We start from the raw sequence: 72,089 nt of genomic DNA, 5'->3' as shown, positions 1-72,089 counted from the left end.
GCTCCATGCTGGAGTGAAGGTGTCCCACTGCACCTCAGTGTAATAGGGTTGGAACAAGGAGGCCATCTCATCCCTCCTGCAGATCAGCCAGGAGCTCCCACACTTTCACGGCTCCAGCGTGGAAGCTGTGCTTAAATTGCTCAGGACCCACATGTTTGCATCCCACAGTCAACATGGCAGCCCTGGGGCTTCCCAGTATCCTGGGCCTGCTCACTTACCGAATGAGGCCTTGTTGGAGGCAATCCTCTCCAGATATGGCAACGTTATACCTTATGAAGGGTTGCTAGCACATCGCAGATAGGACACTCTTTAGGAATTGGTGTTTTATCTTTACTGTTTCTTGGATAACTTAGGCTGAACACTGAAACAGTACCCTTTTTAATACATCCAGAAAAATAAAGCAAGCTGAGGCCTAATTCCAATACATTAAGAAAGAATGACTTAGAGCTAGGCTTGAATGAAGAGGAAATAAGTTTGGGCTCTGATAAGCTGTATTTTTGGTACAGATTCACCATATACTGAAGAAATTCAGAAGTCTTCTATAACTAGTGTGACTGGGAATGCATATGCTGTAACTGAAACAGAGAGCACACAAGGGGATGGAAGTTATTGTTACTGATATGATTTGTCTATTTTGGCTTTTGGGGAAGGGTCAAATGGATGTAGGGTGCAAATGTGGTATGAAAAAAATGTTTGACAACAGTTGCAAGAACAGTGAGTGTGATTCAACTTAATATTAAAACACCTATGGTTATGTGTCCACATTTAGATAACCATATGTGACGCAAGTGCCTAAACTCACATAATAATCTGTGAATAAATAATCAACAGCATTTAACAGTAATCAGGGAGCAATTCAGCTGACCAGCTACTAGGGATCTTATCCTGAGATTAGGTCCCACCCAGTGTGTTCAGGAAAAAAAGGTGTTTGTTGATAGTGATAAAAAGCTGGTCTCTGTTTACCTAATACCTCTAGGGACCAGGATCTCACAGCAGTCCAAATGCAATAATAGTCACCATCCCTGAGAAAATACAAAGCACACTCTTTGCCTTTCCCTCAGTGACAAAAGTCCTGTAACAGGAGCAGAAAAAAGATAGACAATCTTTTCTACAGGGATCTGAAAAGTTGGCAATATTCACAGAGGCCAGAGATACTCTGGGCAGAGACAGCGTTGCATGGACATGTGTGTCATGGAGCAGAGGATCCCGAGGGACGCTCTTGAGGCAAGAGGACCTGCACAACCTTGAAGGCCAGCCCTTATCTGAAGTAACATAAGGCATAGAAACTGCTCCAATTCCCACAGAAATCAACGATAATCCTTTCACTTTCATGGATTTGACATGCCAATGCTGTCATTGTCCTTTTCCTCCACACTTCATCCTGCCTTCTCCCTGCCTCAGCTGCACCTACCCACTCATGCCTCCCAGGAAAAACAAGCCTGCATGAATTTGCAGGCTCAAACTTTGTGCAAGGAACTCAGATATTTAATATGCAGCTCGCAGTCATCACTCCCAACTTCAACTGCCATCTGGAGAAAAGTTTTGAAGCTCACTGACATGCTGAAGAAGTGGACCTGATTGAAAAATGATGGTCAACAGCTGCCAAAGGGGAGGGGGATGGGAGCTGAAAATTTTCACCGATGGCTCCTGCATTGCCCCACAGTGTTACTAGCAAGTAAAAATATGTCAGAACCTACTGATCGTGCCCAGTTTGCATTTCATAAATTAAAACATATCAGCTGTTTCTTAACATTTTATTTTCAGTCTTCTTTCAGTCATAATTTGGCCTAAGGACTACATCTGTGATGAATTCCTTGTAACAGGACCTTGCCATTTGGACTACAGTTGTCATCAAAATATTGTAGCGTGCTCACACAGGCTGAGAGAAATATATTTTAAAAAATATTCTATCACTCAAAAATTAGTTTAAAAAAATCACTGTTGCTTGTTGAGCTGAAAAGTAGTCTATATTGAAATTCAGTTTCTGCATTGCTCTGGTTAGCAATGTCTATGTGTCTGTATGAACATATGCAAACATAAGTACAGGAACACAATAGCAGTAATATGTACAGACAATAAATATATCTATGTAATATAGTTTTCCAAAATACAATCACTCTCTAATATGCTTTTTTTTTAGTATTACATAGCAACCTGAAGACAACTCCAAGTGTTTGTTTTGAAGCATTTTTTTCTCAAATCTATTCTTATTTAAATTTTGAGAATAAGTGTTGTTATTATCAAGCAGCTGTGTGCATGTTGCTACAGAAGGTGGTAATACAGGTGTAAGGTTCCAGAGAGAGAGATTTTTCAAAAAGGCATTCTCCCCTCTAAACTCCCCTGTCCCTTTCACAGTCCTACGTTGGGCCAGGCACACACCAGTCTGCCCCAGCTGATGTGGATGGTGACCCACCAAGGCCAGCACCTAGGGAAGTGCTCCACCACCAGGAGCTGCAGCCGGGTCTGCTTTGGATGAGGAGCTGCAGGAGGAACAGGGAGGCTGCATGAAATGGAGGCAGACAACAAAGAATCTCATCACTACTGAGTGTCTTCTAATGGATTTCAGAAGAGCTGCCCTTGTGGAAAATGAATAACCAAGGTGGTCAGGAGATCAAAGGAGAACAATAAAACCAAAAAAGGCTGGTTGTGACATTATTTTCTAACAGACCACAGGCCAAAGCCACCAATTGAAGTGTTCCTGTCAGCTGTGATCACACTGACATGAACTTGGGAGCTATGGACGGTGTGAAGTGTGGGGGGAGGCTGTTGCCTTGTCTCTGTGCAGCAAGGCAAGCACAATGTTTTCCAGCTTTCTTATTATTCCACCCTCAACCCATGTTTTTCATGCATATTTGTGCCACAAGAGACTCTGAAAGCCTTTTTGACAAGTCCTTCATGTGGTTGCATCTGTTTTGGGTGCAGGTGCCCGGGTGTTGACAACCAGGGTGGAGGTACAGGGATGGCCTCTGTGAGGAGAGGATGAGGCTTCCCCCATGCCCAACACAGCCAGTTCGGCAACTGACCCACCGCAGGGCACATCTGAGCCCAGCAACCAAGATAGTGGTGCCTCTGGGAAAGCGTGTCTTAAAAGGGCAGAAAACACCCCAGAGAGAGGAGGAGGGAACAAAGAATGAGAAACAGAGGGAACACTAAGGCCAGATGAGGAGGAGGCAGAAAGCAAGAGGAAAAGTGTTTTCCCTAAGTGTGTAAATGTTTGTTTCCTCTTTGGTCTTTTGTCTCCCAATACCCAAATCAGTAATTAAACATTCATAGTGATTGGCAATAAATTAATTCTTCCCAAGTCAGTTTTGCCCATGACAGCAATTGGTAATCGACCTCCCTGTCTATATCTCAACCCATGAGCTTTCTCACTCCTCTTTTTCCTATCCCCCAGCCCTGTCTCCCTTGGGGGAAGGAGGGGGGAGCATGCCAGTGGCTGCGTGGGATTTTGGCTGCCAGCCAGGGCCAACCCACCACACACCAGAGCGGTGGTTCCAGAAGTTTGATTGACTGACCCCCAGACAACAATAGGATTTCAGGAATCACCATTCCCGCTCCAAGCGTAAACAAGCGAGTCAGCCAGCAAATAGCTTTTGCTTTCCTAAGCGCTCCTTCAGTGCAGCATCACTTCTCTCATATTTGTCTGTGAAGCCGCACAATGAAGTGTCAAGGCAAACACAGCATGATGTGGAGGAGGGCTGAGAACCAACATCTGCCCAAGCCTTGTGTTTTGGCTGCTTACTGCAATACCTATGCAGAATAGGCAGTACAAGTTCAGATTGGCAGCAAATGAAACTGAGGTGGGATTTCTTCCTCTTCAGATAATGGACGTCCCTGTACCAATGACAGAAGCGGAATGGGACAGCTCTATCCATTGCTCCAGGGCTACATTTACACTGCCAGGTAGCTCTGTGATGCCTGTATTAGTTCTTAACAAACTAGCTCAGGTACTAGTTCAGAAGCTCTTGACCGGTGACTACAAGGCTAGCAGGATAGATTAGTCCCTGTAGGATTCTTTGTTCTGCCTATGCTTACTTGCAGATGACTACAGCTTTGCTCTTCTCTATACAGTATAATTTTTAATTGACTTCATGGAATCCGTGCTTTTCACAGGAAAGTCAGGCCCCACAAAAGCACAAGCAAGACTGAAAAGACAAGAAGATGTAGGACCCAGGACACTTTCTAGTAAATGATACCAGAAATACTTTTCTAAGGAATCATATTTCCCTTAAAATAAAGTCCATGGCAAGGGATACCTGTTTGGCTCTTCCATCCACTCTGCTAACCATTCCACTGCATTTTTCCTACTTGCCTATGCTGCTGTTTTATGCTGGTGTGCACAGTTGTCCATATGTAATAGTCTCCACTTCTCCAAGGAATTTCAGGTTACTTACCAGCAGAAGTGTCCTATATATTGCAGATCAGAGCTAAGCGGGAAATAGTTTTCTTAGCCGTTGTGTCCTTCTGAGAGTTAATTTTTTTCCTTTCTAAATGACAAAGAAGCTAAAGCATGGGAAGAAGATGATACCCACCTCAGGCATACTTGTCTGAGATGTGGAAAGCCCAGGTACACAATTTTCCTCTTTTGGTATCTTTGACTCCTCATCTAAGTTGTATCAATACTTTCCTGTGGCTTACACCGAGGTTCAAACTTCCTCATCCTTTTCCCTTCTTTATTGATCCATTTTACTGCCTGTAAGCAGTCACTGCTCATATTTAAAGAACTGATTTTCCTCAGTTTCTCACTGGTCCACGAAATATTTAACATTTTATCACAAGCCACTTCTATTACAGCTCCTAGGGGAGGAATTAGGTAGGTACACCTTCAGAGCTGCCATTTATGTGTCCAGGCTCATACTGAGTCAGAGAGGAGTCAGACAGTTCAGGCATCCTGATGTCATTCTGGCAGATATCCATCCTAGCACTGGAACTTCTTCCCAGCAATCACCATAACTTCAGTATTTCTGTACAGAGTTTGAGTTCAAAAAGGAAAAAAATCCTAACCAAGTGCCTCTGCTGTGCACTTCCACCTTTCTGGCCTTTAATAACTCTTGGCAGCTGGGAATTGATCTGGAAAGCCCAACAGCAGGCAGAATTTTTTAGCTGGAGCCATGCTCAACTTCAGCTTCCATTTTTTGGTCAAGCTCTCATTTATCCTCATAGTCTCTGAAGTTACTGATTCTTTGACCCTGACTGCTATTCCACGTAAGCAGTGGTTTATGTATAATCAACTTCTTTATTACATAACAACCAGTAACATCTGAAAGCTTTAAACATATTCTAACATTTTAATGATAGCAAGGAAAGATTTATAGGCAGAGTAAATATATTTTATTGGCCCAACGATGTAGCTGGAAAAATGCAGACTTGCTTTTGGGCACACAAACCTTTTTCCGGATTTGAAACAGAAGCTGCAGAATTATGGCTTGATGTTTGCTTTTTCTTTTAGTCCTGAAGTGGATCATGGATGCCTGAACTCTTGCCTGGTTTCCCAGCTGTGTGGGTAGACAAATGAAGGTATTAAGATCCTGTGAACCTTGCTTTGGTTATACCCTTAGATCATCAAGGCTACATTACACAACTCTCTCAGAATACTGTAAAATTCATTATAAAGTGAAATATCTACATACTTGATGATCCTGCCTTTGAATTGTCATATTAGATTGCCTTATATCATTTCGCTTACCTCAAAAGTCTTTCTAACCAGCCTGTGTAGATTCATAGTATTTGATTTTATACTAAATTGCATTTCTTTTTTAAAACTCAGAAAAAATGTTTACTCGCTTATAGGCCCCTTCTGCGAAATTCTCTCCTTAAAGAGAAGGAAAATGCACCATCTGTGGCATAATTTGTAGCTGCTTATTTGAGGCAGACTGTTCAGAAGGAAGTAAATCTTTCCACATTTTAGAGAGCTTGTGAGGGAAGGAATTTATCCACATTTTGCAGACACTGGGGTAAGTACATTCTTCTGGAAAGCACAGGTTTTGGGGGCAATAAACCGCTCCATTGCTATTAGACAGGAGGCAATAAATCCTTTGATCTCTATCACACTCAATGATTTTACTCCATTCAGAATGTACATTTCATTGAGGTACTGTCTTCTTTTTCCCGTTTCCCTGGGATTAATTTATGCTCCTTTTCCAAGTTACTGGCCCTTTTTTTAATTAATTGCTTGTACTTCTCAATTGTTTACTGTAAGGGCATGGCACTCAGTTACATTACCTGCTAAGAGAGAAAATACGTTTTATTTTGTTTTCTACTTTTCTCTCATCATCTGGATAAGAGATGCTGAAGTTGTACCAAAGTATTCCCTCTCTTAGGAGTACCAAAGTATTTTCTCTTTTCCAGAGGCAGGTGTGCTTAAGCTTCTTGAAAGAAGATTTTCTTGAAGAGTCGTTTTACACTTTTCACCAATTTCAGATCAGATTTTTTCCCCTACACCTAGCCACAAGCCTCAGTAGGCTCTGTGTTGGCCTGAAAAACACTAGAAATCTAACACTCTGTGTTGAAATTCTAGGGAACAGGGTTTACCTATTAATTCAGCACTGTTTTCTCTTCCACACAGGCAACGGTAGGATTTGTATCTGCAGTTTGGATTCTGACACCAGAAAACAAATCTAATTGACAATTTCTAGCAGTATAGCATCTCCCAAATATTCAGCAGTTACCTTATTTTTCTCATTTTCCCCCTTTTTTGTTTCTAAAAAACTGAAAACATTTTCCAAAATCCGTTCAAAACAAAAGCAACCCACTCACTAACATGCTATAAAACTCCATCCGCTGAGAGGACAGATGGGGAAGACAATTTTAGAATGAAACTCGCAACTTCCAGCATAAATGCCAAGAAAGTGTCTGGTTTTTAGTCTACTGTATATTTCTGTCAAACAGTGACACCCGGTGGCCAGTTAAGCTATCCTGGCATATAGCCCTGCATCACAAGCTCCAGTACTTGTCTCTGCCCTTGAGAGGAGGCAGAAAGGAGGATTGTTTCTGGCAGGCAGGTGCCCCATTAGGAATGAGGGGAACTGCGTAGCAAATGAAACAAGTGCATGATCGGGTACATAAAGCCTAAATATACTAAAAGGTCCATCTTGCATTTTTTCCTTCTGGTGGTTAATAGCATCATGTTTGACTGGAGATGCCTATCTGTGCCCCTAAGGGTAGGAAATAATTCATATTTTGTTTATAAATATATCAAGTATTCCCTTCTGTCACTGCATCCTTTTACAGCTGCTAGGCTGGGGAGAGTTTCAACATACTGCACTACAGGGTGAAACTGAATGTTGTCAGACTTCACAAACCATCTGGAACAGCAAGCTGCTTTTCCTGCCTTGAAATCCCTAAGTCCTGCTTTTTTACAGCATATGTAAAACTGATATCTTCCTATAAAAATATAAGACTTAAGCTATGAAATTATAATAAGAAGTCTTTTCATTAAGTCTCTCTCCATCTCCCCACAGCCCTGCCCAGCAATGCCCTGACACACAACACTAGCAAGAAGCAGTTTTACAAAGGAAACTGGGGGGGTCCAGCTTACCACCTTCTCTAGAAACGGTTCTGAAAGTTAGTAAGACACATTTCATGAGCTTTGCCAGAGGGTTTTCTGTAAACATTTTGGTGTAGACAAGACTCATTCAGCCCATATATCCATGACTTCTTTTTGAAGGATGCCCCAGAATAGGAGTTAGGCTGTCACTGGCAAAAATACTTTTCAAGTACAGCCAGAAATAGGACTAGTGAGAGGTGAGAGCTGGACTGGTAGGGTCTTGTATGAGCTCTGCTCACACAGCCAGTGGATTGCTCACTAAAGGATAGAAACAGACTAGTTCCCTGCTTCATTCATTCTTCTACCTACCTCCATTTCTAATCCGTGCACTAAGAAAGGTTGGGAAGGTGTCCTGGTTTCAGCTGGGATTGAGTTAAATTTCTTTGTAGTAGCTAGTATGAGACTGTGTTTTGGATTTTTGCTGGAAATGGTGATAATGTGGAGATATTTTAGTAGTTGCTAAGTCGCGCTTACACTGGTCAAGGACTTTTTCAGCTCCCCAAGCTCTACCGGATGCACAAGAAGCTGGGAGGGGACACAGCTGGGACAGCTGACCCCAGCTGACCAAAGGGATATCCCACACCATATGACGTCATGCTCAGTATATAAAGCTGCGGGAAGAAGAAGGAAGGGGGGACGTTTGGAGTAATGGCGTTTGTCTTCCCAAGTAACCATTATGCGTGATGGAGCCCTGCTTTCCTGGAGACAGCTGAACACCTGCCTGCCCATGGGAAGGAGTGAATGAATTCCTTGTTTTGCTTTGCTTCCACGCGCAGCTTTTGCTTTACCTATTAAACTGTCTTTATCTCAAACCATGAGTTGCCTCACTTTTACTCTTCCGATTCTCTCCCCCGTCCCACCAGGGGGGAATGAGCGAGCGGCTGCGTGGTGCTTGGTTGCTGACTGGGGCTAAACCACGACAGAAGGCCCTATTTCCCAGTTTGCACAAAGAAGAGTATGAATATGGGTATCACTCTGCTTTACCCTGTTAACGCTGTCCCTTCCTTCTTTCATATCCCTAAATGGATGGCAACACCAAGTCAGGTTATAAAACTTCTTCACTATTGTGAAAAATCTTACTATTTTCTGTCATTGTTGTTTTTCTAGTTATCTAAAGTAAAGTTACAAGATCGAGTTAAAGATGAGATAGTAGCTGAAAAAATACATATATAGAATCAGAATTTTCTAATTTTCCTCATATTCAAGATTCTGAAACATACTATTATATTCAAAACAAGCCCAAATACACTGTTAAATGCACAGCAAGTCACTCAGCTAGCCATAAATGCTTCATAATGATGCCAGGCAATGCCACATTTCTGTAACAAAGATACGCTTATAGCCTCTGAATGTATTTTACTGATTTAAAGAAATGTCATGTAACACATAATCTATATTAAGAGTGTTTTCATTAAACTTTAGGAAAGGGGGAGGTCTATTTGGCATTAGTACTATTTGTGTGTGCTTTGTTTAAATCTTTCTGACCTACATACATTAAAATCATATTACAGTGATAACAAAAGCCAGGTACTCTAAACTGAGGCTGTCAGTCCACACTTGAACCTAGTCCCTGAGGAAATAATCTACTGTATGACATCAGCAGGGCAAACATGGTAGCTTCTAAAATTACTTCCAGATAAAATGCAAGAGCTGGTTTTACCAGTGCTCTGAGGTCCAAATTTTCATCCCAAGTAAAACATAGAACAAATAAAAGGCTAATTGAAGAAAAGCAATGCCGATTTATATTAGATTTGCAGTGCAAAATGACTGATTTTGCTTGTATGATACTGACACTTCTGCATGGAAGTGCATTGTTTTCGAAGAAAACCAGAACATGTCTGTCATATTCATTCTTCATTCGCTCTTTTTTCTGCTTTTTGCTACTTGTATTTTTATTTATTCAGTCTCATTTCCTTCCTTGTTACTCCCCTTTCCGTCTGTTACCAGGTTCAAAATCTGTCTGTCCCATTTGTCTCTATACTACAAGTCTCTCTTCCCTCAGAGGGAAGAGATTATTCTCCTTTTTCTATTCTTCCTTCAGTCCTTCCCCTTTGTATAACTTGTTATACCTCCCTTTCCAGCACTACCTAATGATTAATCCTTCTTTCATTTTTCCTAAATCCTACCAGGCTACTAGTTATTTAGTTATTTTGAAAGCCTATTTTAGCCTCAGAGTTTGTAAAGTTTAGTTAAAAGCTTTTTAAATGCGCTTAGTATCACCTTTTCCTCTTCACTTCCTTCCCAGCAGCTGAAGAAGTAAAGGTTCTTGCACATAGATTCAGCACCTATTCGGTCAGGTCTGCAAGAAGAGAATAAACAAAGATGGAAACAGCTACAGCCACTGCAAATTTTTGTAGCCCTAAAGTATGAGTATGTTTGCAAGTACGGCTGTTACAACTGGGTGCAGTTTTATTTTTCTGTATTTATCTTGTTTTTGTCTTCATTTCTGCTGTCATTTGGTGTTAACTGGTTGGTTGAAATATTTTGTGTAATTGGACTAAGCAACTATGTTGATAATAAGACAGAGCCCTAAAGGTCCCAAATTCTGTAGCCTCAAAATACTTGCAAATTTTCCTTGTTGCAAAACGCTGCCCCTGGCAGAGAAAATTCATTTTGTGCTCCATTAGGCTCTGCTGTCTTCAGTTTTCTCTATCATGCCTGCCCCTTTCTTTCCTTAGCCTTCTTCTACAGGAGCTTCTGCAGCACTTAGCATCAAAAGTGCAGTTCTTCAGAAAAACCTGTCAATGCAAGAATTTAAATCTGCAAAAATTACACAGTAATACCAGCTTGGGGCAATGTACCCTGTACACAAAGGGACTTTTTATCTTCGGATGTTGGTTCTTGTGACCAATTACCGAACCCATCTTCCTGACTTACTTTTATCATGACTTGATAACATAGGGGCTGTGACAAAGACCTGTAACATTTCTAGCATTAATTTTGCTGACACACAATTTTGCTTTAAAATGCAGCTCCAAAATTCCTAAATGATGTCAAGAAAATAATACGTATGGGGACAAATATGTGAGGGAACATGCCTCACCCTGATATCTTTTTATTATTATTATTAAATATTATAAAATATTTTTAAACAGTGGTTAGGGATTTCATGTGCACATTTCACTGCCTTAATATGCTAAAGAATTTAAATGGCATCATTATGCAACTAAGTCCTCTACTGAGCTGACAGTGTTTATTGCTTGCTGCTTGGGATGTTGCAGCAATCTTACTTTTGTGCTGCGTTTAAGAAAGGGGTGAATGAATGGCTGAGAGTCCATGATGTGCAGAGCATTTTTAACGTGAGAATCCAAGTGGTTAGTAACCTTGCCCAAATTCCAAAATGGGAGACAAGGGAAAGACAGCTAAACTTTTTAGCTTGGACAAGGCAATCTATAGGTATCTACAAGACACTATACAGTGTAGAAAGGCAGTAAATGAAACAGCTAGTGAATGTTTATTCACTGTTTATCACACTGAAAAATTGCTGGATGCTTATTCACTGATCCTCATTGCACTGGGACTAGGAGGCAGTAAATTAAATTACCAAGTAACATATTTTTAAAAATAAGAACTTTTCACACCTGCAGGTTGGCCATAGAGCTCATTACCAAATAAAGATTATTTGTATGCTAAAAGTATAAATGGATTTTAAAAGAAAAGAGGTGAATGCATGGAAGTAGGGCCCACTTGAAAAAGTGTAGGTGCAGCGTTTCGTTCGGCAGCTTGGAGCAAGCATAAAGGGAAGTATCTCTTCCCTTGTTTCCAAGTTTACCTTGTTCTTATACTTTTTTTTCCTAAGGATCTGCTCTTGACTGGAGACAGGATGATAAGTCTTGGTACTTGCTAGGTGTACTCTGGCCTTCCCACTTTCAGTGATTGCTATGACTTCAGTACAGCTGCTCCTGTGTTGTATTTTAGCAGTGTAGGTTTTGTTTGTGGTTTTAGGCATTTGAAAATTGTTACTTTTTAAAAACACAGAACTTTAAACATGTTTCAAATTTAAAAAATATAAGAGGGAACACTATGTATGACTGTTGAACAAGGTCAACATCCAATCACCAAAGAGTTTCCCAAATCCAGAGAGATAGTGCCTGAACAGAACACCTTTCTTATCCTTTATACAACTTAAACCAGGGGGATGTTATGCCAGCAAATTGAGACTTATAAATCACAGCCACGAAACAGGTTGGTTCTGTAGACCATTGCTCTGCTCAGCCTTAACAACAGAGGCCTCCAGAATCTACCAATTCCTTGTCCCTTACAAAAATTCTACTGTATTTTTTCAAACAGAACGATGCCTACAAAGTGCATGTAGCGATATCCTGTCCTCACTAGGATTCACTTGTGTCCATCTAGAAATATGTTGAAACATGTTATATATTTTTTTTTCATATATAATGAATCTCATTCATAGGTATTCGTATCTATGAAACAGAAACGTGAACAAGAGTTTAGACTGGGCTGCAACATCTGAATCCTTCCCTTACCTTTGAAGCCTATGCCAAAAGTCAATTAATACAGAAAAAATCATCCTGCATCAGTCTATTCTCTCTCCACCTCCAGTTCTTTGTCAGGTCTGTGGCAGCTGCAGCAGAAGGTGGCCCTTAAAGTGCAGATCCTGTAGAACTCATGATGTCCACAGGCCAGCCAGAACTGCAGATCTGTCTGTGCAGAAGTTCTGCCCTCTCAGTTTCCCTGTGAACTTGGGGGATCAATGGGATAAGTGAAATATTCAGCTTCGTCCACACAAGTCAACGTCTCTGTCTTCTGCTTTTCTTTTCTGCACACCCTGAAGGAAAGACTGAAAAAAGATATGTCATAGCCAGTTTTCACATCAAGAAGTATCCCCATCCCCTTAAATTGAAGACCATGTGTAAGTAGTGTCTTGGACTATATATGATGATGAACACATATTGATAAACTCTGAGGAGATACAGAAATAGTTCAGCGAAAGAGATATGTGAGTGTCTCCAGGGTCAGCTAACAAGGTCTTACTTTTCCTGTTTGAAGGCAGAGCTGAGAACAACAGCTGGGGATGGTCTATGATTTTCTGGCACAGACTTATTGCTGCGATACAGCAACAGACTTGCTGGGCACAGACTTCTTGCTGTGATAGAGACTGTAAATATCATAAAATACAGATATTAGGTGTCACAATATACCTATATAAAATGTCATTTAAATAGAGAGAAACATAGGTAGAAACAATTCTGTCAATTTTCTGCTGTTGTGGGTGGCTGCTACTTTATGTTCATCTTTGAAGCAAAAATTCTTTAGTAAAAATCCCTTAAAAGTCAGGCTGGTTTTCTGTCATAGGCCAAGCCCAATACTTTGTCACCTCAATTCCTAAACTTGGAGAATCCTCTTGAATAAATTTCAAGGACATTTTCTCTATTCCCTTCACTCTGGTTTCTCAGTTTAGGTGCCTGTGATTGTAATAGTGGTCTCACAGAGATCACTAGTTAAGGAAAATCGTAAGCAGGGAGAAAGACTGATGTAACTTCAACACATGGACTCAAGGAAGGTTTTGGCAGCTGCTGGTTCCAAATAAACTTCAAGCCATCCCGTTCCTCAGAGGAAATCTTTAAGTTATATATAACTCCTCTCATATAGCACTTCTTACAAATTTTCTGCCTTCCATAACAAAAACAAGTTTTTTAGCACAACTTTCTCAGCACAACTTTCTCATTTGCTGCCTTTAAAAGGTACAGTTCTTGTCAACTTTCATTATACATAAGTAACAGAAAAACTAATGGATATACCCTAGAGTAAAAATAAATCAAAGCTTTCCGTCTTAAGCAAAATTGGCTATAGGTAGTAACAGTTACATATCTGAAGAACAATAATTAAGGCACCACTTCATAAAAATCAAAATTATGGAGAATCCACTGCTGTCTTAGTAGTTTGCTTCAGTGTTATTCACTCTCACTGCTCACATTCTGCTATATTCCCAAATTATATTTGCCTGGTTTCAGCTTGCAGTCATTAATTCTTATGATCTGCTTCTCTTCTGGATTGAAAAGCTCTTTACTAACATCTTCATTAGTCCTTCTTCCTGAGGAGAAACACTTCTCAGTCTTCTTATTGATCAACCGAATAGATTGACCTTCTCAGCTATAAGAAATAATCTTCAGGTCTTGATTTCTTTTTTCTCTTTTTTTTTTTTAATGTTGTATATAAACTATTATAATTTTGTTCTTGTGTAATGCCCACTCTCAAGGTAAACTGAACCCCCCAATTCTCATTGCCACTGCGCTGCTTGACAGCTGCAGATGCTTTTTCTCTGCAAAGTCACACAGAGCAGCTAAATACTTTTTGGTATCAGAGGGAGTTGCAAAGGTGGCTTCTGTGAGAAGACATCAGGAGCTGCCCCCATGTCAGCCGAAGCTAAGCCTGTCAGCAACTTTGGTAGTGCCTCTGCTGTAACATATTTAAGAAAGGGTAAAAAACACTGCGCAACAGCTGTAAAAGAGGAGTGAGAAAATTTGCCAAAACAAATATGGAGACACCAAGGTCAGTGAAGGAGGGGGAGGAGGTGCTCCAGGCACTGGAGCAGAGATTCCCCTGCAGCCCATGGAGAAGATGGTGAAGTGAAACAGGTTGTTCCCCTGTAGCTCATGAGGTCCACGATGGAGCAGATATCCACCTTGCAGCCCGCGGAGGACCTGATGCTGGAGCACGTGGGTATACCCTGGAGGAAACTGTGGCCCGTGGAGAAAACCTCACACAGGAGCAGGTTTTCTAGAAGGAACTGCAGTCTGTGGGAAGGACCCACGTTGGAGAAGTTTGTGAAAGACTGTACCCTGTGGGAGTGACCTACGCTGGAGCAGGGGAACAGTGTAAGGGGGAAGGAGCAGCAGAGAAGTGTTATAGACTAACCACAATCCCCATCCCCCCTGTGCTGCTCAGGGAGCGGGGAGGAGGTAGAAGAGTCATGGGTGCGGTTGAGCCTGGGAGGAAGGGGGACATAAGGAGAAGGTGGTTTCAGTTTAGGTTTTATTTCTCACTATCCTACTCTGTTTTTAATTGACAATAAATTAGATTAATTCTCCCAAATTCGAGTCTATTTTACTCATGATAGTAATTGGTGAGTGATCTCCCTGTCCTTATCTCAACCCATGACCTTTTCACCGTATTTCTCCCCTGTCCTGCTGTGGAGGAGCAGTGAGAGAACAGCCTGGTTGGCGCCTGGTTGGCACCTAGTGGCCAGCCACAGTTAGCCCACCACACTACTGATAGTTTAACAAGACTCTACACTTCAGGGGGATCCAAGAATGACGTGACAAGAAACAATACCAGTGTAGTGAAAAGATGGGTCAGCAACCCTTAGGGACAGTACCAGATGACCTTCTTTCTTCCCCAAGTGTAACTGGGAAATTCTGTCTTTTGATAAAGCAAGATGCCGTCAAACATCTTTTTCTAATGGTGTCTTACGTCTGCAGCAGGAGTTCCCATCTAACTTTGGTACTCCAAGACATCTGGGAACTGGGCACCTCAGTTTTTCAGCCATGGAACAAGGTTAATGGTACGTTTCTGTTTACAGAGATGGGAATGAATAACGTGTTTAGTTATGTAACATTCTAAAAATATTCAAAAGAACAGCTGTTTTAACAATGGGAGGCAGCATGAAAGACAGTACAATGAGAAAGCAATAATGGAAGTGTGTTGGCCAATTAAAGTAAAAAAGAAACACTTTCACAATTTTGAAGCTGAATGAAATGTGTTCATAGTTAAAAGTAAAAACACTGACCACTAACTAGTGACCAGGATTGTGCTGAACCACAGTTTAAACAGTGAGAAATTTTACTTTAAAATTTTGTTCTGATTTCAAGTTTTGAATCAAACAAGTCTCAAGAAACATGAACTGAATTCCCTTAGGGAAAAAACAATTTGGGTCAGTTGAAACACGTAATTTGGTTTCTATTCAGTCACTTTAATATATGAGTATTGCACATAGATACTGGATATGCAATACATGTTGCCTAAAAAAGTTATGCACAGAATGTGCACTTATTTTCTCAAAGAGCTAAAATTTAGTAAGATAAGAATCTGCAAGTGAGAGAGTTTCTTTCAGCACTGAAACAAGCTTAGAACTGAACATAACTGGAAAGAACAAGAAACACAGAGGCTAGCACTTGAAATCTTGCAAAGACCCTGTAAATTATTTAAAATTTTGGTGTAGATAAGTAGATAAAATATAGCAAGCTAAATACATTCAAAAGTGCTTATGTTGAAATTAAAACAGCAAACTAAGAAGTCACCTGCCCATTGACACATTTTTGGCATCTGTCCTTTCTTTAATTAGTTTACTAATGTATTTTGGTTTATTTTATTCCATTTTGGCTGGTTTTAAGGATATAGAAATTTTATTTAATACTGAAAGGACATTTTTAAAGAACTGTTAGATTCTACTATTTATATTGCAGTTCTATCTGTAGTTCTTCCATGACTTAAACTACAAAGCTTTTATGGCTAACAATATCTAGCTGAATCCTATAAGATCACAGATAAAAAATACTAATTGAAAGTAAAGGGAAATCAGTCAACATTTTTATGTATTATGATGTTAAAAAACTGTTTCCAATGAATTACAGCATTGAGGTCTCTCTGGAACCATCTATTATCCTCTACATAATGGAGTGTTTAGCCAACATATGGGACCTTAAAGATGAAATTACATTTAAGGCCCGCCAGAAGAACATCAGCTAGTTAAAGCAGGTGATTAGATACTAGGCAGCAAATCTGGGCTGTAATTTACTGTTGTAAATAAGGATGGATACTAGATAAATGAACTCTGGAACAAATAGAACAGACTTATAATTGTCATTTATGAAATAAAATCCTTGGCTAGTGTGGCCAAACCTACAGTTGATAGCATGTATTGCTATTGTGTTCATTTTCTTCATTTACAACAATCTGGAAAGAAAGAGACTAAAAGCAATTTTTCAGTAGCCTGGTTAAGGTTAAAGTAACAATAATGACAGACCGTGTTTATACATTGATCCATCCCTCAAGGATCATTTGGAACACTTTATAAAACTTGCATTGAAGGTATAAAAAGAAATCAGTGAATGCAGTTAATAAAGATGTTTGAAATTATGAGTACTGTGGCATAAGTTAGAAGACAGCAAGCAGAGGAGGAGGGAGAAGGATGTATTTTCTGTTCTTCTACTGGCTTGTGAGTAGATGTGAACATGATGGTTTGCTGCTCTGTGCTTTGAGTTTTCCAACCTGTAAAATGGGGACAGTGATAGCAGCTGGGATAGATGGAGACTGCCAAGCACATTCACGTGACAGGGTAATTGCACCTCCAGGGATCCACAGATGGTTTCCACAGAGCTAGCTCCAAGGGCAGTCCTGCAAAGAAACATCAGTAACACCTTGTGCAGACCAACATGGCCTTAAGCATGGTGTCAGCTGGTGATATCACTTGATCAGTTGGCTCCTCCCTAGAAAGTCTTCACCACCATCTCCTGCAAGACATTATGGGATATGAATAGTCTAAAATTATTCTGAGTTCGGGCTACCTACAGGCAGATTGTAGAAGGCTTCAGGACTTCCAGATACAAAATGGAATGATTACTGAATTCCCTCGTTGGGAAACATTCACAATGTTAGGCTCATGCACAAACAACACCTCAAGCAGTTAAGCTCTGCATCTCCTTTTGCATGTTGAGAAACTCTCCAAGAGTAGGCTGGCAGAGGAGAATCAGCCCTTCCAAGGCATATCTGATTCATTTGGCCCTGTTAAAGCCTTCCCTCCACCTCAGTAAGGCTCCATCTTTGCACTGCAACCATGATCCATGCAGAAACCCCCAAGAGTTTCTAGAGGGGACAGGGAGAGTTGGAGATACGAGCTCAGAATGCTCTTCCTCAAAAGCTCCTCAAATGTATCTGACCATGCAAGCACTCCTGCTCCATTCCACGGTTAGAGATTTAAACTGTTTTCTCACTGGAAAGCATGCTAATATTGGTCCTTTAGTTACTCCTACATCAGGAAAGGTTTCTCAGACAGTATATAACTACTATTGTGAGCACAAAAATTGTCGTAATACAAGTAACAATTAGAAGATTAGTTCTTACACCCACAGGAGTTCCAAAAAGTAGTGTCTTTTCAGGGGCAAGTTCAAGTCTGCAAAATTCATTCCCAGATTTCAGAAACACAGGCCAAATGCAGGTGCCTTACCTTTTAACTTTTCATGGGAAAAAATAGCATTTAACTTTATCTCAATCTAATAATATTTTTCAAATTATTAGTTAATTATTGATTACTTTCTAATTATTCTTACTGGTCTCCTTTGGGAAAAGGAGTGGAGAAGGACTCAAAAGTGCTGGGGTGAGCCACATCCTTGCCATCCAACTCATAAATTTATGACTGCAGCACCCACTCCATTGCTCTGTTCTGTTTGAACAAAACAGATAAGATCCAGAATGCTCCTAAATACTGTCTCTTCTCCTTCAAACTTATTCTAAATTTTACAATTCCAGAGCACTATGTGTTGTAAAAAATAGTAGAGGGGTTTTTTTTCCTAAAGCTTCCACCAAACTTAATGAAACTTATCCTAATGTAGGATAGTTTCAGAATTGATAAGTGATTGCATCTCATAATGGAAAGTTTTGTGTGTGCATTTTACTAAAGGGTATATCATTAAACCTGTGTGTTATTAATATAAAATGTAGGTTGACAAGAATTACAGTGGAGGGGAAAATGAAAAGAAGTCTAGATTTACACGTAATATTTCTTCCGGTGTTAAAAGGATTGATAGGAAATCAGTTAATGTTGGCACCAAAACACCTTCAATCTTCTAATAATATAAATAATTATAAAGGATACGTATTCAGAATTATTCCATACTTTTTGTTGCAAGTCTTTCCTATTCTTTTACGTTTTCTTCCCCTAGGAATTAATTTATTTGCTGCCATTTATTATTTCTTCCTATTTTTAAGATAAAAGCTCGATGTTGTTATTCAACCCTTTAAAAGTAGTAGCAGATACTTCCTATGAGGATGAATGTTCCTTATTGTCACACAGCTAGGATGACTATCCCCACATTTTGATCAAGAGTTTCCAGGAATTCAGGCATTCATTTTATTTTCTGATATCTGAGTGGTTCAACTGAAACTTATTCTAAGTGCTAAAGTGCAGGGCAAAACACATTTCATGCAACCTTTAAACGCCAGAGTGTATGAAAGAACTGCGACTGCTTTAGCTATCATCGTTGCTGTCTCCTTGTCTCATACACAGGGAGAGAAGTGATGACATTTCTAGGATATTGGTTCATTTTGAAACAAGAGGTGCAGATTAGCTGACCACCCAGTTATCAGTTGTAATAGGCAGAATTTGGTGAGGAATATGCTTGTTTTCAACTGGGTCTTATAGCAGGCTTTCCAAGCTCAGAAAACCACACATTTCTTCATAGAATAGAGGCCATGTGTAACAAAATATGACATCTTAATGCTGCAGAGTTAAAGATATTGTCTCAGAAAAGGCTGCTGAGATTAACATCCTGTAAGGACAGTGGTAGGATGTTCACACTGACACTTTAGTTTTGGGGGGATGACTTTTGACAGTGGTACAAGTATAGATGGCAGGACACAGGGTTGTACATGCACATAGTAATGCAGTGAGATACCCAGCTCTCTCTGGCACTGAAAGCACTGCAGCTTAGCAGCCTGAAGCCCAGAAGGGATGAGTTTATCCTTCTCCTCAGTAGGGTTAGCCAGCACAAAGTCACACACGGATTGTACCACAGTGTTTTTCAAAGCACTGCAAGTCCTGTGCTGGGTCTTGCCCACAGTCACTCTGCTGCGTGACTATGCTGTGAATAAGAACATATCAATAGCAAGGTAAATGGTACTAAATATGACAGTTTGTTTTAACCACCAGGCACATCTGACACTGAACTCAGTGCTGTCTGTTGCAGGTAAGGAGGGTTTAGTGACTAAGGCATCTGGGGACCAGACACAAAGCTTTGGGGCCCATCAGGAACAGCGATTTTGTGCTTGGTAATGTCACAGTCCAGCATGCGGACAGGGACTCAACAAGATCCCCTGGGGAGTGACAGGATAACAGGAAATCATAGACCTGGTTAAAAACTACTGGCTTGGCGTGAACTGATGTTCATCTTAGTTGTCTTAGTGATGGTTGGAATAAGGCCCCAGAATTTACACTGGATTTTTCCTTTACTTCTCATTGCTTGATTTTGCCAATTAATACTGAAAGCTGACAGATATCAACTTCTGACATTTTTAAATGATCTCAGAAGTTGCCGCTAGCATGATTTGGCCAAAATAAAACATAAGTGTGAAATTGATGGTCTGCAGATCTCTCCGGCCAGCACTCTAACCCTAGGCTGGGTGGTTCAATGCACCTATGTCTAGCTTCAGCCAATTCTGAAAAGCCCAGGAAGGAGTTGGTTGGGCAGATCTGGAGGCAGCTATTAGGTACAGGCTACAGGGTCACCCTCCACTCCTACTGCAGAGCTGTGCCTGTTCATGTAGCTGCCTCAGTGAAGAGGCAGTGGCTCCCCCAAGTACCCCAGTGCCATACCCCTCCACTCTCCACAGGGAAGCATCTATCTACCTTGCTCATTGCTATCCCCTCTCCTCTCCCTCCTTCTTGATCAGATGAGCAGGGAGAGGAGGCAGGAAAACGGCAGCCTTTGAGAATAGGAAGGAGAACTGAGAAGGTTAAAAGGAAGAGAAGAAATGAGAGAATACCCAACCTGTAGTTCAGAGCCAAAGGCAGACAAACTCACCATCCACCCTGTCTCCTTCCCTCCCTGCTCAAACTATTGCAATTTTTCCTCTGTAATCCCACTGCCAAAATAACTGTAATCAACAGGCAGACCTTTGTTTTCCTAATACGTATTGTTTGCAGGATTTGTTTGCAGGTGCGGCCATTGCCTTCTGCGTTTTTATCATATGTACAGAACATTCCTATGCAAAGCCACAAATTTTCACCATCCTGATATAATTGCCTATATTTAGTCATTAACCTTATTAAAATACTATTGTTCATTCTTTTATGGTCAGAACATGCAAAGTTAACAACGGACTGATAATGATGTTGGCATTACTGTGGTATATTCTCAAGCCACACTTTTAATCTGATTCAATTTCACTGCCAGTTATGAACAGCATTATTTGAAGCACCATAAGAAATAAATAAATATCTCTGGTAATGAAAGACCCAGGTCCTCAGGATCTGTCAGAATTCAGTGTATGTAAGTATACACAGCTATGATAAGCCCCTGCTTTCTTTAAGATGGAAGAAAGGCAGAAGACCCTCTTTCAAAATGCTTGCATTCTCCTCTAAGGAAGGTTGAGCTCAAAGAGACAAAATCTTGATGTCAGTGACAGGTGTTCCAGCTGCACTGAGAATTATATCCCCGCTTTTCATCTCAAGCTGAGTACTGACTAAACTTAATGCAAAACACTATCAGAGATTATTTGTTTTCTGGTGTAACAGGGAGGATCAGAAAGGAAAGGGCAAGAAGGTGCACAGTGAGAAAGAGAATCCATGTTTGCACTTAGGACTGAAACACACTTTAACATGTACCCTGCAATGCTTTATGCCTAGTAAAGTTTTAATAAGACCATCTTTGGCATGAAATGCTGACTTCTGCAAGTGGAAAGTTTAGCTCTGCATGAATTTAGTTTATGGTTTAACCTTTTTGATCCCAACAGGAATGCCTTTTTTAATGGGCTCTCTCAGGCATGCCCACTTACCACCCTTTGGTGGACATTGCAAAGCTCTCTCAGAGTACTTCATAGCCTCATGGAATCAAGTAATGGTTTGGGTTGGCAGGGACCTTTGAAGACCATCTAGTCCAGCCCTATTGGACTAGGACGCCTTGCCTGAGTGGGTTTAATTTTGGATGAAAACAAATTAGAGGATTTCATTCCAGCAGTGATATAGCGTGACCCAGTTACTAAGAGGCAGTCAGTCCATGGGACCAGACTAGAGCAGATGTGCAGTAACACCCCAAAAATGCGTGTAGCGTGAATCTAGAAACCTCAGTACTGACTGTGCCACCCAAAAAATTTGCTAGGCCACACTGAGAGCTAATATAGACCTAAACAAAGAAGGCTCACTGCAGTAAGAATAGCAAAGAGCATGGCTAGCAAATAAAACTCTACCTATACGCAAGGTCCACTTCTAGTGAGTGTTTGAAGTTAAGTCCAGCTCTGAGAGAGAAAAAAATTGTGAAAACATTCCCCTTGTTCCTTCAGTTCCTTTTGATAAGATCTGCACCTTCTGATCGATGAATGTTTCTAAATTTCAGAAGATTCATTCAGCTGTGTTCATAATACAGTATGAACTGCAATTTATTTTGCTATAAATTGTATGGATTTCTAAGATGTGTGCTGGCATGGTAAAGGACATCAGCCTTCTGGTCACTTTCTAGAATGACAAGGAGGGGATCACACTGTCAGAGATACAGAGGGTTCACAGTTTTGTACTGTGTCTGGCAAACAGCAATACTGCACTGCCCTCACTATGTCCTTAGTAAGCAAGCTACTGGGAAACCAAAAGGCAGAGAGGAGACATGCTGGTGAATAGAGAGCGCTGAATAGGCTAGTGTGGGTTAGCTGTCTGCTGCATCTTTTCCAGATTTTTCCAGAAAAATGCAGAAATAGAATGAAGCGATGGTAAAGCCCAAGAGAGGTTTGGTTTTGTGTAACAGGATGAAGTAGGAAATTTTTCCTCATACAAAAACACACGTTTAATTACACAAGAATATTATGCAATTTCTGGTAGCGCTCTCAAGATGCCAATTCAAAAACAAAAGCAAGGAAAAAAAAGAGAGGAAAATGAAAACAAAGAGACTGGAAGAAAGGAAAAGAAGGGGTTTTTCCACAAAATATTCCTAATTAACAAAGACGCCGTTCCATCTTTAAAACGCCTTTAAAGCAGAGGGGATGGTCGAGCCGTGGAGCCCCCCCGTCGCAGCCGCGGCGGCTGGGCGAGCTCCCCGCCGCAGCCCAGCAGCAGGTGGAGCTCTCGGCCTGCGTTTGAACTACCTTCGCCAGGTTAGTGTCATCTGTTTGCACCTTTTTTCGGTCCTTTCAGTTTGCCTATTACATACACACGTTGCGGTAGTTGTCCTTTGAAAATCAGGAACAAGTTGATACAGGAAAAGCAAAGTCAGAGGGTATTTCCCTCTGGGGTTTCACGCCATGTCTGTCCTTTATAAAGTCACTGCTGCTCTAATCTAACAACTCTACAAGTCAAAGCAATTATTTCTATAGTTGGATCAGGCCCTGAATGAGACCACATCTGTAAACGTTTTAATAAATGCATTTCTAATAAAATGCACTTTTTTATTAGAAGCTACTTGGTCATTAATTGGTATGAAGGAACTTTGATGTGCCTGTAATTATATTGTGCAATTGGTTTCATGGCAAGTTTCATGCAAGGTTCCACCTGAGTTGCTTTGTATTTTAAAATACTGGGTTTATACTGTTTTTCAGTGCAGAGGATTTGAATTACAGTACTCATCCAGTATTTATCTAGACCAAATAGTTTCAATGTTGCTTAAAGTTAATGAAGTCAGACAGATGTTTGGTACAAGATAGCTGACAGATTAGGTGGCAGCATTCTTTCATATGACGGATTAGTCAGCAGGAGTCCTGAATTTCAGGTACCCCAAAGTCTTATCAACTGAATATTTTTATCAATTGATTTAATTCCTAGAAAAACGCCTTATTCCCCAGGTCTGGGGATATAGTGTGGCACATGGGGTCTGGAAGAGGGAAGGTAAGACAATATTCACCGTGGTGTTTGCAGGTAGGAGGGAGCGCAGGAAAGAAATGCATGAGTTGTGGGATAAGGTGGAATAAATACAAGGTAGCTTGATTGTGATGCCCTTTACTAAGGATGCTTTGTCAAAACGATTAAGAGACATGGCTTCAGGTTTCTTCTCGCAATAGAATTTAGGCGCTTTTTTTTCTGTTTAATTTTAATTGGAGATAAATCTGCTATATTCAGGACAAAGATTAGAGCCCAAGATTTCCCTCTTTACAATGGGAGCTCAGGGTTTTACTCCTCATGTGCAGGGAGACTTCTGCAAGCTACTGAAGCTACTGTCTAGTATCACTGGATTGGTTTCTGTAATAAAAAGAGTATATTAAGTCCTCTTTCTCTGAGAGTCACATGGCTTTACAAAATTTTCAGAAGTACTTTAGCAGGCAATGGGTTTGTCAGGTTAAAGCACCCTTGCAATGCTCATTTGTCCTTGATTATCTAAAGACTGATTGTGATCTCTGAGGAAAACAACACTCTTCCCTCTTCATTAAATTAATAATTTCACAGGTGCAATGGTAAAAGGCATAGACATATCGTGCTGCATTTCTCTACATAGTATTTACATTTTTACATCTAGGATCTTGTAGCAGAGTGTAAAATTAAGTGACTTTGTCCAGGAGGAACAAGCTTACTGCTTCTGAAAGCTCCTTTTTCCCTCTTTTTCCCTCCACAGCAAATAGGGTGTGGTCAGTCTGTCCTAATACAAACTCTGGCGCTCTCAAGAGCAGGAGTTCTGGGAGCAGTACTGCACTAGGGATTTCAGGAAAATGGGAGAAGCGACAGGTATCTGGGAACAGGTAGCAGAAAGAAGTCATATAACCAGCTTGAACATATGTTTTACAGAATATAGTGGACAGGTCCCTTAAGTTAGTTATTTTAGATTAAATTTGAAAAGAAACCCTAGACTCTCTATTCTGACCTCCCAGGCAATGATCCGGTATAAAGAATTTGCAAAGAGCAGAACCTGGCAGAGAGGGAAAATCCGGCTGCCAAGGGTTGCCGAGCTCTGCAGTGGGAAAAGGGTACAAAGAGAGCACGACTGGTAAGGAAATTGAGCCTTTCAGACTAGAGAGACAGTTACATGAATGCTGAAGCCAAACATAAAATTGAAACAGCTAATTCAGCCCAGAAAAGCCTACTTAAGTACTATTACACTAGACCCCTGAAAGGAGAGTTAATTCTGCAAGTACCTGCTGTGGGGGGTTTTTGAGCCTGCAAAGGGAAATTCAAGCAGCAAATGGGCATGAAAGAGGATTAGGTATTTCCTCTTCGCCACCATGATGCTTGCGCTCTCCAGTTTAGTCTGTGGAATACTCCATGGAATATTAGCTTCTGCACCACAGTTTGCCTCCACAAAGAGAGTGACACAGTACAACCACCAGCTGAATATCACATTAAAATAATACAACAAATAGTTTTGCTTTTTTTCTTGTTGCAGAAACATTTATAAACTGCATAAATCTTTGTGTTACAGCTGAATTTGTGATTTTGGACAACAGAACTTCACATCTGAAAGCTTAGAGCAGAAACATACAATAGCAAATCCTGCAACCCTAGCTTGCTCAGAATATATGAAATATTTTACAACAGCAAACAGGTATCATAACACTAGAATCATTTTCAGATAAAAAGTCAGGGCAGACAGGGATTATTTAATGTAAGAACCACCAGCAGTTTTCACACAATATTCCATACAGTTTAGCGAGCACTGCCCTGTGCACAAAAAACCCTTTAAAGGCTAACCTAGAACGTACCTGTAAGTATTTAGTGTATGTATTGCTGATGTTCCATTGACTTTTATATCTGTTACCTGGTGATACAACCAAGCTGTTTGTGTACCTAGCTGCATTAAGATTTTTTTTTAATTTTTCTAAACTTTTATATATATATATCAAGGAAGAGTCTGTGTTCTTAAATAAGGGGCAGCAAAATGGAGCAGCAAAACTGCAGCAATGGGAGGGATACTGCTCAAGAGAGACAAAGAAACAGCAGGTCAAACTCCAGGAGTCTTGCTCCTGTATGTTGCTTCCATATGAGCATCTGCGCTGATTTGTCTTGTGGCAGAGGCCAAGCAGGTTCTCAGCTAATCCCAGGACAGAAAACAGTTTGTACAGCTGCCTCTGACCTCCCACAACCATAGGTAAAGTCTCTTAACATTGTCAAAAGTCCTTATATTAGCATGAGGGTGAATACATGAATACAGTTAAAACAGTATAATTGCTTTTGAGCCAGCTTTCTCAATTAATTCTGGGCTGCCCTGAGTTTGTGACTTTAATGTGCAGCACATCTGCAGGTCTTTGGAAACATCAAAGCATCAGTAAAAACAAAAAACTCATTAAATTAACATCCTTAAAGTGTCCTATGGCTAGTTATAACACATCTCATGAATATGAGTGTTTGAAAACTGAAAGTGGCATTAACAGGGAATTACAATATTAAATAATATTTCCATGCTTCTTCACACAGGGTCTTTTCAGCTTGTGGTGAAAATGCATGATGTAGTACACTTTAGTCCCCATTGATAGCTGGCATGGCTTTCATCTTCTTGACACACGGTGGCTTCTTTCTCTGCTTTACTTCTGGCAGAGAAATGTTGCCTGCATTTTTATCACCTTACCTGCTTGAGAGCAGTTGGTCCCATTTGCAGCCAAGATCTACCAGCACTTTAGGAAACTGGCCAGTAAACTTGTAGGTAGCTCCCCTTTAGAGTAAAGAATTAGGAACTCAATTGCATAATCACTGTTATTTTGACAAAATTGAAGAGGAGGAAAGAGCAAACTCAAGGAAGTACAAACACATTATCAACATTTACCTTTGTGTTCATTCAACCTACTTCAATTAGAGGAAAAAGACTGCTGAGTCTGCCTGCACTAAGGGCTCATCTGATCAGGGGAGCAATGAGAAACCTGGCTACTGCTCCCTGTCCTTGGGAGGGACAGTATCTCAGTACATCCCCAAGGTTCCCCCAAGCTCTGCCACCACCAGGGACTGTTTCTCCAGCATTCAACCATTGAGCGGGGTTCTGCCATTCTCTGTCTAGCTCCTCCTTGTGTGTCAAGGAGAGTGGCTGGTACAAGCAGGGTCTAGAGCTGGAACTTTTTACCCCAGGTGGTGACATTTCCCTTTAAGCCATTTAATGAACATGTATGGTCTGTAATTATGAGAGGAACCTGGGACTGGACTAGAGTACGCTCATGAAAGGGGGAAGGATATTGCCCTTTTTCCAAGGAGAGAAGACAGACAGCTCAAGGGCCAAGGCTAAGGTCACAGGGGGAGCATGTGGCAGAGAGAGGAACATGACTTTCCTAACATTTGGTCTTTGCTGTGGCAACCAAACATTTTTTCTACCAATATATGGGGTTTTTTTTAACATATTTAAGTAAACTATTTTAATTAACTCATTGTATTACATAAATATGAATTCTAGGATAAAAATGCAGAAAACCATCTTGAAAGCTATAGTAGGTACTGGGTCTGAACCAGAATTTTGGATCCAGTTATTTTCTACCTCTCTTTCTATGTCAAGTAATATTTCCATGGTCTTCAATTGTGCATGAAATGGAAATGCATGAAGTGGAGATAAAAGTCCATAGAGTGATACATAAACATGATCTTTAGTGGAAATGCATTTGAATGAGAATTGGATTTTGAGTAGCAAGTAATGAGAACTCTTCAACATGATTGAAAAAATCAGTACAAAATTACCCTTCTATTTCTGAATTATCCAATATTTCATAGAAAATTATTACTCACAATGTACAGGTCTTGGAATATAAAAGCAATTTAAGAGAACTATGACAGTCTGAAAGGCAGCATTATCAGGAGATATCTTCAAGCCTAACGTTACTTGGAAATATTGACCCAAGCTTTCAGGACATATCATAGTTGAGGTTCTCTTATATTCACTGTACTTGTTACCCACAGCAGATGCAGTAGCTTAGACTGTACTATAGTATCTGCAACACTCATATTCCAATCACACTGCACAGGCTACATTTAACAGCAATTTTGATTGAAAATATATATTATCTATCCATTTTGCTTTACAGCATAGGTCCTGAACTCCTTTAATGGAATAGATCCTTGCAAGTGGTCTGCAAACTAATGAACCTCATGGGCTCTCCCCATACAGCTGAGAAGACGGTATAGAGTCATCTTGGTTTCCTAGGCTTGAGAAAAAAACTGAGCAACATACAGCTCTGCAAGAACCTGGAGATGCAATAGCATCTCAATGATACGAATTGCTGCAGCCATTCAAAATTAATCAGCATAGACAGCTTATCCTTCGCTGCCATATTCTACCCCAAACAGGTCGAGAAAGTGATTAGAGACACAAAATCACAGATAATGAAGAAACAGTCATGTGCCCTAAGGCATGGCCTCTTTCAAGTCCTGGGGACTCTTGTAAGCTGTGATTACACCTGAAATATTAAATGTGATTCTTACCTCAGCCTAAATGCCTGCTCCAAGTGACTACTTGCCTTTCCTGAAATTGAGCAAGTAGAGGAATGACCTGCAGAGGACTGTGACTTTTTCCTCCTCTTTCTAGGAGAGAGGCTGCTATTATACAGACCAGGCTCTTAGATTATCTTATTACCCTATACTCGTCTTCTGTTCTTTTTTCTTTTTTTTTTTCTCATTGGCCCTGAGGAATACCCCTCCTTTCAAACTCTGCTGTTTAATAGCCATGTTTTTCTGTTTTATGCCAAAGTAAATAAGTATACATGGAATCTCTGCCAGTAAGAAACTGTGCATATGGAGAATCTCTCTCCTGCTCTTGGAAGAGCTCTAGTTGATGTCAATGGCATTTGTCAGTGAGATAAAGATCCCTGTTCAGAGCCCATTCTACTATCTTGTATCATTGATGGGAAAAAGCTATACCTCTCCATAGCTTCCTATCACAACTGCAGTTGCAAGAGCTTTACCCCCAGCCTGCTTGTACACTGAGATACCTACTTTAGGGACTCATTCAACAGGAGTATGCTGCTAGGTTGACTGATTCCCATTTTGGTCTTTTACTTTTCACCAACTTATCCTGTCCTTTCTCCAAAAATAAACAAGTTCTCCTCCAGTTATTTAATTAAAATTCTGTATTCAACAGACCATAATTTTACTAGTTGGTTCTCCGTTCAAACGGTTGGAAAGCTAGGTTGTCCATGAGCAAATCAATTGTAACCAACAGTTCTGCTGGTAGATGGCCCCCAGCAGGTGTGTGGTTTTTGATATTTCTCTGAATGACAACTGGATATGAAAACAGTGATATATTAATTGTAATTTTTTATGTCTCTTGATCATGTCAATCCTACCAGCTTGCTGGAAACCACTTACAATTTTCAGTGAATGCTTTCAGTCAAAACCAGCAAGTGAAAGTTCACCATCAGAAATTATGTCCAAGCAACTATGAGAAAACTTTTTTCCCCTACCTTCTGTTCTTCATTGAAATCACTTCTTGTGTCAGACCTTGAAATTCCTTAAGTCAGAAACTGGAGCCTAGCAAGATAATAATTATCTCCTATCAATTTTCCACTTGTCTTCTATCAATGCAACTGTCATGTTTGTGTGGAAGGACAGCAGAACAAAATACATCTAGAGAATGCTGCTACAAAGGTCTGCCACAGCTCATTTCCCAAGGCTGTATGTGATCACCTTGAGACAAGGCTTTAAAGGCACCTGAACAACAAAAAATGTTTAGGCATTTTCTGAGCCTCAGGATGGCCTCACATTTTGGATCCCTGAATGAATAATCTTAAAGAATTTGTGTCCATCAGTGTCTCACTGGTTTAATCCTTAGAGTTTTTAGTCTATTTAGGGGCTATTTTGGGAATAAACCAGGTAATAAATACAGCCTTCACTGAACACGAATTTTAGCCTGTCCTCTACCTCCATCATATGTGCAGTTTGTCCATAACTTTTCAGGCACCTGCCCCTGCCTGGAGTCTGGAGAAATACAAGAGGCTGGATGGAGGTCATGCACTAGGAGAGCAAACTCTCAGCAAGGCAGCCCTGTATCAGCCGGGGGTGGGAGGGGAGATGGGGAGTTGGGGGTGTGTCACCTCCCACTCCTTGGATTTCTTCACCTCTTCATATGACACCTGATGGCACCTGAGACATCAGAGACAAATGTGAGAAGGGACAAAAAGAGTCTTCTGCTGTGAGAAAGTTAGGGGAGGTTTTGCCCTTGAGGTAATGTTGACGTAAGCCATCAAGAAAATCTAGACTGAAATAAAAGATGAGGTGTTAAATGTGTGTAATCTCACAAGGCCTCAGGGAGAAGTGTGTTTGTTCTTGACCTCTGTGCATGATTCCTGTTTAGGATTAGATGGACTAATGGCTGTCATCCACATCCACACATATCTTAAACCCTTTCCTCATGCAGTGTTATTTATTCTCACCAAAGTCAGCTTCTGGCTCCCAACAGCGAGTGCCTCTGGCTGGCACGGGTCAAGTCCTCTGGCAGGCTCCATCACTGTGCCCACCAGCTCTGCTTAGTGCTCTGAGCACCAAGAACTGTGCTGTATACTGAAGCACATGCACCTAGTGGCGCAGGTGTAGATTTTTGCTTATATCCAGTATCAGAGCTAGATACACATTTATGTGGACCAGAATGGCAAAGACCACCATCTTCCAATTCAGACTAAGCCTGAGCATTTTCTAAGGCGCCATGTCACAGAACCACAGAATCGCAGAATGGTAGGAATGGGAAGGGACATCCAGAGATCACCGTGTCCAACCCCCCTGCTTCAGCAGGTACACCTACAGCAGGGGGCACAGGAACACATCTAGGCAGGTTTTGAACATCTCCAGGGAAGGAGACTCCACAACTTCTCTGGGCAGCCTGTTCCACTGCTCTGGCACCCTCACAGGAAAGAAGTTTTTCCTCATATTCAGGTGGAATTTTGTGTGTTCCAACTTGTGCCCATTGCCCCTTCTCCTGTCCTTTGGGCACCACTGAAGCGTCTGGCCCCATCCTCTTGACACCCACCCTTTAGATATTTACAAGCATTGATAAGATCCCCCCTCAGTCTTCTCCAGGCTGAACAAACACAGGTCTCTCAGCCTTTCCTCATAAGAGAGATGCTCCAGTCCCCTGGTCACCTTTGTAGCTCTCTGATGGACTCTCTCCAATAGTTCCCTGTCCTTCTTAAACTGGGGAGCCCAGAATTGGATGCAGTACTCTCACTAGGGTGGAGTAGAGGGGCAGGATAACCTCTCTCGACCTGCTAGCCACACTCCTCTTAATGCATCCCAGGACACTGTTGGCCTTCTTGGACACAAGGGCACGTTGCTGGCTCAGGGTCAGCTTGCTGTCCCCCAGCACTCCCAGATCCTTCTCAACAGAGCCACTTTCAAGCAGTTCAGCCCCCAGCCTGTACTGGTGCATGGGGTTGTTCCTCCCAGGTGCAGGACCTTGCACTTGCTTTTGTTGAATTTCATGAGTTTCCCCTCGGCCCAGCTCTCCGGCCTGTCCAGGTCTCACTGAATGGCAGCACAGCCTTCTGGTCACTCCTCCCAGTTTTGTACCATCAGCAAACTTGCTGAGGTTACACTCTGTCCCATCATCCAGGTCATTGACGAATATGTTGAACAGGACTGGACCCAGCACAGACCCCTGGGGAACACCACTAGTGACAGGCCTCCAACCAGACTCTGCTCCATTGATCATGACCCTCTGAGTTCTGTTGTTGAGCCAGTTATCAGTCCACCTCACTGTCCTCTCATCTAACCCACACTTCCTAAACTTACGTATGAAGATGTTATGGAAGACAGTGTCAAAGGGACGAAATGTCCCTTTGGTCTACTTTCTAATACTTTCTTGGCTTCCAGTAATGCCTCAGATTTCTAATCCCAAAAAAGCTAAGGATTTTGCAGACTCTGTTTTCACTGCCCAATAAGTAATGCTCTAGTAATGCAGAAAGGATAAAACCTCAGGGTCACAAGCCATGCTAGACCTGTGCAGAGCTGACATCGATGAGAGTTATGTGCAAGTGCAAGTGGGACAAGGCCAACAAATACTGGGGCTCTCAATGTTTGATTTCTAAATGTTTCTATTGGCTTTTCATGGATAGGCTTAATGGTATTATCTGCATCCTTAACAGAATATTCAACAAATGAAAAATGTATCCAATAACTCACTCTACTGAATAGTATGTTCTGACAGCTAAGGACTCCTACTCCAATCCTTCCACTGAAATGAACCAATTTTGCCGATGTCATTTTTCACCAACTGAAGACTTTTCACCTCATTTTTATCTCAGTGACAGCCCTTCTCCAGTAACCACCATTTACACTGACAACAATCTCCTTCCACCACATGCTCCGCTTGTCAACAACAGCCACTTTGTTAATATAAAAGTAGTTTCTGGGAGTTTTGCTCACAGTCTCACTCAAGTGTAACTATATAAGATGTTATGTATCTTCCTCCAAAATCCTCATCACCTTCTTCTGTGTTGTTTTACTCAGCTAGTTAAGGGTCTAGAAATTAGAGCCATGTCTCCTTTTCAAAATGTATTTATTTATTATCAAGGATGTGTGTATTTGAGGATAGTGCAGAAGCAGGGATCCTCATTTCTGTATTTCTTCCTTTTTTATCATTTTCAAATAAATTCACACAAACCAAGCATGCAGTCCTGTTTAACATTGTTCTGTCTCATAATCCAGCTCTAAACCAGGCAAACCAACCCTGGAGTGGGGCTTCAGTGTAGGTGTTGGGAAAGGAGAAAGGGAAGCAGCATGGAAAGGTGCAGATCTTCAGGTGGAGGGCGGTGGGTCAGTGGGGAGCCTTTGAGCACTGGGGACATTTACCGGACTGAAGGTCATCCAACTGACCACTGATATGATAGCCATCCATCAGGGACACCTGCTTCATAACCTGCTGATCAATGTAATCATTCTGGCCTTCACCCATTTTCTCTCTTGCATGCCAGAGAGACATTTGGTTGCACTTCAGAGCTCAAGGCCAAGTACAGCAGTTAAATGGAAGACAGGATTTGAGGCAGGATTAGATAGCTACACTGAGACTGTACAAACAGGGGAAGGACAAAACATGAGACTCCTGTGATCTCTGCAGAGCTATGGAGCCCAAGAACAGCAGAGATCCTCAAAGAGGTGAATCATGAGAAAAAGGAACCTAAAGACATCAAAAATGTTTGGTGCTTACAGTTTATATTATCTTCACTGAGAGTTTGTACACATAAACAGACACTCTGAAAATTAAACAGAGACTTTGTTTATTGCACATTTTGGCTAGCAGTCTTTCTGCTGAATGCATTAAGAAACCTGCCTATTGCCCAAAGACCTGGCTCCCAGCAGAAGTACAAAAGCCTCCTTGGGAGGTTTTGAAGAAAGAGGGAAATGGAATTTAGAGCCCATCTGTGATCATCTTCCTCCCTCCCAAAGTCTCTGAAGTCTTCTCAGACTTCTGATCTCTTCCAGGACAATTGCATGTCAGGAAGTGTCTTCCCCTGGTCCATGTGGATGTAAAAAGAAAAGTAGGAAGTAGGTAGATTCAAGAGAAATAGAGGACTGGAAGAGAAAGGTATGATTGCCAGACCTACTAATATAACTGTTCCAGGCTTGGAGTTTTTCTACCCTTTTATATATTGATTCACTGTTGCAGATTTGTTTCGTCCTCTGCCTCACAGTTTCCATCTCATTTATCCCATATTCCCACCTTTTCTTTCTCCCCCTCCTTTTTTCTCCACCTGTCATTTTCCATTGTACTGGTCTCCCCACTTTCTTGTCCTCTTCTTGAGACCAGAAGTATGTGCGGTGCAACATTTGTTTCCTCTGGCTTTTTCAGTTATACAGGTATACACAGACAGACAAATACATATGCTTGAGAAGACAAATCAAGGGCACTTATTGTTTCTGCATTTAGAGCAGCTTATGGTGATGTTTGTGATAATTGTCACAACTCACTTAAGTCTGGGGCCTGAGAGCTCTGTCCTACATGCAGGCAGGTTTTGTCTCCATATAAATGATCCACTGAACCAGAGCACTGAAGCTTTTCAGTTGCATCCTCACCCCAGACCTCTAGGTATTTCAGGCCATTGAAAGCCATTGAAAGGCCATTGACAGCCAGTGGAAGGCCGGCCCTAGGTATAGATTTGATAGTCTACAAGCAGGTAGTGTAACCATATACACGCGTGACTTTGTAGTAGCCATCTAGAAAGACGCTGCAGGGCTCTGTACCAGCTGAAGCATGAGGCCTAGGAAAGAAGACTTTGTATTGCATTGTTATTTTTAAAATGGCCCTCTCGTTGCCTAACCAGAGAGGTGGACTCTGGTAGCTAATTCAAGATAGTAGAAAGCTTTACTGAGGCTACTAGAGTGCTTAGCATCAGCAAGGAAGTCTGTTATAAACTGATTGATAAGGAAGATTCAAATTAGTTTCCTGCCTCATTGATGTGAGGAATGCCATCACTACCCATTGGACAGCTTCCTGGAAGGACTCACATCTCCATTACTGCTCTTAGCCCTGTCACCTTTCAGATGGTAAGATGAGATATTTTAAATGTACGGTTACACATGGCTGCTATATGAGGAAGGAACTTTATTTATCCCAGACACCATGTAAAAGTGTATTGCAACTTTTCTGATCAGTGCTTGTTCCCTCTGGTATATAATGCTGTTAAACTCATAAGAAAGGCTACTAGCAGATCAGAAAAGAGCAATTTGTCTTAGGCTGTGATACAATTGACAATGTCACTGGACATAATACTGAGGCTTAAAAAAGGCCTAACAACATGCCAGAGCAATGGAATAAATAAATGAGAGATGACTTTTAAATCATACAAAATGAATAACAAATTAATATTTTTGCTTCTGTAATACTAAAGCCCCTGTTCTGAAGCAAATTTACATGACAGGCCACAAAGGACAATTGATATTGTATATAAGGTAGTACACACATGGAGGATTACCTTGAAAAGACTTCAGAAGGTCACAAAACCCAGCATTCACAAAATTGCATGGCCCAGAACTGAAGTTTTCCCTGTATCCTTAATTTTGGCTCTTTGTGTACATGTACATGATACAGTTGCTAGCTAAATTTTGAAAGTCAGTTTTTCCACACAACCCAGTCTTGGTTGGTGACTCGAAGAGGACCATTTTAATGTACTCTAGCCTGGTTCTTCAGGTTAAGGTGCCAGCCATAGTTTCAACATGGTGTTCAGAGCCTGTTCAATTCAGTAGTATTAGTTTCCTAGCAGGATTTCCTCTAGTGCTTACTCTTTACTATCTGAGGGCTCAGTTTCCACAGGAATTGAGCATTGCATGATCTCTTTGCGGTACCTAATCAGCAGAACTCACACCTCCAGTTTGAATTCAAGTACTCTTCAAATTATTTTTTGTTAGTTAGACATCTGCCAACAGGAGCCACAAAACTAGCTTAAAAGTATCCAGTGAAAAATATCAAGAGTGTATCCTAAATATACATTTCTCTTTAGTACCTAGACACCTTACACTGATGCGCAAATACTTTCATAGCTCCTTCCACCCAGCGCTCACAGCCCCAGGGCCTTCTCTTTACAAGGCAGAATCCAGCCCTCCTATTGCAGACACCTAACTTTAAAGTTTTAAACATTTACTAAGTCATCCGTCTCGAAGAAAGTGCATTAAGAGAGAGTGGTGGGGAAGTTAGAAGGCCCTCAAAGTTAGGGGAGCCTGTGCCCTCCTAGTTACTTCCTAGATAATTAGTTAGTAGTAGTACTAGTAACTACTAGCAGTAACTAGTAACCCAATTAGCTCCTAGGTAACATGGACTTCATGGACTTCCATTTGGAGTCATTCAAAGGCATATCTCACACTCTACTGTCTATGCATGGAGCTAGGCTGTTTATTATTGAAGAGCATTTTGAAAAGGTGCCTGAAATGTGTGCAGCCTCGTTCACCCCTAGGATCATACCCGACTATTTACTGGGGAAAGATGCAAAGTGGAGCAATTCAAAGGGGTGAGCGGACCTCTTCCACATTTCATACAACTTTGTGAGACATAAAATCTGGTCACTTCAGAGAAGGATCTTCAATCCCAGTCTCCATAGATTTCTGCCTGAGTGCTTTTTAACTGCTGCTTAAAAAAATCCCACTCTGAAAGGTCTTTTGGACTAAGCCTCCAGAATGAGACCAGCAACATATAGGCATATTTTGTAATTCTTTATAGGGTTGTAATATGAAGGGGCCAGAAGATAGTCTCGGGATCAGGACACAACTATATGTCTGTATATGTCTAGCAACAAAATTTAGGCACATAAGACATGAAATTATGACATATGAAAGAGAACTGTAGGTACATTTAGGCATTTCCAGGACAATGTATAACTCGGTGGTGGGATGGGGATATCAGCACTGAATTTAGGCACCTAAAATGGCGGTTGGCTACCTCTCTTACCTATATCCCTAAATCCTTTCATAAGTCATTCTGTGCTACACATCGTTTCAAAATGGATGGTTTCTCAGGCAAACAGAGACCAAGGTGAGACACAGACCGTATGAAAATATGTTTGCACGCATGCATGGTTTTACTCATATTTTTAGCAAACACTGCATTTATGAAAGACTGCCATTTAATTAGCAAAAGGAATCTCAGGAAGTGGACTCAGGAGAAAGCAAAATCATCTTTATATTGTTTAATTTAAGTGGTTGAACTGAGGCATCAGGGAATTCAGAAGTGCTAGAGGGGAAACTGCAGGCTGATGGTACCATATGCTTTGTGGTACTCCAAAGGAAAAAAAAAGTGGGAGTAGTTTTTATAAGACCTTATGGTCTTTTTTTCATGAACAAGGGCACAGAAGGAGGCATAGAAAAGAGCCTGAAGTTTTGTTTCCAGTGGGTGGCACACAAAGCCCATTATGCTTTATATAAACACTCTTTTTTTTTAATGCTTCATACAGTGTCTTCAGCACTTTCTATTCTCTACCATGTTTACCGAACTCCATAGATCTGCCCTTTCCTGTTCAATGCATCCATGTACCTGAGTATTAACCTATTTGGGCCTTACACAAAATTTGTGTGGTTCTTTGGTCAGAATTTTATCAACCAAACCGGTGTTACACCTTCAATGTCGTACTTCTGGTACAAACTTATATAAAATCACTAAATAGTGGTATGCTGTTGAAAGAAGTAATAAATATCTAGTGATATCTAAGGAGATAATAATAAAATAAAAGTATATGTTTCTATATGTATTTTATTTTTCCTAAATGTATTTTATTTTTATTATATTTGCAAAACTCTGATGTCTTTTTGCAAGTACTGTGTACCATTACATTTTAAGGTAGTCTTGCTCAGGACAAAATAGAATTAAGATAATGAAATCAAAATAGCTGTTTGGTAGAAGGAACTCTGCAGCAACTATCAGCAAGATTTTCACTTAACTTTTAAAATACTTACTGCAGCTGGACATAGTAAGCTAGCTAGGTATCAGCACTGTAGCAACTAGCGTTTTGACAGTCCTCTGTTATTCTGGCTATAAAAAACAATACTAACAATATAAGCATCCCCTCAGTCATGCTTTTTCAGAAATGGATTAAATAGTCAATCAAGTTCAATGGTTTTCTGTGGTATGGAATTGTATACGGCATATCTGCCAAAAGTCATTGCTACATATTCAAAAGCATGTTATTACTTCCCTGTTAGGTCTTGAGGACAGACTAGTGTTCAGCTGGTTTTATCTAGTCCATCTTTCTATTTATATTATATTAATATCTAGAATTCCCATCGCTGTTTGTTTTTATCATCTAAAATTACAGAATGAATGTAATCGGAATCCTTTTGAGACTCGTTATTTTTAAAGTTTTCATGTTGATTTTTGTTAGGCAAGAACGGTTTGAGTAAATTCAGGATTACATCTTTGCCTGGTTGAAACAAGAGTCTTCAACTGACTAAAACTGCCTTGATCTCATTACATTGCAGCTTAATCATAAACCTAAGCAGTCCTTTGTTTGCTTTATCACTAGTAGAGATATCATTCAGTGAAAATATAGTTCTGTCTAAAAGTGTATTCCACAACCTTTGTGAAATTTCAGTCATCGCATTAGTAGGTGATATCCTACAGCTTGGCCATTCTGTATCGTGCCATTCAGGTCAATGGTGCTTTAAATGACAATGGGAAAGAAATCTGTGAACCTGTACCTGCTCTAAAATTGTTTCCACTTTTTTTTTGTTTGGTAGGAAGTTAAAGGCATTTCCAGGTCCAAATAGTCCAGGACACACAATGTGACAGACACCTGCAAGCAAGTCCTACCTGTATATCTGTACATCTGGGGGTGCTGAGATTTTTATGAGGGTTGAGTGGGAAATTCTTTTCTGATTCTTATGGGATTTTATGATACCAGAGACAATATTCTTTCATAATCTCTCTCAGTCTCTCTTTGAATAATCAACATTAAAAAACTTTTTTTTTCCACAGATAGTTTATAAGTGAAATATGGGCTAAGGTCAATTGAAGCACCTTTACTTTAACAATGTATTATCAATCTTTTTATAGTTTAACTTCTTTTTAGCATTTTTATTCTTAAAATGAGAAATTATTACAAACTGAGAAACATATTTTGAAAATGCCAGACATGAATATTTGGCAATTTCAGAAAAAGGAAAAAACTAGAAAATCTCCAAACAGAACATTTTCATGTCCATTTCAATGGACTAAGTTTCTTATGAAAACTTCCAACTGTTCTACTTCTCTTCCACAGCTTTGTCTCACATTTTGCCTATGTGAAAGATACTAACACTAGTGAAATTAAGGTGCCTGTTAGAAGAGTGGCTGATTCAATATGATTCAATTTCTCACCCTTCTTTCTTCATCAGTCCTCCTAGCTTTCCTCTGATAGTTTGGCCCAACACCTCCAAGGCCTCTTTGTTAAGAAGCTGCGCAGGGCATAGGCCTGAGCACTGTCTTGCAGTTGTGCGTGCTGCTTAACTCATTTGCATCTTCCCCAGCATGGTTTTTGTCCATGCCAACTAGCACTTTCCCTGCTAGTGCTATATCATGGACAATATACAGGTAGTTCGCTAATTATCGAGCAGAGGCCTGGCACCAATTCCTATAGCAAGACTGTGTAGGGCTGCCCTATTTATCCTGGAAATAAGTTTATCCTTATGGATGAAAAACATGTTATGCTCAGGTAAGTCTCACTCAAAGCTGTCAAACAAACCTCTCCAGCAATGTTCCTTCCTAAAGGGGCTACCCTACTAAAATACAGGGACTGGGGACCCGTTTGAACACTGGTTTTTGTGGAGACACTTTGACAGAGATGCTCTCAAAGTGTTAAACATGGAGTCTGTGGTGTTACTATCATGTATGCTTTCCTGCGAATGTTGAAAGGCCAGGTTTCAGTAAGACACTCTTAAATTAAAAAAAAAATCAAAATTTCATCTTTCTTTGCCCATAGAAGTGTCAACACTTCCTTCCCTCTCATCCAGCCCCATTTCCCACTGACAAGAGGTAGCCACCCATCTGCCCTTATGCCATATTGACAGATGAGAAATGCTTTTGCCTATTGCCAAAGCTGAGTACTGTGTATGCGACTGAGCTGGAATGCCCACTCTCCAATCAAGCCTGGCAGCTGAGAGAAGTGTCAGGGTGCTTGGTGTAGCAGTTTGCAGGCTGTTTGGACCTGAACTAATTAAATGCATGCTCACAACTGTGTACTTGATCTTCACGTCAATGAGTTAAGTTCCATCGTAAGTCTGTAAAATCAAATATCTGCGGCTGCAGCACTGAGCCAGTCGGGCACTGGAAACCCTGAAACCAGCAGCTCCATGCTCCAGGAATATGCCATCCCATAGAATACCTGTAAAGCAATTGCCTTTGTGTTTTTTTCTCACATTAAATATGGTTGTCCCCAAAATTCTAACAATTAAACAGAAATAATTTTGTCAAGCATACCTTTTCTGAACACATGCCTGCTCCACAGAGGTGCAGTAAATAATTCCTTGTCTCTGAATTGGTTTACATTTACACTTCAAAACTGTGAGGAATAAATCTGACAGAGCTATTTGATCTTTCCATGAAAATGGACTTCAAAGCTGCATCTGTATTTCTGTTCATTTTACAGCTACAAATTTCCAGCAGAAAGTGATTATGCCTCTGATTACTGATGCCTATTGTAGTAGCAGTTTCATCTAATGCTTTTTTAGAATTTAATCATTGTCTTTTGTTGACCGGTACAACAGTACAGAGAGCTTTGCACTGCATGTGTAAGTGGCTAGTGTAATTGAAAAACAGACTAAATCTACTGGATTTTTGTAATGCAGTAAAACATGAATAGGAGAATAAAAATGTCCTCAATATCTGGATGTGTATTGTTACTTTGAAGCTACCCCCGGCTACCACCACCACAGGATCAGGGGAGAAGCTAACACCTACTACTTTAAATAATTATTGGATTCATTTTTCTCATTATTTCTCATTCACTCTATTTTGAGCACCACCCCACTTGATGTTATAATTAGTTCTCTGAAAAACCTTTTGCAGAATAAATGGTTCTGGCTTTGGAGTATCAGAGATATGACAACTATGTGTGCCAGGCAGAATTAAAAATTTAGTCATCAAAATTTGTAGTAGAGACCCAAATTTAATATGAATATTAGTAAGAAAAGCATGCATATAGGAAGCATAGCTTCCTTCTTATAAGCAGAAGCATAAACTGAATGCATAAAACTTCTAGTTATGTTAACATGTGAGTCAGTACACTGAACCTTTCAAAGCCACATGTTAACAGATCCTTTTAGATTAGATGATGTCAAATGCATGTACCCAGTCTCACACATATAGATGCAAGTTCCTCATCAAAATGTAGAAGGAAAACAGTGATATTTGCCATGAATATGTCTATTCAAAAAAGCTTAAGGTATTTCTGTCTGTTCATCTATAAGCATTTTTAACATATTCAAGACATTTTTTTTTAGCAGAAGGGCTGTGAACATCCATACAGTAAAGACTGTCTTGTTACTGTCTTGTCTTTAATCTTTCCTGGCTTCCCCTCCACCTCTTCTTCAGACTTTTAACTTCTGCACTCTCTGTGCTCCTGCCTTTGCACATGACTCGTCCCAGAGGGAAATACTGGGTGCTTCCCCTTCCTGCAGTACACAGCAAAAATGCAGTTTTAACAGCCCCCATGTGCCAAAAGCCGCACTCAGCCAGTGCTCACCCAGCAGCAGACACTGCCTATACGGCAATTACTACATTTATCAGGTCTCCATGAGACTGATAGAAGATAAAAGCCTCCAAGACTAGTTTCCCTTCTCTCTTCATGAATTAAGTTGCAGGGAGGATTATATGCATCAGACAGAAACATGGCTCAGAGTATTGGCTCTCAAACCTGGATCCAGGAACACACCCAGTCTTGAATGTAACTCACAAAGAGACAAAACCGAAGAGTGTCCAGTGTATTCAGTGGTTTCAGTGGCAGTGCTCCAATATTTAATAAGACTGAAAGAAATTTTGAGCTCTTACAGTTGTCTGTTGGTATAACAATTTGAGGATCATGGCATTAGTAACAAGATGATATGGTGGCATCGCATGACTTCTAGCTTTCCTCCTCTGTTGATGCCTGCTCACTTGTGCAAAATGAGCCTGCAGCCAACTATTTATTTCCTTTCCAGGAACTGCGTGTTCCTGGAAAACACCGCAAAATAAAGAAGTAATTCAGAATGCTACAGACTATGGGCCAGATTGCCCATTGCTAAATAAAAGTGGGGTACCACTTTTGTTTCAGCTTTTCCACTTATCCTGCCAAATTTTTTCCAGTAGAAAGAATTCAGGTGTTCCTCATTATCCATCTGTGCTGTTCTAGCAAATAAAAAAATGAAATAAAATTAAGTCCTTTTCATTGGACAGTGTTTTAATGACTCAAATAGTATAAAGTCAATATTAGTATTCATGTCACATTCAATTATCTCCTTACCATGTCCCCCCATTTGCTTTTCCTTGTGTTGGTTCATCACACAATGCTAATTAGGTCACTTCAAATGGACCATAATTGACAATGGCACTTTTGCAGGTTTATATTTTCACACAGAAAATCTGAGAATAAATTAATGACCAGCAATTTTGACAATTACGGTCAATTAAATTTGTCAACATCACGATTGACAAAATTAATCTATATTTAATATTGAAAACTTGACATTAAGAATGCAGTCTTGGCAAGTAACCAGATTTAAGCGACAAATATGTAACACCGCATGAAAATGATTCACTCTCAAATGATATGTGCTTAAAAATCAATATCTTTTAGATCCAATACCCTACTAATCTCCTCACAAAAAATGGTACTGAAGATCACATACACCAGTGGAAAAAAAATATCTTCTAATTAGCAACCACACCATTATCTAGGCTTTAATGAGGTATAGAAAATTCCAGTGTTGGGTTTTCAGTGTCTTAACTGCATGCATGCTTCATCTAAATCTTTATCTAAGAAAGATCTCTATAACATGCCTTTTCTCATTCATAGACTGGCTGCAAATTTTTATAGGCAAACTGCATGATACCTTGGAAATTTACTGACAATGCTCAACTTAAATCTTAAACCATTGGGTCCATGCACCAGAACTACAGATTTTGTTCACTTTTCTGTGCAAGTTTCATGGTTTAACTCCAGACAGCAGCTAAGCTCCACACAGCCACTTCCTCACTCTCCCTGGTGGGATGGGGGAGAGAATGGGAATGGTAAACGTTAAAAAACCCATAGGTTGAGATAACAACAGTTTAATAGGGAAAGCAAAAGCCGCATGCACAAGCAAAGCAAAACAAGGAATTATCACTACTTCCCATCGGCAGGCAGGTGTTCAGCCATCTCCAGGAAAGCAGGGCTCCAGCACACCTAATGGTGGGAAGACAAATGTTATAACTCCAAATGTCCCCCTCTTCCTTCTTCTTCCTCCAGCTTTATTCACTGGGCATGACACCATATGGTGTGGGATATCCCTTTGGTCAGTTGGGGTCAGCTCTCCCAGCTGTGTCCCCTCCCAACTTCTTGTGCATCCCCAGCCTCCTCGCTGGTGGGGTGGGGTGAGGGGCAGAAAAGGCCTTGACTCTGTGTGAGCACTGCTCAGCAGTAATGAAAACATCCCCATGTTATCAGCACAAATCCAAAACATCATCCCATATTAGCTACTGTGAAGAAAATTAACCCTATCCCAGCCAAAGCCAGCACAGCAAGCTAGGTGCACTGCTAGTAATCCTCCCCTCAGGCTGCATATACCTTATAGCCATAATTAAAAAAAATTCAAAATAAAATGCAGAATTAATTAAATGCAAAATTAATAAAATCAGAATTAAAATATCAGAATAGAAAGGAGTGTAGAAAAATAAATTAAAACACATTGAGGTCAAGAGGGTTTGTGATATATGTATGAAAGAACAAAACACATTACAGCGGATTCCTTCCCATGAAGCCTTGGAAAGCAGATTGTACCAACCCAAAACTGGGTAAGACTGGCAGCAGTTTTCCACTGCTGGATGTGGAAATAAAACAAGAAGTCAATTAACATCATCATTTCAGAAAAACAGAAAATTGCAATTTGAAATCCTGTTTATTGTTACTACCTTTTGCTTGACTACATTTTGCCCTGGGGATATACACAGGTCAAATAGTTGCATTATTGCAATTCAGACAGGCTTTTTGAAATTAATCCCCCACACTTTGCAACACCCAGGAAGACTTCTGTCTTCTGTGGTCATTTGGAAGTCATTAGTCAAGCTAAACAGCCATGAAAAGCATTGATAGGACAGGATAGTAAAGCAGACACCAAAAAAATCCTTATTATCCAGGATATATTAACTATGTGTTTAACATGGATCTAGTGCTATATCAACTGTAAAGCAAGATGGCTTGACAGACATTGATATAGTTGGAACTATATTATCATAGCCAAATGCAAATTGAGGATAATAGCTGGCAAATCTGAGAATAGACTTCATTAGTTTTCCAGACATGTGCTTGCATATGAACAGTATATTCCCATATTCATTTTGACCTAAAGTAGCTAAATGGGTTAAAAAATTAACAATTCATTACAGCACTGAGTTTCCTGATTGAGTTATGGGGCCTGAGTTACTATTTTCACAACTGCCAGGAAGGCCAAATCAAATTTAATTGGAAATTAGAGTAAAAAGAGGTACAGGTCCTGTATAATTCTCCTTGAATTTTTCAGAATATAAGACAGTATATGGTAATGTGACATTTGAGCAAAACCTAATATTTCTACTGCTTCACGGGAATGATTTTCATCTCTCTTTACGTAAACCACTGAACTGGGTGGAGAAAGCTGGCAATCTCCAGGGATAAAAATTTAAGTCCTTAAGTTTTTATTATTAATATTATCATTACTAGAGTGCTTAAGAAGTACAAAAAAGAAACAGTGTTCTAGCTGAGGTGGTCTTATACCAGAGTGGAAACAAGATTATTTAAATGCAAATTTAAAGTCACTTTAAAAATAAACAGCTGGAAAGAAAGATGAGGGAGAGAGCAAGAGGACATAACTTAAAACCCATTGTAGGGAAGAGAAATATGCATGCAAATGCCAGATTTTCAGAAGAGTTCCACCTGCAGAACCCCACATTTGGTTTACAACACAAAGTGATTGATACTCTTGGGTTGAACACTTCTGACAATCTGTTTCCTTCGGTCAGGTATTTCCTCTTGTCTGTTCTGATGATGTCAGAGCACCCAGTGCAGGGAATCCTTCTGCCTGTGACCTGCATCACCATTTCTGACAAACCGATAGTGATAACAGCATGATGTCAGCTTATTCCCTAAAGAAAATGCACGGTGAGCACAATCATTATAAAGCAGCAAGAAGAGAAATAATATAAAGGATTATTTGATCACTGACAATAAATGTGTCCTCCACAATGGACTATACTACAAAAATAAGACAAAAATTGTCACATCTGTACGGACCACAAATCTTGCATTTCTTCAAAGGACTACTCACTTTTTAATTAAGAAAGGAACCTCAAAATGAAAAAACAGATTATAAACTCCCTCCAAAACAAAGGAGGCTTGTCTGAGTCTCCAAAAACACCTCACTTGTCTATTCCCATGTATAATCCTATACATTCCCTGACTGTAGCCTATGTCTTTGTCACATTCCTGAGATCCAACCACACCACTAAATCCTCCTCAAAAGCACCACCTCTGCCTATCTGTTGCTATAATTCATGCAGTGGGAAGCAGGAGCACAAACCCAACAGACTTTCACAGGCTGTTTAAAATTGCTGGTAGAAGAAGAAGGCATCAGAGGCTGGCTTTGAGGAGCCAGCTAGACAGGCTGGCTTAGAAACTTACTGTTTCTAGAGAATGATAGAAAACCTTCAGTTTAGTGAGTGTTTTTCCTACCCCGAATTTTCAGTAGAATAAGCCAATGTTTATTTTAGCTGCCCTTTCTTTGTGATGCATGTTGAAAACAATTCCTTTCATTCTAGAGCCTGGATTTTAAAATATTTTTTGTCTTTCAGAGATCAGTGTGTAAATAAACAATGTTGAATTTACATCCTTGTTCCTTTTAGGCTCCTTGTTGCATCAAGTTACATACTGTAATTTGTAAATGCAATGTAAGTCATTCCAGACATATAAATAGCAGATTATATTAACAGTAAACCAAGACCCAAGGTACAAAACCCACATTCATCCTGTAAATATTTACAGTTATGGTATGTGGGTCTGTGGGAGCCACAGGACTCTCAAGAAAGCAGAGTGGAAGCCTAATGATTCAAACACTAGATGTTAGCTTGCTGTTTGGAAAATAATGAAGAGAACGTGACTGCTTTAACATATCCAAACTGTTCACACCCTGTGAGCTGTCACTCAAAGCTATTGTCAACCATCAGCAGAATATTTTTCTTTCTGTATCAGATTTTCAGAAAAAATATTTTTCCTTCCCAAATGTAATTTTTTAGTATCTACCATTGAACACTATTTGTGAATATTGTCTTTAATAAGATTTGTTTATTTAATAAAGATAGGGGTTTTTATCTGATTAAATAGATGTTCTGTTAAATAGATATCAAAGAAGACTAATGGGGATAGCATATTTGACAGCAAGAACTTATATACTATTAATAAGGTATTGGACTGAAGAATTTGGTACCTTGCATGTCAGAGCGTCTTAAGGGAAGCAGCATCAGATTCCTTTGGAGCACACTATTTATTAACTTCTAGATGATCACCTAGATACAGTAAAAAGATGTGAGCATGACCAGATCTGTCATCTGTAGCAGCTTTAGGGGAGTCTTCATGTATGATGACATTATGATGATGTATGTTCAGATGGAAACTCTGGAACAGAGTTCTAGAGAAGCAAAATTACTCTTCGTACCACTCCTGCTGCATTTGGGCATGTAATGAGAGGAAGTTTGTTCTGTTCCAGGTGTGCTCAGCCTTTAACGTTGATGTATGTTGTTTGTTTTTGCAACTGGTTTTGATCATCAGCTGAGTCAGCATGGGGTTTTTTTGGTAGAGGTCCTTTTAGATTTCCAGCATTCCAGCCCCTCCTTCCAGAGGAAATCAACACTGGTAACACTTAACTGTCAAGGAAGTTGTGCAATTCAGTTTACTGAAGTTTTAAGGTGATTTAAAACCCTCAAATGGAAGCTGCAATCAAAGTACAAAGTAGATGTTACTATTTACATCTAAATTTGTAAGGAATCATTTGAATGCTATTTAAGAACACGTATTATTTAATTTTTTAATCAGAGAACGTGGATGAAGGAACTCACTGATCATATTATGAAAACTGTAACACCTATCCTCAGGGATGAGGACAAAGCTTTGAAGTTGTTAAAATTATATAAAACACTCTTCCGTACCTCTGCAAAGTTGCACAAAGGATGAGGCTGAATATGCTTTCATACAGATAATGTTTCTTCTGATAAAAATGAGCACTTTGCAGATGGTGTCAATAAGATATAAATACAGCCTCTTGAGTCACACGAACATATAGGAGAAAATTACACATAACTGAGACCTCCAGGGAAAGATCTACATCCAGTGTTTTTATAGCATCTTTTCTCCAAAGAGTCATTTTCTTTTGCTATTAAGAGCCGCGGGGGCACACAACAATTCTCTATCACTCCCGCTTGGTTGGGACAAACAGGAATTCCCTCAGCAGACCCACATGCTTTGAACTGCGCCCACCAGCTGAACTTTTCTTTTTATGGCTTTCTAATGCTCCAAACGGGTTAGAAGCAAGCAATGAGAAACAGATTCAACTAGCGAGGGGCCCTGTGAGAGGCAAACACACCCCACCAGCCCGTACAGCCCAAGGGTGACTCCAGCTGCCATCTTTGCAAACCGTATTTTCTACCCCAGGCACTGGATCTGTGTGAGCAGGAAGGGAAAATTCCTCTGTGATAGCTAATGAGTCGCATGGTTAAGTTATGGTTTGGAGGAATGTCAACTGGGCATGCCTGCAGAAGAGCTGCTTTCCCTGAGCATCCCACTCATTCCTTTGGCTCAGCATTTTTAAACACACCATTTCTGGCCCAGTTTGGGAGGGAGGGCATCTGCATATTTTTGGAGGTTTCTTTGTTTGTTCTTCTCTGCTACGTTTTTATGATGCATTAAAGAGGTGTTGTGGGTTAGCTCAAGCCAGCAGCTAAGCCCCACACAGCCACTAGCTCACTGCCCGCAGTGGGATGGGGGAAAGAATCAGAAGGGTAAAAAAGAGAAAGAGAAAACATGTGGGTTGAGATAAAAACAGCTTAATAGGGAAAGCAAAAGCTGGGTGTGCAAGCAACGCAAAATAAGGAATTAATCCACTACTTCCCATCTCCAGGAAAGCAGGGCTCCAGCACGCGTAACGGTTACTTGGGAAGACAAACACCATAAATCTGAATGTTCCCCTTTCCTCCCTGTTATCCCAGCTTTTATCGCTGAGCATGATGTCATATGGTCTATGATAACTACTTTGGACAGTTGGGGTCAGCTGTCCCAGCTGTGTCCCCTCCCAACCTCTTGCCCACCCCCAGCCTGCTCACTGGTGAGGTGGGGTGAGAAGCACAAAAGGCCTTGACTCTGTGTAAACACAGCACCATAGGAGGTGCTATGAAGAAAATTAACTCTATCCCAGCCAAATCCAGTTCAAGAGGCAAGCAGAAATGATTTACCAAACAGTTTTGGTGGCACAGAACTAAGTTTGTCTGAACTGAAGCTGCAAGAAGGCAGAAGCCATGACCACCAGCTGGAAAAGGTAGGATGGAACATGGAAAGACTTCATTTCCAGCCATGTCATCAACCCCACTCATGTCCTTATCTTTTTAAAGGTTTTAATAATTACCCTCATTTGGCCTAGGCTTTCATCAGCCCCAGCTGTCCCCACCATAAGGCACATATTACCAGAAAAAAAACGACTATAGGAACTCTACAATCAGGTGTAAAAACTTCTAAAGACACCCCCATAAAAGAAAACAGAACAAAACCTGCTTTTCTGGACCAGAAAAATGTGAATTTTCAGGGCTTCTTTTAATATTTCCCAAGCTCTTTTCTCTTTATTTTTTAAAAACCCTTGAAAAAATTGGGCTGCTTCTATTTCAGTTCAATACTAGTATCTGCCTCCAGCAGCACTCACAGAAATCAGTCTAGACTTTCAAAAGTAGGTGAATGAAATGAGAAGCACAGGTTACACTAATTTTTCATTCTACCTCTGTTTCTGAAGCACTGAAATACTGATCTCACGTGAATTTTTCTTCCCATCTTTCATTCCCCTCCAAAGTATTGCATGGGATGGAGTCCCACCAAAGGCCTCAGCTTTACATGGATATGGGAGCTGGGGGGTGTCAAGTTTTTTCAGTCTAGACATGACATGGATATTTAACTATCCTTTTACTATCAACTGGCACTGCACCTGGATCAATAGTAAAGTGGCTTAAGGCAGCATTAGGAAACTCTCCCTGAACTGCCCATGCTATAACTTGTCAGTGGATAGAGGCAGCACTCACATGGCAAAGTGCCCTTTTCTTCTTCTCTAGTGGCAAGAAAAATGTCTAAAACACAGGAGAGACTGGTGCAAATTAATCCATTGTGGATTTTACTGGGAGCACAGTGGATGCTGGGCTGGGACTGCGGGCACAGTGCAAGCTCTCTGCAGGGCAGGGCAGCAGGAAGGGACAGAGCTCCTCGCCCTTGTGCTTTGATGCAAAGTCTCTGGACGTGTGGCCACATTGTATTCAGAAAATTTCTTCAAAATAACACTAAAACAAAGACTAAATGATCTGACAAACCAATGTCAGCCGAGAACTGGTTTAGCCTCTTATTTCCTCCATTAAGGATTTTGAATCTTTTCTTTATCGTGTGTTGCATTTCCTTTAACTTGCATCTATCAATGTTACTGAAATAACAGAGCTTTTCTGAATAGCCCAAAGGAGGAAAAGCCCCTTTCTACAGCTGTGTCTGTTGCAATCTAAATTTAGAGGGGGCTCCAGGACATAGTTTCAACTTTGGCCCTGAATCTTCTTTAATTATGGTTATGGCTGTTTGGTTTTCACAGCAGAAAAGAGGAAAGTCATAAACTAGTGGGAAGATAGTGGTTTCTCTTTCCTTAGAAAACATAAATATACACTCTGTAAACTTTATTTTATTTTTTAATGGAGATGTCCTGCTCAGTATGTTAATACATCTAAGAGTTATCGTTTGTATTATGACATTATGGCCATAACAAATGTGCAGTTTAATTGTAGCTCATATGTATTTACAAACAATTGTGACTGATTACTCTGAAGTGCAACGTATGGAAGTTCATTTAAGAAAAAAAATAGAATCTATAAAAATATAAAGCATGGAGAAAGAAAGAAACAGAAATTGAATACATATACAGCTATTTTTCCAAACTGATTGCAAAACCATTCATATAATTTAAAAGCATTCAGAAACGAGGTCAGCTTCTGGCAGATCATGTGGTTCTGACTTTACTGAACCACTGTTATGTGATCGGCTCCGTATGTGTCATTCTTCTGCTGTGCAATTTTGTTTTCAAAGTCTAAATATATCAGTAAAGTGACATGTCTGCAGCCCAGTATAAAAATACGATCAGTTTGCAGTTGAAAAAAAAACAAGTCACAAATTAAAGATACACAAAACATAATTGTTTTGTGATTACTGTTTAATCATCAGAAATATCTTATTTGTTCCTTGAGTGAAGAAAGCTTCCAAGAAGACAAGAAAAATATCATTGCAGACATAAAGCTTCAGGTTTCCCTAAAGCTTACCAACAGCACTCAAGTTTTGTACACTTTTCTCTTTTCTTAATACCCTCCTCATTCAAACACCTTGCCTTTTAATTTCACAAGAAAAGGCAAGGTCTAGAACAATGGCTTTCATATCATTGTCTTAAAGCAACAGCAACAAGCACTTAAGTTAAATATTTAGGCAAAAATATATTGCTGTATGATAGAAATCTTTTAAATAGTTGATGCAAAGTCAGCATTACTTCGATGTTTAAGGGAGCTTCATAGAAGAGGGAGGTAATGAAAATAACTTGGTTTTGTAGCCTGAATTTCCCTAAAATAAGTTCGTCAGACCATGAAGGCTTTTTTTTTCTCTTTGGCACGTTATGTCTTTCTGAGCATAAAAAGTAACCAGCCAGTACTCAAGAACTTTTAAAATAATGAGAGTAGAAACATTTCTGAAACGAAATAACTTCCAAAATATTTTTAGTTATCAAAAATAGTAAGAAATTTTTGTCCATAGTAACAGCAAGAAAATTAACTATTTTTAGAAATTTAGAGCTCAGGTTATTCTAACAATACTATAATCTTACAAATTTTATTTCCGTTAAAGTACTCATCTTTGCAAATTACTGGAAAAAAGTAAATTCTTATAGGAGCAATATAAAAAATGAGAGATCTTTGACACTGTCTCTGACACTATCTTCAAATAATCTAGTGGAATCAACAAATTCAAAATGAAGAGTTTAAGTCAAAATGTTGGCTTCCAGATCTTACTAGTTGAGGGAACGTGATCAATAAAGGTCATTGAGCAGTCAGCCAGGAGACAATTTCATCCTTGCTTATGATTTGAATAGCAAAAGCTCTTTGAGACTTTCATGTCTTTCATAACTATCTTAAGTCAATTTAGAACATATTTACTTGGTTTTGTAGGACTGAGTACTGGAGAACCTGAAGATCACAGTATCACAATTAAACACATTTTGAAAACCAGAGGTTTCCTGTCACATGTAAACTGCAGTTTAGAAATTATCTAAATTCCACACTAGCAATTTCTTTATATGCCTTCCTTTCATAGGGACATACTACACAGGTCAAATCAACAACTGATCATTCATCCACAGCATCTTCTTTTTATAGCACTTACAACGGAGGTTATACTACTTATACACTGGAGATAAACTCTAGACTTCTTCTGTCAACCATACAAAGCATAAATCCCTTTGATCTGTCATGCATGCTTTAAAACCATTAAAATATTTCATTTACTATTACAAGTGACTCTTAATTTTTCAGGTAGCCACAGAAAACATGAATGGATTGAAATTAGTAAAACAAACTCCAGAATACAAATCTTAGAGGACTAGCTTCTTCACCCCTTCCAATTTCACTGGAATTCCTTTCCTTTACATTTATCGTGTTAGAGAAACAACTTTTAAAGTTTTGAAGAAGTTGTCTTCATCTTCCACTTTAGGGTCAGCTTCTGCAGGTGTATTAAGGGTTCTTAAATGTTGTGACAAACAGCTGCAGAACCTGCTACCAAATCTGTGCATCAGATCTCAATGGCCTAGCCAAGTATGAGTTGTTCCCTTGTGTGAGCTAGTATTCATAGGTATTTTGTCTTTACCAGTGCTCATTACCAGCTCATCAAGCCATAAGCCACAGCAGTAATTCCTTACAAAGAAATTATCCAAGGGCCTCTGTTTTAAACAATAGTGTCAGATACACAGAAATATCCTCTGTCCTCTCTGCTTCTATGGGCTCCACAATAAACTTGAAAAAATATATTAGGAAATGTTTTATATTTTGTCTTTATATGTACCTGCAATGGTAACTGCATTCAGAGGTAAGGTTATGTATATTTGACCTCTACAATTTAGCTAAATGCTCAAAGCAATGAGGACAACAGCACTGCAACTAGGTCTATTTCATTCGCTACAGCAGTAGACTAGCTTTGATTTAAACAATTCTCCTGTATCTGAAACTAGGTAAAGCGATCTCGCTTTATATTAGATGGTGCCTATAAGGACCAATAACAAATACTTAAATTTACAAAGTAGAAAAAAATATTTCTGTATTCATTTCAAGCTTGCAGATTGATGCATTGACAATAAAGTAAAATTCTAATATAATATATGAGTAAATGTAAGGAAAAGGCAAAGACTAATGTATGGGAACTTGACACTAAAATACTAGTGTCAAAGAGCTTCTTTGTAAAATAGGAAATGTTACATAGGAATCCATCGTATGTGTTGAAACAGCAAGTATCAAGTCATACAGTACTGCTTGTGCTTGAAGGGAAGTTCGGCCCCATGTTGTGGATATACTCAGAAATTATATCAAAAAAGGGGTGCTTCTGAGGTGACAGTGTTTACTGAATAACCAAGTTGTTTAGGGCAGTAAAGGAGAGCGTTGACTGTGCAGATGTTATGATAGTGAGTGACTGGAAGACAAAATGACAGAGAAAGTTCAGTGTAGGTGAAGGGGAACCTGGGGAAAAAATCCAAAATATCTTTACTTACATAGGAGAGAGCTTTGAGCTCACCCAAGAGGCTAATACCTTAATACTCACTTAAGGCTAATACCTTAATACTCACTTTAAAAGGCTAATGCCTCTTAAAACAGCAACAACAACAACAAAAAAAACTGGACTATAACAGATAGTTCTGTGAAAAACAATGCTTATTGCTCAGTAGAAGTCAAAGAAGGAATCTGAAAAATGGGAATTATTAAGAAAGGATTAGAAAGCAGGGAGAGATTATTATACCACTGTATAAATTAATGATTCACATCAAGAATGCATTCTGTGATGGTGGCTCAGGTGGGAAAGAGTGTACAAGGACTGGTAAAGGTACAGAGAAGAAGATCAAACATATAGATGGATCAAAAGAGGACAATCAACTAAATACAACAGCTTCTCTATGAGGAACAACTGGACTAGGGCTTCCCAGCTTCAGAAAGAGAAAACAGAAAGGGAAATTACTGAAGTCTAAAAAATTATGAGCCATCTAAGTGAACAGGCAACAGTGGTTTTTTGTCTTTTTCAGTACAAGAACATCACATGAAACTACAGCTAGCAGATTCAAAAGGCTGTGATCTACATAATGAACTCTTAAGCTACAGAAATCCTTGCTGCAAGGTGTTGAAATTTTCTAAATTTTCTAAATAAAAATCCACTGAATACATCCATGAATAAAATCCATTTAGAGCTATTAATATTGTTTATTCGTAAATGTTATTTCTGTGTTTCTGGCATTCTCTGAATTACAAAACACTGAATTATGAAGAATACCATGGGACAATATTGCTATACCCTTTTTTCTTATCTTACTTATCTTCCTTATCTTAACTTTACTTACCTTAGCTAGGCACAGTACAGCTGAAAAGAACAGTGGTAAATGGATCTTTGCTTTGATCCAAGGGAGAATTTCTATGCTCTGAAAGGCAGAGAGGTTGAGATACACACTATGGATTGGCAGCTCAAACAGTAAGCTGTTTGGGGCCCCACTGCACAAGGAAGTTTTGAAGCTGCAAGAGTTCAGCAATTTTCACAGCAGCTCCTTGGCCATCCTGGAGCCCTGCAACACTATCAGGTGTTCAGAGCTCCATTCATTGGCTGCATGGAAACTGGGACCAAAGTTTTATACTAGCATCTGCATCAGATATTGAAGCCAGTGGACGCTCTTGTGCAGAGGTTTCCCCATAGCCTAAGCCATGGAAAAGGCAGGAAGCCACTTCTGGACCCTCTGAAAATTGCGGCTTGTCTTCACATTCAACTGTACATGATGTCAATCAAAGTAATCTGGCCTTGTGATGACAGATACTGCCATATCTAAGTTGGAAAAGGAGGCATGATGTTTCCTAGCTTGCAGTCAGAAAAAAAGGGGGGTTTTCCACTGCTCCCTGAAGCTGAGAGGACACTTTGGGAGAAGCATTACCCTGTACCTACACCCTTCCCACAGTACCCTCTGTTAGTTACTCTCATAAACAGAACACCAGCTAGAGAAACACAGCTGCTCTTACAATCTTGTAGGGAATTTGCCCATTTTTGTCTGGTCATATTTAGCAAAATATCAAACAATCTTGACAAAAGCTTGATAATCAGTGTATTTAAAAATAAGAAAAAAAAACTGATGACTGAGTCATAGTTTATTCTTCAAAACATCTCTCTCTATCAACCAGCATATCTTCGTTCCTCTTGAGTCCAGCTGAGCCAGTGGGTTTCTGTTCAAGAGCTGTTTTCTTACAGAACACATCAGTGGCAGCAGTTGCATTAGTGAGCAATGAATTTTACAGGTTATCTGCTGCAGTTGGTAACTAGATCATGGTTCCTGCTTTTTCCTGAGGAGAAGGTGGAGATAGGGTAATACAGATCCCTACAGAAATCTGCAGGCAGAGTTGTTCAGAGAGAAGAGACAGGGGCATACAGCTGGTCCCCAGCTGCCTGGTCCCACTAGTTCCTTAGCAGGGCAGCAGAAGCTACCAAGAACTCTGGAAGCCAAGACATGGGCAAGGAATTTTGCAGCTAACCTCTAACAGGAGCTATCAATCGTACTGTTCAGACAACCAAAAATGGCATCCTTACCGCAACCAGACTCACTATCACAATAAGCCAAGTCCTCATTCAGTAGTCTGAGACATTACAGCTTCTCTGTGAAACAAAAGAATATGTTTTCCTCTATTGTCATTTACTATAGATTTCTTTACATTTAAATAACATTAATTGGAAACTATAACCAAACAGCCTTTTCATTGGATCTGCAAGCTTCAGTTGTTTATAAAGGCCTTCACAATCCAAGCTGTTTAGAAATCCCTATGGGATATGAAAGTGGCTGATCTGTCAAGACTTTTTTTTAAATACATGTTATATATTTCACAAAAGATTTTCAGGTGCACAACAGATGTTCTGGCAGAAAAAAAAGAATCAGAGAATCCAATAGTTAGCTGATTAAAACCACAGAACTTCACAGATCAGGTAAAAACTCTAATAAAGAATATATTATTCCAGAGTTCGCTGTCTTGCTCAAAGCCTTGTACTCTTGACAGAAAATATTTTTAAATTATTCCATTCTGTATTGAAACAAATATCAAAGCATTGGTTGGGAGGGGTTTACTTTGTTTTTAAAGCAGAGTCCTTTATCTCCTTCTTAGTCCAAAATACAGCCAGACACTTTAGGATTCCTTAGACATTTACCTTCCTGCTGAACCTCACTTTACCAGACTAACCTTTGTAAGAGTGAAGTGAGCCAGGTACGAGATGGAGGCCCATCTACATTTTACTTCAAACATTTTTTTAAATTAGGACATGAACAATCAGGAGCTGCATATCAGCTTGAGATAACCTTCACAGCAGGCCTTGTTCTCCAGGGATTTCATCCATTCGCCCAATACAGCTCAAGTTTATTCATGTTCAAGACCTACTACTCAGAGTCTATATTTTGTTTTGTAGGTGCTATGAGGAGGCTTTATAAGGAATTTTAGTAAGGTAGAGCCATGGCAGGTGAAGATTCTATGTCCGTAAATAGACCCTGACTTTATGAAGCCCCCTGTGTTGACAAAGTAGAAGAGAAGACGGGTTTATTTACACATGAAGAACTTTTCTGTAAATCTTAATATGAGATAAATGTGGAAACTGGAATGTTGTTTTGATTTTTTGCGTGAGCACCAAGTTTTCAGGTAGGCAGGAGAAAGCAGATAAATTGAAATGAATATGTAACTGGCTGATTGACCCAGGCAGAATTATAGGAAGTGTAATGAAGCAACAAACTGACAAATCTGGTTGGTTTGAAAACTGAAGTAATTAATCTACACATTAAGTATCATTATCCATATTTTGCTTTTGTTAACAGGTCTCCCAGGAAAACATCAATGCTTTATGTTGAAGATAAGTAGTTACTTATCTGTAAAAAGCCAGACAGTAATAACTAAGACACTAATTTAAGTATTTGATATTTTACTAAACATTTCTTAGAACATTTCTGCCTATGATTCAGTGTATTAAAAACCCTAAATAACGTTTGTAAATGGCTTTGAACATACTGCTTGTACAAGTTCTAAATTTCTACGAGATTTTTAATTTAAAATTGTTAGAATTATTCAGTAAGGTCAATGACAGACCTGCAAACATGTATCCTTACTTCTAACAAACTCTACTATCTAAATTACCTGAACGTTATTTTAAATATTCTCCCTCATTTTTGTTTCATACGCTTGACTTTTCTTTTACTATAATGGTCTCTCTTCAGTGAACAGCAATCATTTTATTTTTTTCTGAGTGGATTTAAAATGTCAGGTAGCATTTGCTGTAAGGTATTTTTGTTATCTCTTTGTTAAAGACACATCTGCAGTAATTATTTGAAAAAACATATGTATTTTATGACTTTTAATTTCTGCTTAGCAGACTAATATTTCTGCTATAGAAATCTGTAGAAAATATTTCCCTAATTTATTAATATTTTTCAAAGAATACCCTGGAATTAATTGAAAAATCACAGACCTCCCATATTCACAAATGCTAGCAGATGTTATTTTATCACTTACCCTCAGATACTTTGTAATGGCAAGCTGGGCCAACATAATAGGTTAACCAAATAAAAAACAGATAACTCCTTCTGTTTTAAAGCTATCATATAATTGAAATGAATTATCTTTAGTCTTAGTTGAAGAAAGTTTTAGAAATATTTATTTAAAAGGCAATATAGTAAGACTTCTTTCGAAACACATTAATAGAAAAACAAATATTTAATGCCTGAAAAACACTTATTCCAGTAGCAGTGTTTCTCTGACGTTCAGTAAATAGCTATAAGTAGATAAAAAAGAATTATTATACATCAGACTAACCACTAAAGAAGTGCATGCACACTTGAGTGCGTTAAAGATATTTTCAGTTGCTGGTTTAAGTAATTATAACAGTTTTAACAGTCTTCGTCTTGGATTTTTAAATACCTTCAAGAGTCTAAGATATCCTAAATTTCTTCAGTGAGATATTTTTTAAAATATACTTTCACATAATGCCAAAACATACAGTAACTAATTTTCCTCAGTTATGCTACACATCTGACTCAACTTTTCAACAAAATTTCACTTTTTTAAGATAATCAACAATTTTAAATACTTACAAAACCGTGAAAAATATTGATAATTCATATAGGTACAGCATGGAATTCTAAATGTGTCTTACCTTTCTTTTAATCAGCCTTTGGAAAGAAGTACTTCAAATTTTTATTCAGACATGGAAACCAATTAGTGACCTCATAAGATTACATTTCATTAGTTCTAAAATGACACAATGGTTGGAATAGGAGAGTAACACAATGTTGTACAGGAAAAATCTGTGCTTTTTTCTCCAGTAGAATGTAAATTATATCTAGCTTGAGAGATAAATAGACATTCTGGAAAATATTTTAGAAACTAAAATATTATATTTAAAATTTAATATCTCTAGTTCCATAACTGAAACCTGATATTTGGACATTTAAATAATGAAAAATAGTTTAAATTTGAAAACATTACTTGTTTTTACCCGGTCTATTATTTTCTATTTGGTCATAACCAAAAAATGTTCCTTATCTCTATAAGCAAATATGTCTTCTTAGTGAAGAACAAAACACAGTACCCAAACCAGTATTTTGCAAAGGAACAAACAGTTGCATTAATTTAGCTTTATTGAGTCCTTATCTTTAACGTACCTCACAAATGACTTCTCCAGCATACATTCTTCTTGATGTCTTCGCAGCGCATTTCTACTCTGGCAAGACCATACACACATATGCTTTGGCTTTATGTATATTGTTCATATGGAAATGCATCATGTTAAAGAGCCTCAACACTACAGTGTAAGAAAATTGTGGATGGTAGTGAGAATATCCTGTTCTTGAAGAGCTTCATAAAGCATAAGTTATTAAGTAAGCACTGTCTTGAACCCAAATTCAGCTAAATAAAGTTGAAAGCTTGTCAAAAAGTAGAAATGATACCCTAACAAATCGACAAAATTAATATATTATTAAAAGTCATGAATAGTTTAACCACAAAATTAGATGGGCAGATATGCTGTTGTTTTCTCTTTAATCAAATTAAAAAGTCTCTCTCTTGTAGGCCCAGATGTGTAATCATATTTCCATAAATAATTATTTAAATTATAATCTAAACATTCAACTACTGTTAATATTTAAAATATATTCATTGATGTTGTGCTATAGTGTAAAAGAAAAAAATATAAATGCTGCCACAGGTAATTATTAGTGGCTTAGCTGTCAGTTAGTCAAATCAACTAAAAGACCAATTACTCTGACGATACACAGGTTGAAAGGCTGGTTAAAGTAGTCTTCATTGCTGGCATTAGGTCGTGTTTGGCGAGTTCTCTTTCTACTACAGTGGGGTTTTTTCCCAGTGAATTATTATAATGAGGATATTTTACATTTGAATTCACATACAGTTACTTGTTCTCAACTTTAATCTCTTAATCTTGCTTAAACCCTTAAAATATGCACAGCACACTTTCCATAATGCAAGTTCTGCATTACATTTCTTACTAGAAAAATGAAGGTTTAAATGAAGACACAGATAACAACATAAAATATTTCCTGCAAGCTTCCTTTTCTTTCATACATGTCTATAGAGAGCTGAGGAGCTCATGTAAGAAATTCTGCCTCCCAAAGATGGTAAATTGCTCTTGAAGCTTCTACACGCAGTGTACAACCATATCCACCTCATGCAAGATGTTTTCCCTCACAAACATGGACTCTGAGGTGATTTTTCAGATGAGTGTAAGCAGTTGGGAAGGACTTATCAGTCAGATGAACAGCCTGCTATGGTCTGCTGCTGTTGATTCACTTTCAGAGAACATGAATTGCTTTCAAACACCCATAATCCCTTACTTCTTTACTGTACTTTTGTTAAAAAAAATATTGTGACACACAAGTCATAAATCTATGGAAGTAAATTAGAGAAGGATGGAAAGGATTCTAAAAATATCCCCCCAATCACTCTGAAGAATATTTTTAATTTGTTCACGTGTTTGTGCAACCTAAGAAGCACAAAACCAGAGTACCCTAAGAAATCTCAAGATTTACTCTTCACTGTTTAAAATTTTTCAAATTTTTTTTCAACAATAACTCTACTTACCTTCTTTAGTCATTATGTAATTTCAGTATGACATATTGCTGAGATGACATACTAAACCAGCTGCTAAAATATTGAAAGAAAAGGCAACTAGGTGTTTTGACCATATTCAAGTATTAAACACCATAATGCTGTGTCCTTACTCAGGGTACTACATCAATGATTATGTCTCCCCCTACATACAAATAGCCTTATCAATTGGTTCCTATTTATGAATTTTATTCCTGTTGCAAAATTAAGACATATAAATTATATAGTTTTATTACATATTGATAACTGGTAAGAAGAAAAATAAACCAAATTATTTTTAACACAATGAGATTCTGCATCTCCTAAACAAGAAATAACAACTGAGTGAATTTCACAAACCCTCGAAAGAGTCAAAAAATCACAGAAACTATATGGCAAAGAATTAAAGCAACTCATGCATTCATAAGTAAATAAGGCAGAGACACTTTGCCTCCTGTTTAGATGCCATGTATGTAAATAAAGAATGAAAACTTTTAAAGGAGGCATCTTGTGGTAAGTATTAATTGGCAAAATTACCAATTCTTTTGTTGCTGACTGCAAGCACTTGCAGTTTCCCTTGCCCATTACTGAGCTCCTGATTTTTACATGAAGAGCATCATTATTTAGCTCATTCATTAGTTAATTTCAGTAAATTACATTAGTTTTAAGCACCTGATATGTTAATATATTTAGCTTATAGTGTCTCCTTACTATTGGTTTTATTGAGACTGGAAATTATTTCATAAAATGTGAGCAGACTGTAATATTAATCTCAAATTGTCTTAATTTGTAATGAAACATCATTGTTAATGATGGAACACTGTATGATGTGATTTGACTTAGAATACATGCTTAGATTAACCGGTACTTGCAGTTAAAAACAGCAGAGATTTTATTTGGTTTAATATGTTGCATTAATATTTTCATGAATCAGATGGTAAAATTAGAAGACAATGCTGAGGTGTACTTCCACCTTGGTGGAAGATGAAGATTATTGCTTCAAAATAACAAAAAGTTCACAATTAAATCTTGTCTTTTATTTCTCAATTCATCTTCAGAAACTGTTAGTGATGTAATTTATTTAAAGCAGGAAGAAACTTAAACCATGACAGTTTAATTAACACGTGTTGTTGTTCTGCTTTGTATTACCCTTGAACATAAAATGTTGACATTCTGCACTACTTTCCAATAAAAGAAGAAATACAACGTCTATCTTTTTATAGCAATCCTTATCACAAGTATCCTATATGTGGTGAAATTGTATAAAATGTAATTACAGAAGATTATTTTTAAATAAATATGTAAAGTCTATTAACTAACTAACATGAAAGGGAAAAAAGAAAATTTTTATATTTTTAAAAAATTCTACAGATCAGGGATTAGCAGATCTTAGGCAATACTATATTTCCTTAGACTGCAGACCCTCAGGAGGGTTAAACAAATATTCTTTTTACTGTTTCAGGATATAGTCTCTCCCGGGAAAAAATATTACCAAGCCTTTTTCTCCTAACATTTTATACCAAAGAAATAATTGGCAAATAAGAAGAATTTAAATTCTAAGAAATGAATAGTAATGAACTGATAACTAAAATATTGCTTAAAGGTTCAAATACACAAAGATTGTAATAATAGTACTATTCTGTTAAGCTATGTATACTTCATCGAAGCCAGCGGAAAGGAAAACATACCATATCACCACCATACCGCAGGCATTTTCATACAGCCTAGTGCAAATTCAAAGCTTGCTCTGACTGTGTCCAATAAAACAGCAACAACTATTTTTAAATACATCAGGAGTCCATGACCCCATAAGTAGTAACTTCCCCTTCTTGATGGAGTGCGCATCTCACTTTTGTAAGTGTCAACGGTTTCTGGCTGGCTGGCTAGAGACCACGGCATACTCTGCTTCTCTCCCAAAAAGGCCATGTCATTCTTATACAACTTAATCAGTGGCTACATACAGGAAAGAAACACTGCAGCCTTTCTGATCATTTTAATGAGGACCCCTGGCTATTCAGTCATTGAAATATAATTGACTTGCTCTTCTCTTATTTTCATAATAGACACTCCAACCTAGACCACATTTATTTTGCTATAAGAAATGTCAAGAAAGATTGGAAGTTTTCTGAGTGTCCCCATTAAAACTGAAAACATGCCACCCTGTCTTTTGCATTAGCTGCGATCATTTTATATAGAACTCATTATGCAGATAGAAGATGCAAATGTTTCACATCTAACCAAACTGCAAGTGCCAAGAAAATAAGCAGGAGAAAAATAATTTTCTCTTTCTATGTACGTGCATGTGCCTGTGGTGTTTGCATTGTGTCACAATGCCAATACCCATGTGGGCATGTGCACATATGCGCTCATAGATAACATACACACAGCTCAAAGCCCTAATATTTCATTTCAGGTAAAATCAAAAGGTTGTTTGGTACACATCGTCACGGCCAAGGAAGAGCATTTTTCTCAAGTGAAACAGCTCTACATAATAATAACTATTACTTTAAAATCAAATGAGTAGCAGAAACCATTCAAATGTGAAGATATCGTCATGCACAGGAATGCATTCACTGTTGGCTTTTATCTAGAATAATGAGCATTTGCATGTCAAATGTCTTATTTTGAATAAGTCCTAGTCACTTAGTATGACCACCCGGTTCACTAAATAATATATCAGGTAAAGAACTGAGTCTACTGCATGCTAACTAAGTTCTGCTCGTATCTGGCTAGACTATGACACTTATTTCCCAGCTGAACACAATATTACTTAGGATATCTAGCATGAAAAGTCATTTATTGTCAACTTAACTGTGCAAGCTGCAGTGCAAAACAGAAGATATTTCTTCCCACTGATTGTTAACACACAGCATCTTACTGATCCCAACAGCAAATACTATTCCTATTACATCATCACCTTTTAGTATTTTAAAGACATGACTACAGAGGTGACATTCCTTAGCATGTCACTAATCATTCAAAATAAGGCCCTTGCATCTATCATGATTTTTCAATCAGGTTTTCAGCCATCTGCGTTCCAGAAAAACTTTATACTTTAATTAATGACATAGGCCTAACAATGAAAACATCAGAAATGTAATGGCTACAAGATCTGATATTTTTAGTCTCCATTTGAATAGGAAGAGTGCATTGATTTTTCCAAGACTTAGACAATTCTGTTCTGATTTATTATATGGCATTTCAGAGGGGACAGAAAAAATCATACTTTACCTTGGAGCAACTACATACTGAAATAATAGAAAGGGGTGGCAAAACAGATATTTTAAGTCAATATTTAATGTCATACATTGCAATATTTCCTCACAAGAGTCCTGACAATTCCCTTACCCATTTTTAGCATAAAAGCATGAAAGTATCATTCTTTCTGGCATATTTACAGAGCTTATCTCTGATGTCTCTACGTACAGGGCTTGAGAAGGAGTCTTTTTAGGCCTTATTTTAATGGTGTGCTGTGTGCCAACCAACCCCAGCCCCAGAGCAATGGGGACGGCTCCTTCTCATCTGCCCCACGCTGTCCTCTCCTACAACTCAAAAATGTTGCTACGCAGCACCTTCAGGAAAAAAGACTTCTAAACATCATGTAAGCTATCTGTTTGCATGTACAGCCTGTCACCAAGCCATGGCCCCTGCGCTCTCGCACAGATTACTCAGGGCCTGGCAAAAATAATCAGCGTACAAGAGGGAAGGGAAGAACCCCTAGGCTTCCTCTGGATCAACATCAGTGTACACGTTCATGCTACTTTGGCAACATATGGGTGTACCTCACAGAGTACTTTGCGCATAGTAGCAGCACTTGGACTCCAGTAAATAAAGGTTTCAGTAATTTAAGTGTGTACAAATACAGTTTTAATGCACATGGTCAATGTTATATAATTTAAATGTATAAAACTGGAACTATCAACCTGACTTCTATTTACTTTTTTGCTGGAGCTGCGTTAAAGACTTTACATACAGAACCTCTAGATAATGAGATTTCCACCAAAATTGTTTATTGAAGTCATGAAAAACTTTTTTCAGTCTTCTCATGAGAATTTCATCTGTAAATCGGAATTGTAAATAAATAAATAAATAAGTATTTGTCTCTACCTCAGCTCCGTGTTCAAAAAGCACTTTAACGAATATAATTCTTGAAGAGCAACCAAGACCTATCATATAAATTAACAAAAGGTAAATATTTTGTAGCTAGTTTCATATATAATCTCCCACACTTTATCACACACTGCCTTAAAAGTGCAAATATTTCATAAGGAAGACTAAAATGACTTCTTTTTGAGAGCTGGTGCCACCATGGTGAGATGAAACACATGAACACCTGAACTTTGCCTTGTCATCCTTCCCACTCTTGGTCTGTGTCCAGACAGCCAATGTGTCTGACTTCCCTGGGTCTCTGACTACTGCATGGCCCTTTGGACATGCAGGTGAAGGACTCCAACTCTTGTCTCCTTCATCTTACAGTCCACTTTAAGATACCGTTCTTTTTCTTTGTCTATAAGTTCTCATCCTGGTTCTCATATGTGAAGTGGTTAACTATATCCTCCTTTCCAAACTCCATAATACTCTTGTTTTCCGCAGGCAGTCCATCCAGGAAGAGGCAAGAAGATCTCCTTCCCTGCCACACAGGTCAGGAAGCACCAAGCCTCACAAGTGTTGTGCATGAACTGTCTCAAGTAAAGATTTACTTGGTCTGACAAAGCAGATTCACAGGGAGAAAGAGAAGGACTACCACATGGGACTCAACAGGTTTGGTTCTCTTTCTGGTTCACGTTTTCTTCTGTGACTTGGAGATGGAAAAGGCAGATAGGCCTCCGCTTCATCTTGTTCTCCATGACCCTTTCAGTCAGGAGATCACCCCAACCCACTTCTCATTAAGATGGTAACATCAGAGGACTCAGTCTGCCTCCCAGGGTTGGGGGCTTGTATTACAGTCCAGAGGGATGTGCTTTGGAAAGGTGGTTGTGCCAACCCATGAAGACAACATGTACTTCCCGTGACAATGAGAACAGCCAGTTCAGCCAGAGCATGAAGACACCCCTCTATCGTCATTCACCAGCAAAGCTCCCACATCCAGTCGTCTCTCATTAGACTTGAAGACATTGCCTGGCCTGACGTTCCCCTCCATGCATTGTCATAGATGTCTTCCTTGTTCACCTCTCCCTCAGCCATCTCCATGCTACTTTTGAGGCTGTTCTCCACTTCAGGAAACTAGCATTGCTCTTCCATCTTGGTGTGTCTGAGGAACCACTTCTCCAATCTCTGTACAAAACCTGCACGTGAACTGGTCATTCACCTGGAGAGGATAGCTTCAAAACCAGAAATTAGGTGAAATGCAAAAAAAAAAAAACTGGAGATGATAGAAAGGTGGCAGGAAGATAATTTTATTGAATTTAATCTCAAGGAAAGTGATGTTTATCTTTTTCAATTTGCATTTCACTCTAAGCAAAAAGTACTTTTACACTCTAATCAAAATGTACTTTTACATAAATACTTAGAATTATTTGCAGGGTGGGGTGGTGTTTGTAATAACTGAGAGCGGCAGAGTTCAGACCCTCTGTTTCTTGCTCTCTTATCAAAAGCCAGAATCACTGCTTTCTACTTCTTTTGCAAAAAAATCTATCAAACCCTGGCCATACTGTAATGTGAAAATAATATAATATACAATTACAAAAATATTGTGCTGTTGCTGGTTCAAAACTGCTGATATCTTTTGCCACGTGTTCTTAACAACACACTGAGGCCTTTGCTCTGCTGTGCTGATCAGCTATGTCTACCACAGGGTGCTGGAAAATGCTAGGAGTGGGAAGTTGGAGCAGAAAGCTCCAGTGGGCCCATGTGGACCAACCACACACCTGCTAGTCCTGTGGGGAATACGACTTGGTGCCCCAAGGAGTTACTGATACATGCTCTTACAAAACCTGCAACATTGGTATCCAGGCAAAAAGATGGGAGAACAGTCAAAGTCTCAGATAGGACTTGAATTTTCAGAGCCATGCAGGGGTTCCCCTCCATCTTGCAGGCCTCCTATTTCTCAGAACGAAATTTTCTGGATTAGCAAACTGTGGACCATTCATAATCCAGCTGAGTTGTTCCAGAAGGTGTTACTGAGCAGATGACAGATCTCATTCAGGCCCAAAGTTCCATTAGAGAAGCTCAGAAGTTATCTGTCTTCCAAGTACCCTCTCCTTCCTAGTTATTTCTACTTCTTTGAACTGTAAACCAGTGACTTGGGCGCTAGCAATCCCAGAAAAGGACCTTATTCTCACAGTAAATTCTGGGATATTTTTATACTTTACAGTTCCCAAAAAATGTTATCTATTAAAACAAATCAAAGAATTCCATATGTATGCTAATGTTGTTAGTATCAGTTTTGGCTCCACTATTGCCGGAGTGGAAAGTACTCTTTTCCTTTTTGAGTTACTCTGCCTATATTTATCACAGAAAATTAGGACAGTATCAAATGTTATACCAGATAAAGAGCTGCTTTGATAGTGTCTTTTCCCTGCAAACATTTCAGCGCACCAAGTGTTCATTTCACTGTGTTACTTACCCTGGTCAGTGGAGACAAGCTGCCACCCACAACAGCAGTGTGTCGTTATCAGACAGTTTGATTTATTGGAAAACTAAATGTTCTGATCACTTGCATGTAAATCCAGGATATTTTGGACATCCCAAAGGAAGAATGGGCCACTGGGCAAAAGAATGAGATTTCCCATTAAACCATGCTGGACCAAAGAAGAATACAGCCTTCAGCCACAAGTTTTTAGTTCTCTCAAACAGACAAATGGAAGGGAGAAACTGTATTGCTGCTGGAGCATAAATAAGGAATCTTAGAGCGTAGACAACCTTTGTTGAGTGCCAAAGACAGAGAATATATTCCAGCAGGAATTATGCATCAAGTTGCTTCTGAAAATCTGAGTCCTACCATCTACCCGACACCATTTTTAACAAGACAGCAAAGGCTTTAAGAAGCTATAGATCTTTACAAATGAGCTGGAAACAGGGACAGCCACATGGTCAAGATACGGTGACATATTCTGCCTTCTTCCACCGTTCCACAAGCTACCAATGGGAAAGGTAAGACCTGTTAAACCTCCCTTCCCAGGCTTCCATATTTACCAGCAATTAATTGGAATTGTTAGTCTTAATCAAAGCATTACTGTCCTTATCTTCTTACCACTCATAATGTGTTTAGCAATTAGAAATATGTGCAAATGTTATACGTATATATGCATAGACAGATATGTGTGAGCATGCATCAAATGCCATTGTAGTTATGATACAGTATATTCAATATAATATATAAATTTCAGCCTTATTCTTTTTCCCTTACAGAGGGATAGTACGTATTTTGACAAAATGAGCCATAACCAAAATATTACCCCAAAATGTTACTTTTGAGGAATTTCCAGTCAATCCAGAAACTGAGTCATTAAAAAATCTAACAAAAACTGTATCACTGGATTTTCAGGCAATTTTCTTGCATCTTTGCTTATAATACTTCAGATATTTATATATTGTGTAATATTTCAGAGCTACAGTCTGTCCTGACTGACGTTTTTTGCTTTTTTCCCCATTTGAACAGGGGAAGCCTAGGGCAGTGGATGTCACTGGGAGTCAAGGTGCCTCACAGACAGGCATGCTTGCCTTCAGCAAGTCTACAGATTCAGTCCTCAGGAATTCTTGGTATCTCCAAGAAGTGGCAACTAAAAAAGCATTCTGAGTACCAACATTTCAGATGTAAACACCTAAATCCTTCTGCAATCTTTAATCTCCCTGAACAGAATTGTTGTTTAATTACAATGCAAATATCTGAGCTGCTCACCCTGAAGTCTTTGTGTAATCAGTAGCACTTTAAGAAAGAGATTCATCTGATCTCATACAGCTATCTAAAGCAAGACAAAATAAATCGCTCCCAGAATGGTTTATCCCTCCCCACTGACCCTGAATAGCACAGGATGGTTAGCTGGAATTTGGAGACCTACATTGCAAGTGTCTACATTTGCTCAGCCAGTTTGCTATTGCCAGTTGCCTTTTTTCAGTAGGAAATTACGGCATGCCCCATCCTAACAGGGAAGCAGTGATCATAAATGTATCAATGATTCTGAGATAATGGTATCCCTGGCCTTGGTGATGTGTCATATAAATCTCTTTCAACATGTGGAAAAATATGCTGGTCTAACCTTAAGTATGGCTATGTTCAAATACAAATGAAAGTTTCTTGCAGCTCCTTAAAGCTGTAAAATTGTGATGTAAATAGAAGTTCACAATGGGATTAAAGGGCTCACCATTGGGGGTGCCTATTGGGATATATCCCCTCTGGGATTCATTCGCAGCTCTGGTATTCACGCTGAGTTTCATCTTGCTTTACCAGTTATTAATCAGAAAGCATTGTTGGAAGGTGGCTGTTTGCATCTAAAGTTCTTGAAAACAAAGAAATAAAAAAAGAGACAAGCAAGTGGAAGCAAGTCTCCTTAGCTAAAGGTATTGTTGCAAGCCTGTCAGTAGGCGAGTGTGTCTCTACTACACTGAGGTCCAAGACACGTACCAATATGGTCTGCTTTTTCAAGCGGAATCAAGTTGACATCTATCTACACTGATTACACTTCAGAAGGGGAGAGGGAAATTCAGGAGGTGGGAGAGAGGTTCTCTGCTCTCTGGTGGCTTCAGATGTATCCTCCAAGGGTAGCTCAGGCCTCTGGGCATAGCCCTGAGAGATGGGTGTTGCGTGAGGAATCATCCTGGAGGCCTTACGCCTCAGAGATGCTCTTCCCTATTCCTGCTTGCTCCTCAGGGCAGTAATTTGTTGCTGGTCTATACCAGCAGCAAATTACAGCAACCCCCGTGCCAGTTCAGCTTGCATCTGGGAACTGGAAGAGGCGGGGGAGTGAGGGACAGAGGGCTCTGGCCTTTGACTGACCATCTGCCTGGTGAAGTACTGGTACTATTTAGTCAGTTTTCTGCCCACTCTCCAGTACACGATGCAGGGGAAGCCACGGTGACTCTGAAGTTTCATAGTCCTGACTGTGCTGTCCATCAAACACAACTCAATCTGCCATTTTCTTCTGACTCTTGCAATTCACAACTATACATGAATTCCAGAAAACACAATGGCAAGGCTCTGCTCCACTGAAACCCTTTGTCCTGGTTTCAGCTGGGATAGTTTTCTTCCTAGTAGCTCGTACAGCGCTGTGTTCTAGATTTAGGATGAGAATAATGTTGATAACACACTGATGTTTTAGTTGTTGCCAAGCAGTGCTTACACTAGTCAAGGACTTTTCAGCTTCTCGTGCCCAGCCAGCAAGAAGCTGTGAGGGGGCACAGCCGGGACAGCTGACCCGAACTGGCCAAAGGGGTATCCCATACCATATGATGTCACACTCAGTATATAAACTGGGGGCAGTTGGCAGGGAGGGGGCGACCACTGCTTGGGGACGGGCTGAGCCTCGGTCAGCGGGTGGTGAGCAATTGTATTGTACATTACTTATTTTATATATTCTTTTATCATTATTAGTATTATTATTATCCCTTCCTTTTCTGTCCTATTAAACTGTCTTTATCTCAACCTACAGATCTTACTTTTTTTTTCCCCCCAATTCTCCCCCCCCATCCCAGTGTGTGAGGGGGTAGTGAGCAAATGGTTGTGTGGCGTTTAGCTGCCTGCTGGGTTACCCACAACACCCTTTCTGTATCAGAGAGGCTGTGTATGAATCAATTCTAAGCCTTTCAAAGGCCAGCCAGAGAAGAAATGCTGACCAGCTTTTATCGCATTTGTGTGGCACCATGAATGCCAGATAACACTCCTCTTCATGCCTGGCACAGCTTTATTACATTGCTCTGCAAATGACAAGATGTTACTATCACAGGATGCACCAAGTGAGTCTGACAAGTTACTAGCAAACCTTTACACAGATTGCATTTTTATTCTCCCTTTATGGTGGCAGTTTATCCGGACCCTCATTTTCAGCTCCTTGCATGATAGTTCAACTGTTTTATACTGCTGTTTGGTTATCACATGGGTTTAAAATCATTGCTACAAACAGAACTCTGCCCTCATTGCCAACAGCATTAAATAAAGATTATCTTATTAAGAATGGGAACGCTGAGAGATTGCTCTTGTTTTACTGGTCTTGTATCCAAGGCAAAAGACAGAGTCAGGAAACCAGGCTCTTTTAATCAATACATTACAAGTGTACCCTACAACCTTGAATGCATCTCCTCCGAAGAGAGCTAGCCCTTCCCATGCCTGCCTAATTTTGCCAGTGGTGTAAGAAGATGGAGTGACAAGTCACTTTTTAAAATATTGATTCATACACCACAGCTACATTGTCAATGTAAACTACATAGAAATAACTTCTCACATCTTCCTATTTCTACTTTTCTTCTCTTGCTAAAGCAATTTTTTTGATCTTTGCCTTGTACCAGTATGTGAATATGAGATTACTAGGAGACATTTGGATGTTTCTGTCTGGGAATCCTGCCTTTAGCTAGCACACTTGATGCACAGCTAGTGCATGGTCTCTTGGCTGACTTCACTCACCTCCATCTGTTAGACTGGCTGCGTGCCCGCTCACAAGTCAGTCAGCCTGCTTCACTAGGACACAGGTGCCAGCAAGGATGCACTTGGACGGACAGAATGCATAAATGAAAGGAAATCCAAAGAACCTGGAGATAGAGCAAAGTATGCACAGGGAAAAATACTGAAAGGAAAAGTACCAATAGCACAGGTACACCTGTACAAGGGGAACACACTCAGATTAGGCTGACTATGTTCATTTGGCTGGTCATTTGTAAATTTGGGCAATGATGGATTACAAAATTATCAATCCACATATCAAAAATATTGGACGTATAAAGAACCCTAGAACAAGACCCTCGTCAGCTCACAAAATTCTGCTTGGAATTTCAATGGAAAGGTTTTCTAGTGGAAATAATAAATATTCATAGAGACAAAAATGAGAGAATTTGGTATCAGAGATAAGGTTATAATCATTATTGCTCTGTGAAAAAATTGTTGCTATTTAAGTGCCAGATGACCATTCTGCCTGTTTTCTTGACAATTCATGCTTTATATGGTGCTAAACTTTAGTAAGATTTTCTGTAAAATTAGAGGGAAAAAGCAGTGAGCATAGTTATTTTTCTACAATTAAATTATATACTCATCCCACCAAAGTGTTCACACTTTCAAATATCAGTGTGACACTGATCCATGGCAATTAATGTGCTTACGCCACAACACGTTGCTCCCCATTATTCCCTCATTGCACATGTGCCTTAATATAGGTGCATAATTTTTGGAAGTGTTGCATTGAAACTTTAATTCAACCAGTTTTACTTAGACACTGCAGACATACAGACTGTGGTGATAATACCTAGGCGAGCAACAGGCTGAAGACTTTAACAATCAAGTAAAGCCAAGGTCTGTACTTTCACTGGACATGTAGGTTTTAGCCCTGAACTACTTAAATACAGAAAACCTATTTGTAACATCTGTTTTCTATTTTGTGGCACACCACCTCTGCACCTAACCATTAAGTAGTAATCTCTGAAAATGTCTAGCTCTGAATTTCAGTATTATATGCTAAGCATTTTGATACGTATTCAGATGAGATTCCCCATTGGTGAATGTGGTGTTATCAGTTGTAAAAATACTATGACCAGTATAAAGCTCAGTTTTATAGGAAGGATTTAATCTAGTAGCCCTAGTAGACTGGAATAATTTTTTAAAGACAGAACACTCTGTAAACTGAATTTACATATTACAGTTATTAAAATGCAGGTTTTCATACAAAGAGCTCCTCCTCTCCCCATTGGCAAACCAAAGAAACAAACAAAAAAAAAACTAAATAAACAAAAAAAAATTAAAATAAAATTAAAAACAAACAAAAAAAAAAACCCACAGGCTTTCAGGCAGCAAAGTGGTAGCAGGAAGTTCTTGGTTTTCCCCTCCTTTCTATATACCTACCTCAGCCCATTTGCACAGTAGCGTTGGCTCCATGCTGCCTAGGGGTGGGAGACCAGAGGTGCTGCAAACCAGGACTGATGTGCCTGACAGAGCTGCACAGCAATGTCTGAGTGATGGCCTGAACCATGCCCTGCAGTAACCAAAATTATGAGTCGTTTTTCTTTCCTGGAGCACTGCATTCGACTACAATCACATATGTGGCATATGCAGTAGCCAGTCAGCTGCCAGTTGATTCTATATATATTCTTACATTAAGTTTTTGAAAGCCATGTAAGAAAAAGGATTTTGCATGCGAAGAAATACGCTGCAGCTTGGTGACTTAGAGAAAGCTTTGGGGGCCAAAGCCTGAGTGGTACATTGGGAGATACTGCTTGGCATACACCAGAGTGCTTTCACTTAAAAGAAAAATTCAGACCTGAGACATCTCTGACTAGGCAAGTGCTGTAGCTTGTCCCAGTGCAGATGGAATTTGTTTAATGTGTCCCAGATTAATGTAGGCTGGGAAAGATGGTATTCAGCTACTTTACTTATTTCTGTAGCAAGAAATAAAATTAATCGCATCTCTTTATAGCTGTATTTTGCTCTGAAGATGATCAAACGTAAGAAGAAAAATATCTCCTTAAAAAATAAAGGGGCCAAGGAAGACAAAAGGACCTATCTAAGAAGTGAAATGGCTGAAAAATCCTAATAGCTTTTTAAAAATAGTTTCTAAGTCATTGAATCGGTGGAGTAGAATTTAGAGGATGAATCTTGGATTATACTGAAAAGGAGTCATAAAAGAGTCATACACTTTCATGCCTTGGAAACTGGGAGCTTTTGACCCCACATTCCCTACTATTTTATAAAAACATGAAGCAGTCATTCTCAGACCCTGTTTTATTGTCTGTTACTATATTAATGTTCATGGATGAGTAAGCACTCTGAAACAGTGACTAACTTACAGTTTAACAGTTAGTTTTCCCAAGTGCCCATTGAACATCAGTTCTAAAAGATGAGAGCCTGCATTGACTCCCTGCAGCCTTAAACTTGGATCTTCAGATTTACAACTCTAAATCATTTCTTCTGCCACTAAGGATAGTAGTGTGCTTGAGAGCTGGTGACCTTTGTAGTTGAGCCACCTATAAGAACTAAGAAAATCCTTTGAGCTATAAAAAAAACCCCACATTTTAACTCATTCCTGACACTCACATGTGCACATACACAGAGAAAATTGGCAGCTCTGTTAAGAATGAGCTGGCAAGTGGTTTCCCAAGATCTCCCATGTATTTTCACCAAGAGCTCTAGGAGCAAAGCGCTTGGAAGACTATAGACAAACAGCCAACAAAAAAAGAATTTTCTTTTTTCCCCTTTAATTAGAATTCTGTTTAAATAGAAATGATGAGGGTAGTAATATCTGAAAACCCACATTAAAAAAAAATAACAGAACTGAGAACAATTTTGCACCCTCTCTGGG

The sequence above is a fragment of the Phalacrocorax aristotelis genome, chromosome 3, assembly GCF_949628215.1.
Source record: "Phalacrocorax aristotelis chromosome 3, bGulAri2.1, whole genome shotgun sequence".
Lineage (NCBI taxonomy): Eukaryota > Metazoa > Chordata > Aves > Suliformes > Phalacrocoracidae > Phalacrocorax > Phalacrocorax aristotelis.
This window is presented reverse-complemented; position numbering follows the sequence as displayed.